The 72,089-nt window shown below is 35.2% G+C and overlaps 1 pseudogene across 1 annotated transcript; it reads right to left on the bottom strand.

Annotated features, from left to right (window-relative positions):
- Positions 1-25,725: 25,725 nt before the first annotated feature.
- Positions 25,726-52,105, bottom strand: LOC311601186 (non-POU domain-containing octamer-binding protein-like; annotated as a pseudogene). Its single transcript has 2 exons — positions 52,082-52,105; positions 25,726-27,104 (listed from the first exon to the last, which is right to left on the bottom strand). The product of its transcript is annotated as a non-POU domain-containing octamer-binding protein-like (transcript).
- Positions 52,106-72,089: the final 19,984 nt, after the last annotated feature.

The raw sequence follows: 72,089 nt of genomic DNA, 5'->3' as shown, positions 1-72,089 counted from the left end.
ACAATAACCAAAACAGTTTGGCATCTCCAGATCACAGCAATCCCAATGAAAACAACCTGGAGAACCTAACAACAATTGATAGTCAAGAAAATGACCTCAAGTTCTTAGTAAAGAAGATGATAATGGAAGAAACAAATAAAATCTGTAAACAAATGCAGGAGGAGGCAAACAAGAGGGCTGAAGATTTAAAAGAGTCATATAAAGAGGCACTTGAAGAATTTCAGAAAAATATAAATAACCAGATGAAGGAAATCATTAAAACAGTCCAAGACCTGAAGATAAAAATGGAAGCTATGATAAAGGAACACACAGAAGAAAAACATGATCGAAAGGCATCAGAGAAGAAAGCAAGCATCTCAGAGGTGGCCTTATCTAACAGATTGCCAGAAATGGAAGAATGAATATCAGGACTTGAAGATACAATCACAGAACTGGAAACAACCATCAAGGGAGATGCTAAATCTGAAAAAAGTTCCTGGCACAGAACATTCAAGAAATCAAAGACACCATGAAAAGATGACACTTGAAAATAATAGGGATTGAGGAGAAAGAAGACAACTGACTCCACAACCCAGAAAATATCTTTAATAGAATAATAGAAGAAAATTTCCCCAATTTGAAGAAGGAGATGCATATGAGCATACAAGCAGCCTACAGAACACCAAATAGAATAGACCTGAAAAGAAAATCTTCCCGCCACATAATAATAACAACACAAAATATACAGAAACAAGAAAAAATATTAAAAGCTGCAAAAGAAAAAGGCCGAGTAACATATGATGGACAACCTATCAGAATTACTCCTGACTTCTCAGTGGAGAACATGAAAGCCAGAAGGGCCTGGACAGAGGTTTTGCAAACCCTAAGAGAACACAGATGCCAGACAAGATTACTATATCCAGCGAAGCTATCAATAACCATTGACGGAGAAAACAAGATATTCCATGACAAAAACAAATTCAAACAGTACCTAGCCACAAATCCGGCTTTACAGAAGTTACTAGAAGAAAATTCCACCCCAAAGGGCCAAACTACAACCAAAACTACATAGGAAATAGATAACAATACCATCGCAAAATCACAACCTCACAAAATCTCGACTGTTACAAAGATCAAAAATGAAGGGACTTACCAATCACTGGTCATTAATATCTCTCAACGTCAATCGTCTCAAGTCTCCAATAAAAAGACACAGACTAACTGAGTGGGTGCATAAATATGACCCAACATTCTTCTGCATTCAAGAAACACATATCAACCACAAGGAAAGACATTGCCTCAGAGTAAAAGGTTGGGGAAAAATATTCCAAGGAAATGGTTACAAGAAACAAGCTGAGGTAGCCATTCTAATATCTAATAAAATAGACTTTCAATCAAAATTAATCAAAAGGGATGAGGAAGGACACTTTGTACTCGTCAAAGCTAAAGTCAACCAAGAAGACATCATGAATTTAAACATCTATGTAGGTCTTTGAATCAAAAACTAAGATGGGAAATAACTTCATTAACCAATGTCATGAATCAAATAGATCTAACAGATATCTACAGAACTCTCCACCCAAATGCAAAGGATTATAACTTTTTTTTCAGCACCCCATGGAATGTTCTCTAAAATTGATCACATAGTTGGTCACGAAGCAAACTTCAACAGATACAAGAAGATTGCAATAATACCTTGTATCTTATCAGATCACCATGGTCTAAGGCTGGACTTCAACAACAACAGAAATAACAAAAAGCATACTAACATGTGGAAACTAAACAACTTTCTACTTAATGACACGTAAGTCATGGAAGAAATAAGGGAAGAAATAAAAGACTTCCTGAAATTCAATGAAAATGATGGAACAGAATACCCAAATTTGTGGGATACATTCAAAGCAGGGCTAAGAGGAAAATTCATAGCACTAAGTGCCTTTAAAAAGAAAATGGAAACATTTCACATAAACAGCTTAACAACACATCTGGAAGCACTAGGAAAAAAAGAAGCAGAAACACCCAGGGGGAGGAGAGGTCTGGAAATAATCAAACTCAGGGCTGAAATCAATAAATTAGAAACAAAGAGAACAATCCAGAGAACCAACAAAACCAAGAGCTGGTTCTTTGAGAAAATTAACAAGATAGACAAACCGTTAGCCAATCTAACAAAAGACAGAGAAACACTACCCAAATAAACAAAATCAGAAATGAAAAGGGAGACATAACAACAGACACTGAAGAAATACAAGGAATCATAAGAACCTACTTTAAAGGCATTTATGCCACAAAATTAAAAGATCTAAGGGAAATGGACAATTTTCTTGACCAATTCCATTTGCCACAATTGAATCAAAATCAGATAAACAAATTAAATAGTCCTATTTCGTCTATAGAAATAGAAGCAACCATTAATAGTCTCCCAACCAAAAAAAGGCCAGGACCAGATGGCTTCAGTGCTGAATTCTACCAGTCCTTCAAAAAAGCTATTCCAAAAGATAGAAATGTACGGAACATTACCAGATTCCTTCTATGAGGCCATAGTCATGTTGATACCTAAACCCCACAAATACCCAACAACAAAATAGAATCTCAGACCAATTTCTCTTATGAACACTGATGCAAAAATACTCAATAAAACACTCGCAAAACGAATACAACAGCATATCAAAGACATCATTCACTATGATCAGGTAGGATTCATTTCAGGCATGCAGGGATGGTTTAACATACAGAAATCCATCAATGTAATCCACCATATAAACAAAATGAAAGAGAAAAAACACATGATCATCTCCTTAGATGCAGAAAAAGCATTTGACAAAATCCAACACCCATTAATGTTTGAAGTTCTGAAGAGATCAGGAAGACAAGGCACTTATCTAAACATAATAAAGGCTATATACAGCAAACCAATAGCCAACATTAAATTAAATGGAGAAATACTCAAGGAAATCCATCTAAAATCGGGGAGCAGACAAGGCTGCCCTCTGTCCCCATATCTCTTCAATATAGATCTTGAAGTTCTAGCCAGAGCAATAAGACATCAAAAGGAGATCAAGGGAATCCAAATGGGAAAAGAAGATGTCAAATTATCCCTATTTGCAGATGATATGATAGTGCATATAATTGAGCCCAAAATTCCACCAGCGAACTCCTACAGCTGATAAACAACTTCAGCAAATTGGCAGGATACAAAATTAACCCAAAAAAGTCAGTAGCTTTACTGTGTATAAATGACAAACAGGCAGAGGAAGAAAATAGGAAAACTACTCCCTTCATGATAGCTACAAACAATATAAAATATCTAGGAGTAACTCTAACCAAGCAAGTAAAGGACTTAGTTGAAAAACACTTTAAACCTCTGAAGAAAGAGATCGAAGATGACATCAGATGATGGAGGGATTTACCTTGTTCATGGATCGGGAGAATTAACATAGTAAAAATGGCCATCTTACCAAAAGCAATTTACAGATTCAATGCAATCCCTATCAAAATACCTACAAAATACTTTGAAGATATTGAAAGATCAATTCTCAAATTCATATGGAGAAATAAAAAGCCCAGAATAGCAAAAACCTTCCTACACAATAAAAGATCCCCTGGAGGAATCTCCATACCTGATCTCAAGCTGTACTACAGAGCAACAGTAATTAAAACAGCATGTTACTGGCACAGTAATAGGCTGGTGGATCAATGGAATCGAATTGAAGACCCAGAGATGTATGCACACACATTTGCTCAGTTGATTTTTGACATAGAAGCCAAATCTATTCAATGGAAAAATGATAGCATCTTCAACAAATGGTGCTGCTCTAACTGGATGTCTACATGCAGAAAAATGCAATTATATCCCTATTTGTCACTATTCACAAAACTCAAGTCTAAGTAGATTAAATACCTCAAGTTAAAACCAGAGACGTTAATTCAGTTAGAGGGAAAAGTAGGGAAGAGCCTGGAACACGTAGGCCCAGGAGACAACTTCCCGAACAGAACACCAACTGCCCAAGCCTTAATGTCAACAATTAATAAATGGGACCTAATGAGGCTGGGAAGCTTCTGTAAGGCAGGAGACACTGTCAAGAGAACAAAGCGACGGCCTACAGACTGGAAAAAGATCTTCACCAACCCTTCATCTGACAAAGGTCTAATATCCAAAATATATAAAGAACACAAGAAATTAAATACCACAAAACCAAACAACCTAATGGTGAAATGGGGCTCAGAACTAAACAGAGAATTCTCAACAGAGGAATATCAAATGGCTGAGAAACATTTAAAGAAATGTTCATCCTCGTTAGTCATCAGAGAAATGCAAATCAAAACAACACCCATCAGAATGGCTAAGATAAAAAATTCAAGCGACACCACATGCTGGTGAGGATGTGGAGAGAGAGAGGAACACTCCTTCATTGCTGGTGGGAATGCAAACTAGTACAACCACTTTGGAAAGCTATCTGGCGCTTTCTCAGAAAAATCGGGATAGGGCGTCCTCAAGACCCAGCTATCCCACTCCTTGGAATATACCCAGAAAATGCCGTAACACACAACAGGGACATATGCTCAACCATGTTCATAGCTGCTTTATTCATAATATCCAGAACCTGGAAACAACCTAAGTGTCCCTCAGTAGAAGAATAAACTATGAAACTGTGGTACATTTACACTATGGAATACTACTCAGCTATTAAAAACAAGGAAATCCAGAAACTTGTGGACAAATGGATTGATCTAGAAATTATCATAATGAGTGAGTTCACCCAGAAGAAAAAAGGGACAAATGGTATATACTCACTTATATCAAAACACTAGTTCAAGGGATACATCCCATGAAAAACTTTACTTACCAAGAAAGTGGGTCAGAGGAGAGGACATCCTATTGAGACCTTAGGTGAGAGTAGCATGGAAGAATGGGGAAATAGTAGGACCTACAGGGTCCTGGAAACCTACAAGAACTTTATGATAGGCAGATCTCGGTCCTGGGGTCCTCCTCAAACTAAGGCACCAGCCAAGGAGAAATAGGCAGTAAACTTCGAAACCCTACCAAGACCTATCTGACGAACATGATATTCTCCACCGTTGAGTGGAGAGTGAGATTTGACTTTCACATGAACTCTGGTGCCCCTTTTCTGACCACGTCCCCTGGATTGGGAGGCCTGGTGGCACTCAGAGGAAGAATAGCAAGTTACGAAGAAGAGACTCGATACTCTAAAAGCATATATAGGAGGAGGAGGTCTACCTCAATCACAGACATAGAGGAGGGGAGAAGGGGGAAGTGGGAGGGAGGTAGGAATAGGAAGATACAAGGGAAGGGCTAACAATTGAGATGTAATATGAATAAATTAATTTAAAAATGAAAAAAGAGAAAACTACGAACAAACAAACAAACAAAAAACAATGTACATAATAGAAATAATTATAAGAGCCACAAAACTAGAATTTTACATGATATTTCAAATATGCTGCCTATTTTTAATATATCAAACATAGTCAAACAAAACAAGATGCAATAATTAAACAAAACAACCTTAAGTTTCCATACCAAAGTAAATTATTTAAGACTAGTAGATTCTGCTTTTCTACAAGTTAATTGTTAGTTGATCAAATCATAGTCATATCAATTACTAGTCTTTTTATCACAAGAATATTCATCTTTGATGCAACTGATATATGTGATTCTACAGAAAGATAAGATGAAATCGTTAGACAAGGTCTTCAAAAACCTCAGAGAGATACAGAATATGACAGTTAAAATGATTTTTATTATTTTAAAGATTCATTGACAATGAGACAGGTTAACACCTGGCAAAACCCAGCCTAGCTCAAAGAGGATGATGAGCATCAAAGAACATCCTTATGAAGATGACATCAAATGTGGCAAACAAGCCACTGGGAAACATCTTCATTTCTACCATGGATATAATTCTGCTTATAAAAGGGCAAGCTTGGATACAGGCAGATTCACCAGCCAAACTCTGCCAAGACAGGGTAATCAAGTCCTCAACAGTTCCTGCCTCACGAATATGTCTGTCAGATATGTTGAGCCATAAGGCTGAAAATGGTGCTCCAACATTAGAGACAGTTTTTGGGTGACTGCTCACAAAGCAAACTATATCTGTAATCTTCTCATTTGCAAAGCTACTAACCTGCACTCCCTGTATACTCAGGTAATTAATTATATTCCTTCTCAAGTCTCTGATGGAGTTGAAGACCCGATAGGTTAGTTTTACAATGAACCTTAATTGTTTAGGGGTCAAGATGTTTTTAGGTCTAGATAGATTTTTTAATTTGATAATGACAAGATATGATAGATATTGGTTTACATTTAGAATTTTAGACTCACCAAGATAGGAAAGAAGTTTTCTTCAAAGCTGTCAAATATAAATAGACAAAATGCTATTTTTCTTCTTGCTATAGTTTATTGTATATATATGTAATAATATAAATGATATATAGAGAATAAAAAACAAAGACTAGTAGATTCTACTTTTTATCTTAATTTTTTCAAGGTAATATTATTTATTCATTTATTATCATTATTATTAATTATTATTATTCTCTTTCCCCTTTCCCCCCATCATAAGAGAGAAAGATCAGAAAAAAAGAAAAAGAGAGATCCCTGATTCAAACTTTATTTTTTTTGTTTCCTCCCTAACCATTACTAATAATAACCAACTACCCTAGACGAAAACAAACAACTGCAACACATCAAACAACCAAAAACACCCACCCCACCTTTTGGGAAATAGGGAATTGTATTCTTAAAAGAACTTTTACGAAGGCAAAGATATCTTTTGAGTACCCTTTGAAAATTAAGATATTGGGCAAGTCTCAGGAAAGCTAGATGTATCTTTTTCTGTTGAGTCTCTTTGTTGTCCAGTCTCTATGTGATCAGTCATTTGGACTAGCACTTCTACAGTTGACTTACATGTACATTTTGGAAAAATTAGTAACTAAAACATTCTGTGAGAGTGAATCACATGGGCTATTTGCATTGAGAAAGCATTCATGTCTCCACTAAGAGATTTTCCCTGGTCATATCCAATCTTTGTAAATTTTGCTTATAACCATATTTTTTATTCCCCGTAGATACATAATGTCAACACATCATTATAGTATATTGGTTGGCCTAGTTCCTTAGTTTTTTGATAACCCAGTTTCTCTCCTGTGTTGATCTTTTTCACCAACATTAAGAAAATTTAGAGATAATAAAGCATTATTTAGTCTATCATTGGGTTTTTTTAAAATTCTTCCTTTTTGTTTAATAAGCATCTCTTTTTTAATATAATTTATTAATTTATTCCTATCACATCTCAATTGTTATCCCATCCCTTGTATCCTCTCATTCCTCCCTTCCTCCCATTTTCCCCTTATTTCCCTCCCCTATGACTGTGATTGAGGGAGATCTTCTCCCCCTGTGTATGCTCATAGGGTATCATAGTGGGAGGCTTTAACATCCCACTTTCCCCAATGGACAGGTCATTGAGATAGAAACTAAATGAAGAAATGAAACTTATAGAGGTCATGATACAAAGGGACCAATATTATCCTCAGTGCATGTTTTGATTTTTCATGTGTATCTATCACTACGTTCTCTCCCAGGTTTATACATCTACCTTAAGGTAGTTTTATTAGATTTACTTTAAAATTATTTAATAAGCATCTCTTATAAGGTAAGATTGTCGCTTTCTACAACTGCTTGTCCTGTGAGATTATGTGCTATACCAGTAATATGCTTTATATTGTAATATGCAAAGAATTGCTCTATCATATTGAACACATATGCAGGAGCACTATCAGTTTTAATTTGTTCAGGTAACCCCATAATTACCATTATTTCTAATAAGTATATAATTATACAATCAGCCTTTTAGAAACTTAAAGCAGTTGCTCACTGAAACCCTGAGTATGTGTTCATAGTAAGGTGTATATCTTTGTTTTCCTAATTCTGCAAAATGAAAAACATGCATCTGCCAGATGTCATTCTTTTGGTACCATTAGAGTGACTACCAGAAGGTAACAGAGTTTGGTCATATATATAACATGTAGGATTTGTTTTTACACTATTATTTCTTTGGCTTGTTGCCAAGAAGCAGAAATATTTTCTTTAAACATTTTCTGTTTTTTATTTTGTTTTGTTTTGCTTTTTGTTTTTGTTTTTTATTTTTTGCATTTTTTTGGTCATTAAAACATCTTTATTTTTAAATTTTTATTTTTAATATATTTTATTGATTTATTTATATTATATCTCAATTGTTATCCCATCCTTTGTATCCTCCCATTTTTCCCTCCCTCCCTCCCATTTTCCCCTTACTCCCCTCCCCTATGACTGTGACTGAGGGGGACCTCCTCCTCCGACATTTTCTGTTAATGTAATGTTTCTCATGAAATTTTAAGGCTTCTAATACATTTCCCAATAGTAATTGGTCAATTTCCTCATTTGCTTGTGCCAATGGACACAACAAACCTGTATGAGACAGAATATGATAATATATAATGTATAGTTTCTACTTGTGATTGTCTATTGCAATTACATAAATAATGAAGTTAAATCTGAGTTATCAGGAACAAATTCAGCACTACTGATATGCAAAACAACTCTTTCTGAATACAAACAATCAGTAATTATATTAAGAAGTTCAGAAAAAATCTAATAATACCATAAATATTAAAAACAATTCTGATTTTTGAACTGAGGTTCTCTTTACAATATGTCAAAGAGTCCAATTAGTTCTTTTTATACACTATATACATTTACTTTTCAAATATTTGTTATTAATTTCTCCCAAGTAGTTACTGGAAGCTCTTTGCCATTCTTCACTGATCAGCCATAATACCATGATAATGACATAATCACAGTACTAGTAAGGGGTACTATATTTTCAGCCAGATCTATTTGTGACAATTGAAATAGTCTTATTCTACCTTTTATAATTAATTCAGAAGTCTTTTCTATCTATGTCTTTGATATTTTACTTTGCTTATGAGATAAGAAAAAAACATTTCATAATACTATCTCCCCCTTGCAGAGCATGAGTTGAAGCAAAATGACCAAAATATAATCTAGTTTAGGATAAACTCAAACCATATATGCATCTTGCAGTCTTTGTTCTACAAAGCATGACTCTTTTTCTGCCTCAATTGTTAGACTTCTTGGACTGTTTAAATTTGAATCTCTTTGTAGTGTTTGAAACAAGTTACTTAACTCCTAAGTACTTAGTCCAATTGTAGGCCTCCACTAGTTAATATCTCACTTTAATTTTTGAAAATCCTTAAGAGTTTGTAATTGGTCCCTACAGATCTATACCTTTTGTGGTTGAAATTTTTTGTTTACTGATTTTATAGCCCAAATAACTAAGTGAATCTTCTCTTTGTGTTTGTTTCTGGAGCAATCTGTAACCCCCAGCATGGAAGAATTATTTGTGTATCATCTATGTAATGGTAAATGATAGACTGAGGAAATTGTCTATGAACTACTTAAACAGTTGTCACACAAAATATTGACATAAAGTTGGACTATTTAATATTCCAGAAGTACTTTCCAATGTTATCTCTTTATTGGATTACTGTTGTTCAGAACACTTACTGAGAAAGCAAACCTTTCCCTATCTTGCTTATGCAAGAGTATTGTGAAAAGGCAATCTTTACAAAATTTTATTCTTTTATAACTTATTTACGGTGCATCCCAATTGTAATCCCCTCACTTTTCTCTTCCTATTCCTACCCTCGCTCCCTCTTCCCCCATATTCCCCTCTGCTAAACCTCTGACAGGTGGGGTCCTCATCCCGCCACCTGACACAGCCTATCAGGTCTCATTTGGAAGGCCTCATCCCCTACCTCTGTGTTCCTACAGGGCCTCTTGAACAAAATTATTGAGGACTCCAGGGAGAATGTTTATATGAGCTATAACAATTAAGAGTTATCATATGGAAATTTTAATTCTGAAATATGTACTTATGTGTCTTTCTTCTATAGTGAAAAAAAGAGGTAAGGAAGAAAGAAGGTTAATAGAAAAAGGGATTTGTGGACCTGTTTAGATGTAGTTCCTTGGGCTAGTTCCATTCTGCATCAATAGTCAACAGTGACACTAGCAAGCAATTGTGGCATGATCTAACAGAAACAGCAAGTCTCCTCCAAATCTGCATTAGTCAATGGAAGTGTTCAGAATCAGCCATAACACCAAGAGAGAAGCTTTCTTGCAACCTTTTCTCCATGAAGTGAAGAACAGCAAAGTGTTACATAGCAATGCTCAAGCATCCTACTTTTATTCTTCCTAAACATCACATGCCCTCTCACATGCCTGTTTTCAGCAAAACATCAAATGCCATCTCACAAGACAGCTTCCAGAAAAACATAACATTCCCTTTCAAAAGAAAGCTTCCAGCAGAACATCATGTACCCTCCCACAAGAGAGTTTCCATAAAAATATCACATGACACAATTGACTTTTTAAAGGAACCACATATTTCCACTTTACTCTCCCATAGAGTCTAGAAAGCACACTACATTTAAGAATCTTAATTATAGGACTTGACAATATCTGTGGTGCAAAAATTCAAACCTGGGTCATGGAGCCACCCTTGTGATGTCACATAATGCATAGTAGGAAAGACAGAGACTTAGTAATTTCTAGACAGTTGAATACAGATCAATACTATTATTTCACATGGTAGTAATGGAATATATCCTTTAAATTTATATACCATAAGCATGAACCCCAATGTAATGATGATGTTGTAAAGTGAGAACTTATCAGAAGTGATGGTTTCATTGGTTCCATATTGACAAAGCTTCCCTGGATGTAATATCATTGGCTTGGTGGTGATCTGGTTATTGCAAAAGCAGGCTGTTATAGAAAGAGCCTTGCCCATTCTAGCCATATTATCCTTGCCTTGACTCACTTCTACCATGACATGATGTAGCACCAAGGCCCTTTGCACATATCCAAATCAACTTCTCAGATTTCCTACCTCTAGAATCATGGATCAATAAGCTATTTTGTACATATCAGTCTGTCTTACTCTATTACACTTAGAGAAAACTAACATAGACCACAAAATTAGCATACAGTAATTTGAGATGCAGTGTGGATTTCAATGGGAAAAGTGCAACTGTAAAGCGTACAGATAATAGGCTAGATGACAAGAAAGTAAGCATGAAATTCATAGTAATACCTAAATACTTAAACATTTCCACAGTATTAAGACTCAATGATGATAGCCAAAATTTATTTCCACTTTCTAACTTGGAGTATTGTATACTACTTTAGAGAATCAACATAAAATTCTAGAATTAAAAGTAGTCTAACAACATGAGTGAAAAGAGATTCAGCTTTAACACACAGCTTAGTTTCACAGAACAGAAAAGTTCATGCTTCTTTTTTGAAGATAATTGTAATATGTCAAGAAAAACTTCTCAGTATAAAACACTCATTGTTGATGAATTTCATTTAGTTTACACTTATTATCGCAAGCTCCTTTCTTGTTATACTCTCAGGATTTAGAACCCATGCCCACTCTGCAATCAGCAAGTGTCTCTTAAATGTTAATGAATAGAGGAAATATGTAGAATAAACTGCCAATAAAAAGGAAAAATAAAAGAAAAAAAGACCCCAAACCTCAATTCATGTAACCAATGAAACAATAATGTTCAGGACAATGTGTTAATAATGTTGCAAGAATTATGTCAAAAAATTAGCAAGTTTTATACAATTAAAAGGAAATATTCACTAAATAAACTTTATTATCACATTAGGTGACTTTAATTAATCACTAAAGCAATGCATGAGCTATGTTGATACTTATAAGCACCAATGATAATAAATGATAGGCATAACCAAAGTAACTGATATATAATATATAATCTTTATGAGAAAAATAGATCCAAACTTCATCAGAAGGTTCCTTCTTCTGTTTTAGTTAACATAAGCAATTATACATTATTTAATTATGCAATTATTACCACACATAAAGTATTTCATGGTGAGTCAGCTACTAGTTTTGAGAGCCTGTTATTGAAAAAATGAAGAATTGGAATTGTTATGTAAGGAAGTGCAAAATTATAAATGCAGTCCCAGTTTTAAATGCACACTATAATTTTGATTCTCCTTGATATTCACATCTCAGCTAAATAGAACAAAGCCATCAGTGAGAGAAAACTCACGGTCCTAGTCCCTTCCATTTTGTTGGAAGAAGAAAATCACTGAAATAAAAAAACTCTTTTACAGACACAGACTGAATGGATATCAGAAACAAGTGTTCATATTGAGTGTTAATCATTATGATTCACAAAGTTGTCTGATAATAAACATAATCTAGGCTATTTTTCAAATACACAATTCAGAGCCCCATACAATAGATGCTGATTCAGAATAAAGTTAAGAAGTCCTCTGAAATACACACGTTTCTCAGGTATCAGTCTGCTATAGCTCATCATGCATAGACTCACATTTGGAAACCAATATTAGAGTTTCCTTCATAATCTTTATTTTGAATATCTGAGTAATAGCTAGACATGTTCTCACACTCATATAGACAAATAGGCACAAAAACAATATATGATGGAGGTTCCTGGTATTCTTGTTTAAACTCAAAAGTACCTTTGATCTAATAAAGTTTATAGGTCAAAGTCAGACCCAAAGATGAAAATAAAAGCTTAAAATATTCTATTTATTGTTTTCCAAGTGGATGTCTTGGATATCCATCCTTTTAATCATTTAACTCCTACATATTACGTATTCAACTTATAAATAGTACATCTGCCCATTTTCTGACTCAATGTATATAATACCCCAATTTAGGCTTCTGTTTAAGTCTTGTCTTGATTACTGAAAAAGCCTTTGTATGTATCTTCAAGGACCTGCATGGTATTGAGATTTACCAGACTGGAGCAGTGGGGAATGAAAAAAAAAAATACAAACATACATGCAGGAAACCTGAGACCAGGTAGACATTACATGCTAATGGAGTTGTAACAATAGTATCCAGAGAAACCCAGTATGTTTATTATATACAGCAGCAGAAAAAAATGAGGTAGGTTAGCTAACTTTAGTAGAAGGTCTTTGTAGAAAAGCATTCTTAGGTTGCAGTCATATGAGAGAAAGAACCTGCAGTTGATTCTTTGTGCACACAACATCAACATTCATATTCAGGACCTTCCATTTCTCTGAGCCTTACATAAGAAAGTTCTGGACATTTCCGTAGGTCTGGACATGAACACACTCATGTCAATACTATACATTCACTTAATATTTCCTCCCCTTCTACATGTCTCCTTTTCACTGCTTGTTCCTCTCCAATATATTCTACAGTCTTTAGCCATGGTTCAGATACTTTATTTATTTTTGTAAGAGCTAGGCTTCCAAAATGTACTGCTCTTTGCAACAATCTCTTGAATTCCAAGTATACTTAGATTCTTTCATTTTCTGTTAGAGGACTGCTCATTAATCCCCCATTACATTTCTATCCTCATTTATCTATTTATATGGCTTTATCAAAATTAATACTGCATGTTAAACTTTCAAATGTATATTAATATCAATATATTTTGTGCATCAAAACTGTTAAATGAAATATAAAACATTTAATCATTTTAAATGCATGAAGTTTCCTTAAATAAATAATTGAGGAAAAAAGGGTGACTATTCAGAAACATCAGACTTATGGCCAAAGCCAAGTCATTCATGTCCCAAAGGCTACATAAAAGGTTGGTTGCAATAATCCAGAAATCATATAAATGAGACTGTCCTCTTAAAAACATAAAAAATTTCTTACCTTTTGTACCATAATTTATGAAGAAAACTTTGTGGGGGAAGATGTCTCAGCAAGTGACGGATGATCCCCAAATATCACAAAGTAGAAGGAGAATCCAAAACCTTCAAGTTGTCTTCTGACATAAATAAATTAAATCTAATAACACTTGAAAAACACATTACAAAGGAAAACTTATATTTTTAAAAATATTTTATGTTCACATATGCACATAGTATCTGTTGTATTATATAGAGTTGTACATCAAAAAGGTAAATGTCTATACCTAGAGTGCATTAAAAAATCTCTCAAGACTTTTTCTTTGGCAGATAAAATGCATGCTCTGTTTGCAAGTGATTTTCTCCCTTCATTGACTAAGAGAAAATCTATCTCAAATAGTCTAATATTTGAAGGAGTTAACTTTTCTACTTCATCTGTTCAAGTAGAAAAAATTAACAAAACTATTTTTAAGTAAAACAGCCTATAAGATAATGTATACTTATATTAAAGCAGAAAATTCTCAGTATTCAATATGAATGTGGTGGTATCACATAAACTACAATGGAAAGAAAATGTAAGCACCATGATTATCATTGTTGAAAATTAGTAAACCTATTGTTTGTTAGGTGATGACTTCTACTTGATTTTAATGTATATTTTTATTACAATTTATTCATCTATTTATTATTACCTCCCTCATTCTTATCTTCCTGTACCTAACCTCCCTCCTTCTTCAACCCTATTCCCATCCCCTAGACCTCTGATAGGGGGCACCTCCTATCCCACTGTGTGGATAGAGCCTATTAGGTCTCATTAGGATAGCCAGCATCCCCATCCTCTGTGTGCCTACAAGGTTGTCTTGCCAAGGGGCAGTGGTCAAATTGTGGGCTCCAGAGTGTACATCAGAGTTTCACCAGAAGTTCCCCCCTACCCCTTCCACATGGATAATCAGTTGTCCGTCTGCTACATCTGAACAAGGCGTCTTGGTTCTCTACATTCATTGTCCTTGGGTGGTACATCAGTTTGTGCAGGCTCCTCTGGGTCCAGATCCACAGGCCTTGATGGTCTCCTATCCCTCCTGGACCTTCCAACCCCGCCACTCTTCCTACAACTCTCAGAACTCCACCCAAAATCCAGCTTCAAGTTCTAGTGTGTGTCCTGATTCCCTGCTGGATTGAGTCTCTCAGAGGACATCTATATTGGGCTAATATCCACTTGTGAGTATATACTATGATTGTCTTTCCCGGGGTTACCTTACTCAGAATGGTCATTTCTAGTTCCATCCATTTGCTTGCAAATTTCAAGATCTCCTTGTTTTTAATAGCTGAATAGTATTTCATTGTGTAAATGTACCACAATTTATCTATTCTTCAGTTGAGGAACATCTAGGTTGTTTCCATACTATTGCTATTATGAATAAAGCTGTTACAAACATAGTTGAGCAAATGTCACTTTTGTATGGTAGAGTATCTTTCAGGTATATGCCCAGGAGTGTTACAGCTGACTTTTGATTCAGCACTATTCCCAATTTTCGGAGGAAGCACCAGATTGATTTACAAAGTAGTTGGACAAGTCTGCACTCCCACCAGCAATGAAGGAGTGTTCCCCTTTCTCCACATGCTCAACAGCATGTGTTGTCCCTTGAGTTTTTGATCATTGTATCCTAATGGATGTAAGATGGAAATCTCAGAGTTGTTTTGATTTGCATTTCCCTCATGACTAAGGACTTTGAGCATTTCTCAGCCATTCGATATTCTTCTGTTGAGAATTCTGTTTAGTTCTGTACTCCACATACCTATATGGATTTAATTTTTGACAAAGAGGCCAAAACCACACAATGGAAAAAAGGATAGCATCTTCAACAAGTGGCACTGCTCTAACTGGACGCCTACATGTAGAAAAATGTAAATATATCACCCTGCACAAAAGTCAGATACACTACATCTGTTAGAAGAAAAAGTGGAGAAGAGCCTATAACTCATTGGCATAGGAGACAACTTCTTCAACAGAACACTGATAGCTCAAGTTCTAAGATCAACAATTAATGAATGGGACATCATGAAACTGAAAAGTTTCTGAAAGGCAAAAAAATACTGTCAATAGAACTAAATGACTGTCTACAGACTGGGAGAAGATCTTCACCAACCCTACATGTGACAAAGGGCTAATATCCAAAATATATAAAGAATTCAAGAAATTAAACACCAACAAACCAAATAATCCAATGAACCAAGCTTTTCTTTCTGTGATAAATCACAGTTCAAAGCCAAAATAGAAGAAGGAAGAGTCAATATTTTAAGGCCAACAAGAACCTGTAAGCCTTACTTGTATAAGGTCAGAAACTTACCGGAATGCTGGAAGCTATTGTTTATGAAATATAACAAACAACATGTTTTAACTCCCCTAAACAAGTTTATTTGACTATATTCCACTATATATGTTTAGTCACATATAGGACGTACATGGGCAGGAACTCTATCAAGATATATGTTTGTTTTTGATTGAACCTGATGGAAAATATGATGGCCTTGTGAGTTTTCCTTTTAAAGCTTCTGAAAAATATGATTTGCTGCCATTTCTGGGAACCCTAGAATGTTCCTGGCCAAGGTCCTTCATGGTAGTCAGTAGATAATTAAAGCTTTCTTCAAATTTTGCTCAAAAATCGTGGAACTGGTCTTTCATAATTTTTGGGTTTAATAATTTGACCTATAATTCCATGCCACAGCCCATTTTTGAGGGAAGTTAGAGGAAAAAAAAGTTTGAGCACAAATTCAAGCAGCGGCCAAGGAACCCTGTATATTGCCTTATTCTGCATGGCTTGTTCAGCTTGCTATTTTAGACAATATAAGACCACTTGACTGGGAAGTGGCACCACCCACATTAAAATGGGACTCCCGACATCATTCCTTAACTTAGAAAATACCCCACAGGCTTACCTACAGGCCAATCTGATGAAGGAATTTTTCTCAATTGTATTTCCATTGTGCATCAAGTTGAAAATAACAAACCAGCATAGTTGCTAACTCCCAAAACAGACAAATGGCCTGAAAAGTGGAGGACTGCTTGCCTCTTAAAACACTTCCATTCCTGATGCTTAAAGTTAAACTTAAAGTTAAAAGAACCAATTATCAGTTGTACCACTGAGAGGTAAGTGTCTTCAGTAAGAAATTATGGTTACTGTATCAACAAAGAGCCATGAAAGCAGGTTGCTATGGTGGCAAAAGAACCTGACATAAAGAGTAAAGAAAAGAAAATCTAAATTCTAACTAAGAATAGGAGAAACATTTTCTCAATCTTGATTTTTTTTTGTTACTTTCACAGTGGGCAAATAATGCTTCAGTCTTCCTTCCTTTACTTTTATATGATTATTGCTTCATTTTTATTTTGAAACTTGGTCTTATCATTGTGATTGGTGATTCAAGAACTGAGGAGCATGTTATTTTTCCAGAACTGAGATGATATTTTTATGTGGATTCTGGAGATTGAATTACGGTCCTTGTATTTGTGTGATAGCCGTCTCCCCAGTCTAGCCTTTGGCTTTTGTTGTTGTTGTTGTTTAGAATTTTTAAATTTATGTATTTTTTATGTAGTTTACTCTATATATCAAGATGACCTGGAACTTGTTTTATTATCTCAGGTTGGCCTCCAATTTGTGATATTCTTGCCTAAGTCGGCTTATACACAGATTGATTACATGTTCCTAACATAATTTCCAAACTAATTTTAATTTTAAGTCTCATATTTTTGGGTTTTCTTAGCCATAAAACAAGTTAAAGAATACAAACTATTTTATAAAGAGATGATGAAATATTTTTTATTTTAACCCATTTTCTTTCATAATTAATTAATTTATTCACTTAAAATCCCAATAATAACCCCTCTCTCCTCTCCTCCTGGTCCTACCCTCCCTTCTTCTTCCCCATACCCCTTCTTCTTTTCCTCGGAAATGGGGAGACCGCTTCCCATCCACTCCAGCTCAAGTTGCATCAGTACTCAGCCCAACCTCTGCCCCTGTGCCCTTGCCTAGCAGCTCTACCAGGGGTAAGTGATTGATGAAAAAAATAAGTGAAGTAAATGTGATATCTAAATAGATTATAGTGATAGGTCCTTCAATAAGAAATATATATTAATAAACAATGTCTGACTCTGGTAATTTCACTAGCCTGAGAAAAAGTGAATGATGAAAACTGCCAATCATCGATTAAGACATTTTGGGGAGTTAGAAGTGAGACAACTAGTGTTGGGAAGTCATGGGTCTTAGGGACAGAACTTACCACTATGGTTGTTTAGCAGATTGACATGGCACAAATTGCATTCTAAATATTTATATTAATGCCCACATACAAATGCCATTCTCACCCTTAATCAGAGAAGTTACTCTTTATAGTATGACACAGTGACCTCAAAGTTAAAATGTGGGTTCTTAAAAAGTCCCTTTTATCCATTATAGACTTCTCAAGTCAGTCATATAATGAATAAACATAAATAATGTCTAATATACATGTTCTCCCTCACTTTGGCTACATATTAATTAATATTATGAAATTTTACATAGACTTCTTAGTGTCCAAGTTCTTAACTTGATAGTGTTATGAAAGCTCATCAATAATCTCCTTTGATACTGCACAAATAGCTGTGAAATCTTAAAAACTTTAAAATATTCCAAGAATAAAGCATTGAGCATAATACTCTTTAATTCCCATTTAAGTTATTTTCAAATAATCAGGTAGGAAATGAAATGATATTGTAGCCTAAATTTCCTTTGTCTCACACTAAATTTCTACTTAATCATTTAATTAAATTAAGTTAATTTAATTAAGGCTTTCTGAGGTATAATTTATGGTCAATAATAGTTATGCCACACAAGTTAGAACAAATCTGTCTGTGGGTTTGGGAATGTCGAACAGTGGTAGAGCATTTTCCTGCAGTGATCTGACTCTATAACTTTGTCTGAAACTTTAGATCCTTATTATGCTGAGGTTTTCACTGCTATTTAAGGAACGGTGCCTATTCACTGTATTTTTTACTTCATTAAAAGTGAAAAATGCTAAACCTTGCAAATAACATATACATAAAGTACAGTTCTGAAACTTCCTCTGATTTTCCTTTTCACATTTCTATTTCAGAATAAATACAAATAATACCAGGCAAAGGGTTTTTAAAGATCAAAGCTGCTTTCAAGAAATTAAAAAACTAAGTCTTTAGTTGTTTTTCCACTACACAATATGTTGAAATAAAAAAATGAAACAGGATGGTCATCTTTTGTTATACTATCCATGCAAATTTGTCATTACTCATATCATCCTAATACAAATCAATATGACACTTAGATTTTAATCATACATAGAAGAATTAAATAATCAGGACATTCAAATAATACTTTCCATGTACTTTCTGAGCCTTGGGTAAGGGACCTTGTATAAATGTATTGTTCAGTATGAAAAACTCAGCCATCACTCTCAGTACTTTCAATTATCCGTATGTCTCTGAATTCTCTGCAGTTCACTGCTTCTCTGCTTGAAGCTGAGTGTAGGCTTAGAACTTTTTCAAACCTACTTTTTGGGGTGTTTTAATGCTTATACCTCTCTTCCAACCAACCTACCCTAGATAGGAGAGAAAATAGATTAAAAGGAACAGAAGAAATAGACCTTTTAAAGACTCAGTTCCTTGGAGCTATTCTACAGCATAGTCAGCAAGATTCCAATAGACCAGCTAGACAGCAAACCAGCAATTCACTGAAAGTGACTGCAACTGCAGCTGCTGGAACCTGGAGCAGCACCTGGAACCTGAAGCTCTGCCTCTTGTTTTGTGTATGTGTGTGTATGTGTGTGTGTAATATATAATTACACATACATATACACACATATATACATATATATATATGTACATGTATATGTATATGTATATACATCTCCTCTCAGAGTCCATACTAAGATGTTTATCAGTTGGCAAAGAACATGTCCCCATAAGAAGCCATTTTTCTTCCAGGGGACAAACATCACCTGTTTTCTCACAATTTAATTTTCAGTGAAAAAACATTGCACACCCTTACAAAAGTCTGTTTTACATCCCAAACCTGTGATGAAAACAAAAACATGTTTACATCCATTACAGATGAGCATAGCATTTAGCTGTGGGTATTAACATAAATATTTAGGATGCTGTTTTGTGTCATGACATTTACTAAACAACAGTAGTAAGTTTTATCCCTAAGGCCTATGAATTCCCAAGCAATGGGTTTTTGACCAGATTTACAGAACCAGACAGGTAGTCTCTGCTGTGAAGTGGAACTCAAATAAAATCCAGAAGTGGTTGGATAGCTCTATACCAGTCATACCACCTTTATATATGTAGGCCCATCTTGCCAGGGGGTTTGGCATTTATTTGGTATGATTAACTTCTGGTTAAGCCTGTTGTTGATTTAATCCCTGCTGTAGTCTGTGTAGTGGTTTGAATAAGAATGTCTCTCATAAATTCAGGTATTTGAACACTTATTAACAATTTGTGATTTCATTATTTGTGTGGTACAGTCTTGCATGAAGAAGTATATCATTACACACAGAGTTTGAGTTTAAAAGTTATACCACTTCCAATTTGATCTCTCATATTCATGTTTGCTTTTGAAGATGTGGGCTCTTAGCTTCCTGTTCCTTCCACAATGTTTACCACTTGCTGCTAAGCTTTTTTACATGATGAACTCTTATCCATCTAGAACTATAAGACAAAATACACTCTTTGTTCTGTAAGTTACCTTTATCATGTTATTTTGTCACAGCAACAGAAAAATGGCTAATCCAACCTTCATAGTACTTTCCAATGGAAAAGAATCTATCCAGCATGGAGAAAGTCTTAAGTTTAATTTGTTCTGGGGTCTGCTTAGATCCATCACAACACAGACACCAGGTCAATGCAGATGACAAAAATTTATTGTAATCAAGTTGCTACTGATCTATCAGGGTAGCATACAAGACACGGAAGCTGAACTAAGACCTCCCCGACCCCCAGCCAGAATGTTACAAAGATTTTAATCTTGAAAACCACAAATATATATGCCAAGTTACAGTTTCATTTTCCTACCAATCAGGATTTAAGGATAAGGGATTTCCTTATGTGGTTGATCTATGTCAACTGCTACAGAATATAGGTTTTATAGTCCAATCAATCAAATCCACTTGTTCTTTTGTGGTTAGAAACAGTCATTATATTTTAGGGAACAAAAGATGAATAACCAAAGATGGTCAGGCATGGAGAAGTCCCCAGATCCCATAGGGCCTGAAAACTTCAACCTAGTTTCACTTTATGATAAAAATGGAGTCTGAAAATAAAATGCAGTACTTAGGACAAGTTTCTTTTGCTAGTTCTCAGCAAGTTCCAGCTTCATTTCTCTTTATCTTTAACCTAATATGTATCATGTCTTCATAATTGGTCCTTATAATCTAGTTTGGTGTGCAGCCTAGAAGAATAGCCACAACCTATTTTTTAAGGGAACTTCTTGGTCCTCCCTGGCCAAAAATTATTTAAAAAGCGTCCCTCACCAAGCATTGGGATTTTTGTTTGATAACAATGCCTTCGACAAGTAGTATTATCCAGCTTTTCATGCTTTCATCATAATTCCCTTTTTTTTAACACTTTACTTCTATTATTTCATTTACTTTATCTCCCCATTTCTTTCCTGCTTAAACCCTACTCTGTAGGTCATTCATTCTACTTTAATTTTACCTACCACTCCCCTCTCTTAATGAATCTGCCAAATTTCCCTTTTCTAGATTCATTGCTTCTTTGCGTACTCCAACTCAAATGCAAGAAAGATTTGTAGGTATGAGCTGCATATAAGAGAGACTATGGAACATTAACGATTTGAATTACTTAACTTGATAATTTTGTTTTTACTATTTCTCCAATTTACTTGAAAATTTACACTTTTGTTTCTCTTTACCATCAAACTAAATTCCATTGAGCGTACATATTATATTTTTCTTATCTTTTTTAGTTGATGAACACCTTACTCCACTTAATTCTCCCTGTTCCATCATTTCTCCTTCCTCCTTCTTATCAGCTATGGACTATGCTCCTTTCTTTGACTGCCCCCCTCCCCAATATATCCTCGATATGTACTCTTACTTGTCTCCTGCCTTCTACTGGTGCTCCAATTTAAACACACATATCTAAATCAAATCTAGTATTCATAAAAAGAAAGAACACACAGCATTTGTTTTTCTGGAACTGGGTTACCTCATTTTGAATATTTCCAGCTCCATCCATTTACCTGTGAGTTTTATATTTATTTTTTAAAACTGGACAATCTTCTATGATTAAGAATCACATTTTCACTATTTATAATCAGCTGATGGATATCTAGATTTCTTCCATATCATGTTTATTGCAAACAGAGTACTTGAAAATATGGATGTATATGTATCTCTTTGATAGAATATAGAGCCTTTAGAGTATATTCTCAAGAAAGATATTTCTGCTTCAGATGGCAGACCCATTTCTAGCTTTTTGAGAATCTTCTAACCTGATTCCCACAGTGGCTATAAAAGTTTTCATTCCCACCTATAGTGAATAAATGTTTCCTTTTCCCAATATTGCACTCTAATATTTATGGTCACTTGTTTTTATTGATCTTAGCCATTGTGACTCAGATCAGAGGAAATCTCAAAATAACTTTAATTTACATTTCTCAATGGCTAAGGATGTTGATAGTAATATTCATTGTGTTTTGTTTAATTTTAATTATTGATCTCATCTTGATTTAGCTTAAGTAGGTTAAATATGTCTAGAAAATCATCCATGTCTTTTAGGTTTTTCAAATTAGTAGAATACAGGTTTTAAAATGGACCCTTTTATGTGTTTTGATTTCTTGATAATTTTGTCTCACTATTCATATCTGATTTTATAATTTGTGTGTGTGTGTGTGTGTGTGTGTGTGTGTGTGTATACATGCATGCCATAGCATACTTGTTCTTGTTAGGTGAACCTGTAGGATTCTGTTCTTAACTACTGTACAGGTTCTGGCACTGTAACTCAGCTTTTAAAGCTTGCACCTAAGAGACTTTACTTCCTGAACTATCACACTGACAGATTAATTTTACTAATTTGTGTCCTATTTTTCATTTAGTTGATTTGGCTAAATATTTGGTAGTGATCATGCTTTTACTAAGAACAGGATAAGTATATTTGCTATATTTGCTATGAGTTACATTAATAATTCCATATAGACAGATTTTGTGAGTTCTTTTTTAAAATTGTACTATTTCATTTTTAAAATACCACATTAAAAAACCTGAACGGCATATATACTTCCCATGATCTTATTGATATTATTAATACAATATGCATCAAAATCTCCATGTTTTTATAACATTAGAGTCCATTTGATACCTGGACCAACATATTTTAAAGGATCTAAAAATGAATTCAGTATAGAAAGCAAGATAATCACATATAAATTCAATACTGGTTTAAGGATAAAAATTTTTAATTTGAATTGTACAAGAGGTTTAAAGAATAACTTGTTGAGATAAAAATAAACAAGTAGGATAATTAAACAAGAACATTATTATGCAGACATTTATGAACCATTAAGCATAATCATGGCTAGGAAAATAGGTTCTGTTTGCTAGAGATAACCGCTCTCAATTCAGATACATAATACTTTCAATGACAAATACAAGAATATTTATATTGCAAGTAGAATGAGATTCAATATCTGTGCACAATATGATGTGGAACAAAATAATAGCACTGTCCATCACTAATAGACTTCTGATTAAAGAAAGATAAATTAAAAATAATCTTATGAAAGTATACACAGAAAACAATATATTTATAAACAGTTTTTTTTTTCAGGAAAACTTTGCTAAGATGTCAATCATGTATGTTCAAAACACAAAGTTATAGGTCTTAGTGGACTCAAACAAAATTACCAGATGTTATAGACAATTATAATATCATGCACCAAAACCTATCCAATTTTAATCAGTATCTGTATAGTAGTCAAAACCATACCAAGACAGGAGGACTCTCATTTTTATCCTTGTTACTAAATTTAATGACTGTCGAGTCAATCCTGCTTTTATGAAAACTCTTAAAATATATAAAATATACATACTTTAAAATACACAAAATATGCTAATATTAACATGGTTTCCATCCTCTATTCTCAACTCTGTATTGAAATATGAAAATATTTTAACAATACAACAGTCAATAAACTGCAAATGGATTTATTTTCCAGAGTTATAAAAACTTCCAGAGTATTATGTCAGAATCACTTGCTTAGAGAAGTTTATTCCAATGTGAAATATAACAAACATAGTCAATTTTCATTGTCTCTGCTCTTTGAGAAATTATGACCTAATTCTAGAAAGTAAACAGTTTCTGTAGTGTTCTTTAATTAAAGTCCTCCCACAAAAAGAATTCTGAGTAATATACAATTAATTTCTCTTAAGATTTTAACAAGTAAATGATGTCCAAATAAAACACATTGCTCAGAAATAGATTCATTCAACTCAAATTCACAAAAAGCACATAACAATCATTTCTTCTCAAGGTTTCAGGTATCTACACACATGAGAATTCTTTAAAAATTAGTCATCTTGTTGATTTTTTGACAGAAGAAGCTTTGTCATGTTTTAGTGTACAAGTGATATTTACTTTGGGAAAATGCTATTTATCATCAGAAATAAAGCATTTTGATATATTTAATTGATTTTATTTTACCAGGACAGGTTTATGAAGGCATGTTCATTATGTATACTGAAAAAATATGGTCTATAATTGTTTGAAGCCACCATTAGATTGCTGTACCTTTAACAGTTCTATTGTCTGAAGAGCTAAACCTTAACTAGGAGTGAATATTCTCAACAAGTGACTTGAAAGGAACGGTGTATATAAAAGAATCTTTATTATTATTATTATTATTATTATTATTATTATTATTATTATTGTTGTTGTTGTTGTTATTAATTGTTATTATTATATTGTTGATTGTGATGGTTCATCTTGTTTGTTAATTTGTTTACTTCTGGAATTAACTAAAACTTATGAGAGTTTTCTTTTCTTTTCTTTTTCTATTTTAAAGGCTTCAAATGTATTTTAATAATGTGATGCTGCATTACTGCTCCATTTCTCAGAAAAATTTAAAACTGAACATATCAAGAACAAATCATAGTATTCCAATAAAAAATGCACAGCATACCTACATGAGATAGGCAAGGATGAGAGCTACTTTCAGACCTTCAACACAGCAACCCTGTTCCTAAGATTACACCAGGGCTATCAAGAAAAGCTATGAGCACCAACATCATAGGCATGAAAGGTCATTCATTCTTGGGTAGTCCTTATCCAAGAAAATGATGGAGGCCAGGTAATACAAGATATTTTTAACATATATTAAAATGAAACCTTCTAAGAGAAAATGTCTTCCTTAGGACATGAAGGGGTCACATATGAAATATAAAAGAACTGTGTGTATGTTGTAAACTCTGTGGACATTTGTCTGAATTCTCACCTAGGAGGGAATGGAAAGGAAGTGGGCTATGTCATTGGAGGATATTTAGGTTTTGTGGTGTATATATGGTAGTGCCTCTGGGGTTGAAGGGAATAAAACTGAAAAAGTAATTAAAACATGATGGAGGAAGGAAGGAAGGAAGGAAGGAAGGAAGGAAGGAAGGAAGGAAGGAAGGATATAGGAAGGATATAGGAATGATCAAGATTAATAGAATTCTGAATCCATTTTCCTATGGTTCTCCAGGCTCTGAACAATCAGTATACTTAAGGAATGCACCAAACAGACTTGATAAAACAATATAACAGACTTTGATTTGTTAAAAATACCACCTCCTCCCTTGCCCTCTGCCTCCAAACGTACTCCCTAGAGTGGTACAGTCAGGGAAGTCTTATCTATTGGGAAGAATCCCTAATACTTTTCCAAGGTAGAATTATGGCTAGTCCAAATCTTTTAAGAGTTGCAAGAAACTAAACACCGCAACTTTATTTAATAATGACAGCGTTTATTTGGAGCAAACTTAGCTCCCAAAGCTGGGCAGTTGAATGCAGGACCACCAATTACTCCAATTCCTTCCATTGTAGCTGCTTGGCTGACATGTTCAGTTATTGGTAGGGTTAATCCCAGAGTTCCATCTGGCATCATAGTGGCAGGTCCTGGAGGAACTGGAATACCAGTTGGCACAGGAGCAGAGGGAATGGCACCTCTATTGTTCATGCCCACAGCACCTCTCATGGCCATTTGGCCAATCTGTATCTCTTGTTCTGTTGCATCAGAGCAAGTTCCCTTGAATCCTTTCTGCTGTCATCACATCATGTCTTCTTGCTGTCGCCACATTTCTTCCTCATGGCACCTGCAATCCTCTTCCTGCCTGAGCTCCAGTTGTTTTCGTTTCTGAACCTCTTGGTTATGCAACTCCTCCATTCTCCAGAGCTCTTCTTGATGCCTCATCAAATCCTGCCTAATTACCATAACCTGGTGCTCATGGCATGTCTCCTCTATCTCCATTTCCAGCTTCTCATGAGCCTCCTTGATGTTAAGGTCCACTTGATCTTGCTGTTGTTCCTTCTCCATCTCAATGAGTGCCTTCCAGGGCATGGCATACTAATATTCAAAGCACCCAGGCTGTGCAAATCTGGGTGGCTGTTCTCACTCCCTGTGAAATTGCTGTTTTTTTTTATAACCAGCTTCTCTAGAAGTCCCTCTTCATCATCTAACTTGTTCATAGGCTCCACAGTCACAGGCCTAGGAAATGTGGTTAGCAAGAAGAACCCTTCACTGTAACTGTCCAGACCTTTCCGAGCAGCTGGCTTCCCTGAGAACTCAACAATGCCTTTCCCAAAGAGCCTTTCTCGGTCACCCACAATGACCACAGCCCTCTCCACCTGGCCAAATACAGAAAAGGCTTCTTCCAGCACTTCATTGGACACATTCTGAAAAAGGTTGTGAACTATAAAGGGATGCACTATAACAAGCATAGCTGCTTTCCACGGAGTGGCATACTGTCCAGCTCCACTTTGGCAATTTTCCAAGTGAATAAAGCCAAAGCCTTCATCCTTATAAATAAAAACTTCTCCTCCTTTCTCATTCTTCTCAAAAAGTTTTCTTATTTTCTCCTCAGTGATGGCAGGGGGAAGATTGACCACAAGGAGACAGCTATGTTGGGTGAAGGCCTTCTCTCCTGGTTTCCTAAAACTCTGTAGATCAATAGTCAAGCCTTCATTCTGGCTGCTGGCCTGCTGACCCTTGGCAGGTATTGGAGGGGGTGGCTGCTGTTGCTGTGGCTGTTGCTGGTGCTGCTGGTGGTGATGCAGCTGGTGCTTCCTGGGAGTGTGGTTCTGCTTCTCCAGGTTAAAGGCCTTATTGCTCTACATTTCTGCACCCCTCACTTTGATTTGAACACAGAAAAGTGTCTATCTCTCAGTCCTCTCTAACCTCGACTACCAGTTCTTTGCTCAGAGTGAGTTTTTTTCTCACTAACACAAAAATGTGAAGACCCACTTTTAATATGGATCTTTTGAAATGGAAAGATCCACTTTTATTCTGGACCACACCTTCTGCTGATACCCTATATAAAGGACATAGATGAAGGACATAGATGCTTGTCTTGCTTTCCCTAACAAACTCAGGAGAATAAAAAAAAACTGCCTTAAAAATGAAACTAATCCTTTTTTTTTTTTGAAGGGAAAAGTCAAATGTACAGGTTTTCTAAATCATTTTTGCTAACTTTAAGAGAGGTCCTCAAACATGGGGGCATCAGAGTTCATGTGAAAATCAGACCCCACTCTCCACTCAACTGTGGAGAATGTCCTGTCCATTGGCTACATCTGTGTAGTGGTTTGAAGTTTACTGCACGTATTGTCCTTGGCTGGTGCTATAGTTTGAGCATGAACCCTGGGCCCAGATCTGCCTATCATATCTGACCATGTCCCCTGGATGGGGAGACCTGGTGGCACTCAGAGGAAGGATAGCAGGTTACCAAGAAGAGACTTGATACCCTATGAGCATATACAGGGGGAGGTAATCCCCCTCAGGCACAGTCATAGGGGAGGTGAGTAAGGGGGGGGGAGGGAGGAATGGGAGGATACAAGGCATGGGATAACAATTGGGAAGTAATATGAATAAATTAATAAAATATATTTTAAAAAGAAAGGTTCTCAAAGATCTTTATCTCAACTAACTCAATTATTTTAGTTGCTTTTCTCTTCTTTGTTAAACCCAAGAAAGAGAAGCTTATAGTACGTGGCATTGGACATTGAATTTAGGCTATCATACATGCTAGACAAGCACTTCATAGCTGACCATAATCCTGGATCAAAGCTTTCATTTTTTGACAATTTCACATATAAATACACTGTATTTACAGAATTCCCACATCTCCCTCTGTACTCTTCAACTCCTCCCATGTCTCCCTGTTTAATTTTGAATATGTAAATGTATATTAATTCCATATACTGTTGTTCATATGTATATGTTTTTGGGATGACCACTTGGGTTAGGGTAACTTTCATCTCTTAGCAGGCTTTATGAACCTACATCCACACTGACATGTCAACCAGTGTGATAATTAAGCTCATCTTGTTTAGGCAACTATATTGATGAGATTTCATGGGTACAGTTTCCCTGTCATGTCTAGGAAACATAATATCACACCAGACCTCCTAGTCTTCTGGCTCTTAAAATCTTTCTAGTCCCTCTTTAATGATATTCCTTGATCTTTAGGTGTAGGGGTTATGTTGTAAAAGTACTAAGTGCAGCCAGGAACCCCAAGTAATTTATTCTGTGCATTTTCATCAGTTATTGTTTTGTGTGGGGTCTCAGTATTCCCTGACAAACAACTGGAAAGGAGGTATCTCTTGCCTGACTCTGGGGATTTTGACATATAATCTATGGTTCCTTGGGAAGAATTATGACTCTGTGTGAAGCAACTCTATTTGAATTATATACACACCTCCACCCAACTCCCACATAAATTATATTCAAAAATAGTTGTATGTCTCCATTTGCTCATTTATTTATGAAAACAATGTACTCTTTCATGCTACCATATTTGGCATTTTATATACTTGACTTTTTGCTTGCTTTTATGTTTTTATTTACATATATGAAAGGAATTTGTGGGATATTTCTCAATTATTAATGGTAGTCATTTCTAGACAATTGAGTTTTTTATAAAATATTTTCATTTTCTCCCTTGTACTTTTTTGTGTGGATTGAATAGTTAAATAATATACAGATATTATTTTATAAAAATAAAATCATAGTTAATACTTATAAGGTTTATTCTATATTGTTTTAGCACTTTCCAACTATCTTGACATCAACTTTAAATTATAATCCTAATTCCACAGTGGCTTTCATCCAAACTTAAATAATAAAGACAGTCTTTCTTTTTATAATATAGTGATATAGCATTATAATATCTTTAATTAAAAGGATCTAAAATATTGGGTGTAATATATTTGACTCTGTCATTGTAATGCAGCTTAATTAGAATTTCTGAATTTTCAACACATGGTTTATATGAAATTCTTAGCTGAGAGACCTGAAGTATATCCTTATTATAGATAATTCTTTCCAAAAATGTTAAGTGAAAGAGAATCAAAGAGCAAAGTCTATTAATATTAATTGAAGTGTTCTAATAGAATCTACTTTGCTACACATGTAATATATAGAAAGGAAAGACTGGAATCTTTTGGTATTTTGGTATACATCAAAATTCTACAAGCCAACAGCACAATCAACTCAAAATAAAACAACACAAACTTCTAAGAAAACAATAAACATCAAACTGCTGGGGATACCTAAAAAGGTTACATATGAGAGATACTAGACAATGTTATATTAAATAGTTACCAATTTCATTTATTCAGTGTTCTAAATGTACATTAACAATTGGAGGCTTTGAATAAATGTTAGGAGCAAGGACATTAAATCTACTGTTTGAAATACTAAATATGGAAGTCCTTATCTCCAAGTTAGATTTTCATGTATTGGTAGAGCAGATTTTCAGTTGAAATAACAACTGTTATGACAGTCATCTAGAAAAGAGCATAACTCATCAGATATTAGTGTTATTAGAAATATAATCAAGACAGAAAAATATATTTGTGAGCCAGGAACTATTGAGGACTTGCTTACCTTGTCTTGGCAGAGTCTGGCTGTAAACTACTCTGCCTGCATCCAAGCCTTGGGTCTGAAGGCTGAAGATGATGCTCCAATGTTATAGAGAGTCTTGAGTGAGTGTTCAGGCAGTAAATTGTCTCTGTCACCTTCTCATTTGGAAAGCTAGTAACCTGTACTCCTGGCATACTCAGGTAATTAATTTTATTCCTTCTCAAGTCTCTGATGGAGTTGAAGACAAGATAGTTTAGTTTGCAATTAAGTTTAGTTGTTTATCAGTTAAGATATTTTTAGGTCTAGATAGATGTTTTAAATTGATGATGAAGAGATATGATAGATACTTATTTACATTCAGTAGATTAGACTCACCAAGATAGGAAAGATGTTTTCTTCAAGGTTCCCAAATACAAATAGATAAAACACCATGAATGTAACATTTATATAATTCCTGATTGTTTCATTGTTCTTCTTGCTATAGGTAGTTTATAGTATTTATGTGTAATAATATAAATTTATATGCAAAAATAATTAATAAAATGTAGAAAAAGAAATATAATGAAGAAACACTATAATAAAACTTAATTCATTATTAAATGATAAGCCTCCAGAATCAAGGAATAATATTAAATGTGCCAGTTTCCAAGAAACATTACATATCAGATTTTGAAGTTATTTTGTTGAAGTTTTCAAATTTATGAATTTCACACAAGCCTGTGAAGAATAAATTCGATGTTGATATATGTATTCCTAAATTCTAAATATGTTTTTATTATTACTTTGACCTTTTTTATTATATCTATATCCAAAATCATTTTGTTTTTCTCTTCTTAGTACCTACTTTTCTTTCATTGCATCCCAAACATACTAAATAATGTACTTTAAATTATTTATTAATTTTATGCTCCAAATACTAACCTGTGTTTTTCCTTCCTATGTTCAGATTATCAATTTATCTTTAATTGATGTATCTTACTCTCCTATCAACTGAATCCAATTTATATTGAAAAGTTGTGAAAGCTTTGTCTTTTAAAATATCACCACCATCATTATTATTATGATGAACATGTATTTTATATAGTATGGTTTATTTTAATAGAATTGTACCAATAGATATAAATTGTGCTGTAGTCATTCATTTTTAGTTACTGTTCTCATATTATTGTACAATGAGTTCCCTTTCCAGAGAAATGTTGGTTTATTCACATTTTCATAACTTCTTATGCTCTTGAAGAATTGATTTTTTTGTTTAGTGATACTGTATTTCAGATTATTTAACTTTGGTTTATTTTCTTGACATAGGCTCTCAGTACTTAGACCTGGCTGGCATTGAACTCACAAAACTGTCCTTCATTTGCCTTAAGTGCTGGAAGTTAGGGTATGTAGCACAGGCCTGGTATGAAGGGCTAATAACCCCTCAAACCTCTGATGGGCTGAGAAATTTCTTCTGTCAGGAAATCTGACAAAATGACAACAGTTTCTAGAGAACATTAGGGTCTGAGAAACTTCTAAAAAAATCAACAGATCAGCTTTGAAACTGCAGAGACTAGATCTTCGGATGGTACTTTCCCATCTCAAACTTCTCTCTTCAGCCCTATAAAGGCTCTATGTCCCTGCTCTTGCACACATTCTCCACCTCCACAAAAGCACTGTGCCCTTCACAGTTCTGATTAAAGGACAATCTGCTTCTGTGAAGATTAACCTCCATTTCATTTATTTTTCTGTTGTTTTGATCAATCTAACATGGTGTTAAATCCCAGGATTGGTTTTATGGTATCAAATCCCAGCTACCCTTTCTGCATGACCATCCTAGCTTTCCTTACCTGTCTGCCTCCCCTCCCCCCCTTTTTTTTGAAACCAATCACGTTTATTTAGAGCATGTCGACTCCTACTCTCTGACTTCTCTAAGGTGCTTAAAGACTCACAGATTTAGAAGTTTAGGGCTTTTGTCTGCCTAAGCTGTCATGCCCCATTCTATTGTTTGTTTTTTTCTACCAGGTAAACTATTCTCTCCCTCTCCTTCTACCTTTGCCTCTCTCCCTCTCCTTCTCTGCCTCCCTCCACCCCTTAGCTCTCTCCTGACCTCCAAAATACATACAGGCTTTACACTGTTTGCCATGCCACCACATCCAAAATCCACTTTCCAAAGTAAGGCCTGGCTTCAATCTATAGACATGCAAGCTAGACTAACATTCTCTGGTGCCCTGCTTTGCCTGTCGTGTAGCTGAAATTTTATTTTATTTTATTTTTATTTTTTTTATTTTTTATTTTTTTCCTCCTTTATTAATTTATTCTTGTTACATCTCAATGGTTATCCCATCCCTTGTATCCTCCCATTCTTCCCTCCCTCCCAATTTCCCCTTATTCCCCTCCCCTATGACTGTTCCTGAGGGGGATTACCTCCCCCTCTATATGATCATAGGGTATCAAATCTCTTCTTGGTAACTTGCTGTCCTTCCTGTTTTCCATACCGCTGTCCTAGGTCAGGCTGACATCCTGAGTCTGTGACAGGAAAAAGGAAAACAAATTAGAGCAAGGAAAGACACACTGTCTTTAAGGACAGGTACTATATAAACTATTTCCAACATAGGTTGAACTGGATTGGTTACTTTCCTTAAGGAAATTACTGTCAGAAGCATCTTTAGCTCTCATCTCTGTACCTCCTGCTTTCATCCTAGCTTATGAACTCTGCTTCTTTGAGATTAATTCAAGGATTTTTTTCTTAAATTTCTCTATTTTGCTACTTTGGGCCTACCTGCCTGGCCCATAGGCACCATTTTATTCAATATACATACTAATCTAGAGCTGTTTTTTTTTTTTTTAAATAAGAAGTATACGGATTCACATTTGATCTATAAGGTAGTAGATATCAAGGGATTTATGCCTTAATGGAGGATGCCCTCACTTTAGTGTGGAGATGAACTCATCTTGAGCAGAAAGAAACCATGTGGTTTGTTGCTATCTTGGCTGACGACCTCATTAAAATGGAAGGAACTATGTGACTTAGTCACCATATTTACTAAGGAATAAAGAAGAGAAATGTCATGTAAGTTCTCCATCATCTTGGTTAATATAATTAGAGGGCATAAATAAAAATTAATAACATTTTCCAGTCTCACTGAGACTTCAAGGGATCACTGCACCCATTTATATTACACCAAGGAGAAACCAACAGACCTCAGAGTTTTATTTTGCAATTGTAATGTTTTGTTTTACCTTAATTCTGACAGAATTTTTATATGGTATAGTACTGGCTTCTATAGATGACCTAAAACTTTTTCCTGGGTATGAGCCTCCAACACTGGCATAATAACAAGGGGAGCTAACCCTCTTATATTCAGAGATCCCAACAGAGACTCAAAGGATAAATTGCCAAGTGCAACACAAGCTTTTCATGCGTGCTATGCTATGGTAAACTTGGCAGAGTCTCAATGCCTCCTATTTCTGCCTGGTATCTCTAGGCCCATTTTCCTCTGAGACAAAATGTTCTTCCATTTTACAACCATTTGTTTCACACATGTCTTCTGTTGTTTTTGCCCAGTCTAAAAATATGTTTACTATAGACCTCTGTGTTAAATTTCCCATTCACAGGGTTCGGCGAAACGGGGAAATTATATAAATGTCCTCATCTTTGCTTATGCCCTGTGGTTATATTAACCCAGAAGATGGAGAAGTTATATGACATTTGTCTTCTTTCTGATATCATTAGTGAGGGCTATGAAAAGTAAACAATGTCTTATAAAAATCTGTTTATTAATATATATCATATATATTCTATCTGTCTGTGATTGTGACTTGCTTTTTTATATTATGCAGTTAGTACCAAATTGACTTACAGGCATATGCTTATTCATGTGAACTGAAGTTATGAACTTGGCCAACCTCATTTTATTTATAAATAAACTGATACTTTTAAAAGCAATATAATGATACGAGAGGAATACATTTAGTCAATGTGAATACACAGGTAAAAAACAAAGGTGGCTAAGGGTCCTCAATCTTCTTTTTAATAAAAGATCTCTTATTTTTTTATTGCCTTGATAAATATTGATCTGACATGGCTTAACCATGATTTTAAATTGTATTATATTCTTTTATTGTCCCTTGCTTAGTGAATGAATACTATAATATAGTCATTTCATACTTCCCTTTTTAAATAAATACATTTTTAAAATTTTGAATAAAAAAAGAAACAGAAAACTCAAATAACTGTATTAGTCATTCAAAGTTTACAAAGAAATTATACTCAGAGACAATAAAATAGATTACTTTTTCCCCAACATAATTATTTGGGAATTACATATAACGCACACCAATCACAATCAATTTCCATTCCTCCAAGGTCCACCCTTACACCCTTGTACTCCTCCAACCCTCAAAAAAATAAAAGTACACTAAGTCCAGTTTGTGTTGCCCATGTACTCACTGATGCATGGTCAAACTCCCAGTGCCCAGCCTTTAAAGAAAACCAATTCCATAGGTAGTTTCTTAACAACAACCACTAACCTTTTGGTAATGAATTGACTAATTGTTTAAGATATACTGTTGACATATTTTTCCTATATAAACAACAATAAAAATATTCTTAAAATGTATAAAATTTAATTGACTTTTTGATACAACTTAAGTGAGTCTTTTTGTTTGGTTTGTTTTCCACTAGGGTTTGTAGGGCCATGCTGGCCTTGAACTCACTATGTACCTCAGATTGACCTTAAGATCATACCCACCTCTCTAAATCACCAGAGTACTGGGGTTACAGGCATGAACCACCTTGCTCTTCTAACTTTACTGTTTGAATTATTTTATTATTTCTCTTATCCACTGTCAATATTTTACTTTTAAAAAGAAGAACATAACATGGTAGCTTTCACTGATCTTTAACTCTTCTACATGCAGAATTGAAACATGTACAATTGAAGAATTTTAAGAGATTAATGCATTATTTTTAACCATAGTCCTCTTTTAAAAGCAGCATTATTTTAGGATATATGTCCAGAAATTTTAGTGTATATATCAGCTTTATGTCATATTTTCTTTATGAAAGAGAAAGTTCTATTTGTTCTATGGTTAAATTCACATAAATTTAGCATTATAGATTTCTCTTGAAAAGTAAATGCCTATTTTGTAACATCTTGAGATTAGATTTGGTCTTTGAAAAACTAAGAGATTTAAATTAAACACTAGTGCAGGAATCCATTTAGCTAATTATAAAACAAATTGCTTTGTGCTATATACATCTCAATACTTACTTAAAAACCAAATAAATAAATACATTGTTCCTAAAAAATACTATATTAAAAACTAGGTATGATACTATAAAACATGATGTTTTAAATGTACAAATCATATTATAACGGCAAAAGAAGGCATATAACTATATTTCTATAAATAAATTATCAAATAAATCTGAGTCAAGAGTATCAAGATCCAGAAAAATAAGCCAAACTACAAACAAGCAGCACTTATGTCCATGACACACCTCCTTATGCATTCACCACACTAAAAGACATATCTTTCCATAAAATATACTTACAGAAACACATAAAAATAGAACACACAGCCGGGCGGTGGTGGCGCACGCCTTTAATCCCAGCACTCGGGAGGCAGAGGCAGGCTGCATCTCTGAGTTCGAGGCCAGCCTGGTCTACAAAGTGAGTCCAGGACAGCCAAGGCTACACAGAGAGACCCTGTCTCGAAAAACCAAAAAAAAAATAAAAATAAAAAAAAAATAAAAATAGAACACAACATCCTTATGATTATATACACTCTTAAAGAACAATTGTATGACTGCGGTACCGAGTCGAGGGTGAGGGACTGCGGATTTAACTCATTCACACGCACAGGCACACAAACACACACACACACACACACACACACACACACACACACACACACAATAACACAGTGGGTCCTTCATGCTAAGAGAGCAGCAGGTACAGCAGCAGCCACGGCAGCGGTTTATTCTTCTCTCTCCCAGAGTTCCAAAGAGCCTTCTTATAGGCAGCAAAACAGGAATCCTCCTCCCAGGAGAAATCCCTCAAGAGGTGATTGCACACAGGAGGAAAAGTCTCAAGGAAGGGAGGGGCGCATTCTCAGAGCAGTAAACATGACTAGCTAACCAAGATAAACATAGATATGGAAGCTGATAGAAACAGGACATGAAACAGCAAGACAGGCAGGCAGCCCAGTCGGGCCTGGTTCCTACAAAATTATTTTATTTTATTGATTATTTTATATAGTTTGACTTTATTGTACATATGGATAGATAACAATGTTTAACCAGTACTGAGTAAATATTTACTTAGTGTCATAGACACCTTTGAACACTTTGCATGGATTACTGTTGAATTACTACAACAATTTTAACAAGTTATTTTCCTTATGTTATTAAAGCAAAAATAAATACCTAATTAAGTAGCTGGCATATGTAAAAGAAGCTTACTAGAAGAAGTAACCTAGCCAGGAATATAACATGGTTATCCAGTTTGATTTTATGTCCTTAAACACTAATATATATTCTTCAAACAACTATTTTCTGAAACTCATTCTAAATATTTGAAAATAGAAGACAAATATTCTTTAACTTTCTTTTATGTTCAAGACACTGAAATCACCTTTTTTATTCAAAAGACAGTTAAGAATTGTTATAAATATATATTATTTATAAATATCCTTAAGCACTTGTCTACAATAAACCATAAATTCTTTGTATTTTTTGTTTTGTAAAACCAAAAAAAGTGACCACAACTATTTTAAAATGTAACATATGAAAACATGCAATACATCATTTGCTTTATATTTTAAAGTTGTTATATAATTTACATGTCATAAAATTACCATTCTAATACAATTTAAAAAAATTTTAAAAGACAGATCTCATGTTGTCTAGCCTGATCTCAGACTACTGATTCTCTTGCCTTCTAACTAATGAGATTACAGATATGTGCCATGTCCTGTTGGTCATAGGCCACTTAAAATGAATATATATGATAGATAGATAGATAGATAGATAGATAGATAGATAGATAGATAGATAGAAGATAGAGGAGATTTGGCTATAAGGCATTTTCTTAATTAGCGATTGCAAGGAGAGAGCCTAGTCCATTGTATGTGATGCCATATCTGGGCTGGTGGTGGTCCTGGGTTCTATAAAGAAGCAGACTGAGCAAGCCACTGGGAGCAAGCTAAACAGCAAGCCTCCATGGCCTCTGAAGCAGTTCCTGCCTCCAGGTTCCTGCCCTGTTTGACAGGAACATCAGTTCTTGTTCCCATCCTGGCTTCCTTCAGTGATGGACTATAATGTGGAAGTAAAAGCCAAATAATCCTTATTTGCAGATGCTATGTTTTTTTGTTTTTGTTTTTGCTGTGTTTTGTTTTGTTTTTTACATATGAAATTGTGAAACCCCAACAGAATACTATAGCTAATAAACATATTCCACATGGTAAAGCCCATGTCTAGTATCATTAAAGCAGCCATAAACTCTTTTACTAGGTAGTTAGTAGGCCATAGAGAAGAACCTATTACTATTACTTTGTTTAACTGATATATTATTAAACTGACTCTTAATAACTAATCATTGTACACACAGATTAGTGAATTGTCCTCCTTCATCAATGATATTTGTTTTCAAGTAGTCAGTGATTAATACAAAGACCTACAACTGATCAACATGCAGAGTATAATAAACTGTGAGGTACTTTGCAAAAGCAGCTTGAAGGAGAGTTTATTTGAAAACTCCAAAGGGAGAATTCATAATGGCAAATAAGGCATGACAGCACATGGCTGGAGCAGGAATCTAGCTGATCACCTTTCTTTACACAGGAAGTCAAAATACCGAAAAAGGAAATGGGATCAGGCTACAAATTCTCAATGTCTGACCTCAGTGACATAGTTCCTCTAGCAAGTCTGCACGTCTTAAACTTGTCATAGTTTTGCCAAATGGTGCCACTAACAGGAGAAAAAATATAAAAATACCTGAGCCTATGTGCAACAATTTTCATTCAATCAACCACATTCTGAGGCTGGAGAAATGCCTCAGTGTTTGAGAACACTTACTTTTCTTACAAACAATCCAGAATCATTTCCTAGCAACCACATGGTGCTCAAAACTGTATGTAACTCCAATTCCAGGGGATCTTACACCAAACATAGTCTACTAATCTCCACAGACACCAAGAACATGTGTGATTTGCATACACACATGAAATAAATAAATCTAAAAAGCTTTTTGGAAAAAGTACTACACTCTGCTTTCTGCCCCTTCCCCATAGGCTCATGGTCATCTCATGCAAAATACATTTTCCCAACTTCAAAAAACCCTATAATCTTTATCAATCTTAACACTGTTCAAATGCCAAAGGTCTCTTCTGAGATTCAAGGCAATGTCTAAACTGTAACCTATATAAAATAAGAAACAAATTACATACTTCTAATGTAAAATGACCAAGAATATGCATTCCCATTCAGAGAGGTAGGAATGGGAGAAAGTGAGGAAACATTAGACCAAAGATTAAGCAAGACATAAAACCCAGCAGAGCAAACACAGAATCTTGTAGCTCCATGTCTCCTATCTGCAGCTTTAGTTTTAAAGTAATTAAATGGCTCTACCTCTCTACCTTTGTTGCCTAAGCATACATCTTTCTCTTGCCTGGTTTCAAACCCTGCATGCAGCTCTTCTCGGTAAATGCTTCAAGCCTCTGGTATTTCCAACATGTTGGAATATTCTTTGAAATCATGACATCATTTTTATATCATAAGGCAATGATCTCCCAGATGCCCCTGATGATCTCCCAGGGAATTCACTGAGCAACTCCAGTCCTATCACATGCTGCCTGGCCTCCGTGGTTCTTTGAAATGATGGAGGAAGACTCCACCAGTCCCCAACTCATCACGTCTTGTACCCCTGAAATCAACACCCTATGGATCTTGTGAGCACCAGCCCTTATATAATGAAGCAACTGTTTTGCAAGAGCATGCAACCCTTCAGGTATTGTCCCTTTTCAAATAAAAAGCTTAGTTTGGTAGAATATAACCCTAAGAGTGTCACCCATCTCCAGTAGAATCTGTGTGACAAAAATAACACAGGCATTAGACTAAGACCCCCTTTTAGGCTAAGAACCCCGAAGACGGGAGAGTCTCCTGGACTGGGGTCAATGTTCCCGCCAGCAGAGAAACTGCAGTTTCAAAACTCTCTTTGCTGTGAGCTATCCGCTGATTCTCTCTATTTCTAACTGCATTTCATTCCCAAGGTGGGACTCCTCAAGCATAGCAATGGTTACTATGAGACCCTGCCCTGGGACTCCAGCCTGGGACTGTCCATGGCCAAAGTAGTTCTGCTTCACTTCCACTTATTATAAGAGACATGGCTAGAAATTAATCATTAGTTAATAAGTTATACTATGGCCTACAAAGAAATGGAGTATTTCAAAAGATTCTAGGTAGCAGGAACAAGAAAAATAAAATAAGAAATAGGGAAAACACGCTCTGGTACACAGGTGCTGGGCACAAGTTTCATTAGGAAGAAAGTTTCGGTAGGGAGAGGACGTTGGCCCTGGACAAAGTGAGCACACACATATTGATACTAAGCCAGTAACTTAGAAGTGATGATGTCTTTTCTCTATGTACTCTGTACCTTATATTGTTTCAATTCAAAGTCGTAATTCAAATTATGACAAAATTATCTGTACCTGTACCATGTATGCTTGATTGCTCACTGACTTCCACAAATCTGTTCTGTGGGAAAATGCTGTGAAAAAAATGTAACCAAAAAAACCCCCCTGCTTTCAAGAAATGTATATGATACTAGACTGCATGGCTGAAAATGCACTTAGATAGACTAGATCTTGATGTTTGTCTGTTTGTTACTTTGCCTTATCTCTGTTCACTGACACTCCAAAAACCTCTGATCCCAAGGACCTATCCTCGACTGAGCTAGTGGTCCATGTCATAAGAGCTGCCTTCGAATGGTTCTAGTACAGAGCAAGGGCTTAACAATGATATCTTAACAATGATAGTCACTGGGCTGCTTAGTTTTGTCTCAACATAAGCTAGAGTCAACTAGACAGAGGAAACTTCAATTGAGAAACTACATATGTCAAATTGGACTGTGAGCATGTCTGTGGGACATTTTCTTGAATAATGTTTGGTGTAGGAGGGCACTTTCCACAATGGGTAGTGCTACTCCTGGAATCATAGAGCAATGGAGGCTGAGCATGAGGAGCAACCTGGTAAGCAACATTTATCTATGGTCTCTGTTTCAGCTCATTGCCTCCAGGTTCCTGCCTTGGCTTCTGTCAATGATGAAATATATAACCTATAAGCTGAAATAAATTATTTTCTTCTAGTTGGTTTTGGTCAGTGTTTTCTCAAAGAATAGAAAGCTAATTAGAATTGCCTCTCTTTTAGCACTTGTTTGACTGTTAGCGCTGAGAACTAGATGCCCTACTACCACCAGCAGCCCACTTTTTGGAATTCTTTGCCAGGAGCTATATCACCAACAGCCACCAAGTGTTACACTGGTACCATTTAAAAAGTCCCTGCCATCATGGCCAGCTCTCTGCCTCTCTCTATCCCTCTGTTCCTCATATTCTTTGTCTCTCTGTCTCTCTATCTCTTTTTGTCTCTTTGGTCTCTCAGTCTCTCTTGTCTCCACTCTGAGATGGCCTTTTGCTCTCCCCACAAATAAATCTCATGTGTGAAGTATGTGGGGTTGTGTGACCTCTGCTGTACTCCTTGGCAATGATCCAGTGAAGTACTCTTCCACTGCTAAAACTTCACAGTAAGATTAAGCTTTCTAAACTTTTATCTCCAAACTTTGTATTTTCTATTTCTCTCTGCATGATTTATTCTTTTTCACTGTAGCCTTGCATAAAACCTATCAGTAATAACCATTCCATGAAGTTAATGTTATATTGTTTAGAAATTTCCTCCATCAAAGAAATTGCTCCAGTATGTTTTTAATTCAATTATACATAAATTTTTAGGACATAGCAGAAAACAACCACATTTTTAACCAATATATCACATCAATGGCCTCTAATAGAGATCTTGTTTCCTGCTGAACCACCCTGAGCCTGGCTTCTACTCTCCAAAACACTATCTTTTAATGTCCCACTATAATAGTACATATAGTTCTATTTAGGGCATTCAGCAGCTTTTGTAATTCAAAGTTCCAAAATATTCCACATCCCTCCTAAAACAACATGGACCTGTTTTTCATGACAAAAACCCACTTACTGATATCAATTTCCTCCTCCCAAGACTCAAAGTTCACCAAAAAATGAGAGTTAGAAAGTTGTAAAAGCCAATGTTAGTGGATGACTACAGTAAAATGGTATTTTCAGACATGATAAGGTGGTTACCCACATAAACTCACAGCAGTTGTGACAATATGCACAAAAATTGCATATCAAAGCCAAAATTCCAGAAAGGATAGGGGAAAGCTCACAATGTCTCACCCTTAGCTAAGGAAATATTGTTATATAATGGCTACAAGGAAAGGTAGAATAAGTTTCCTTCAGGGAACGGGCCTCTGAGAGACTATAATGTTCTAGTAGATAGCCCTTCACCTCTGCATATACTGGCAGTGCTAAAAGTACTCAGTAGTTTAGAAAGAAAACATAGCAAGTTCGAAGGGAGCACTGAGGCATAAGGACTTAGGGGAGGAATTGGAGTAAATTATCAAATGGTCAAGAAACACTTTAAAAAATGCTCAACTTCCCTATTGATCAGGGAAATGCACATCAATACATATCTGAGATTCTATCTTACTCCTATCAGAATGGCTAAGTTCAAAGACTCAAGGGACAGCACATGCTGGTGAGGATGTGGGGAAAGGGGAACACACCTCCGTTGCTGGTGGGAATGCAAACTTGTACAACCACTTTCAAAATCAATCTGGTGCTTTCTCAGAAAATTGGGAATAATTCTACCTCAAGACCCAGCCATTCTACTCCTGGATATATACCTGAAAGATTCTCCATGATGCAACAAGGATATTTGCTCAACTAAGTACATAGTGGCTCTACTAGTAATAGCCAGAATCTGGAAACAACCTAGATGTCCCTCAGTTGAAGAACAGATAAAGAAACTGTGGTACATTTACACAACAGAATGCTACTCAGCTTTAAAAACAAGGAAATCTTGAAGTTTGCAGGCAAATGGATGGAATTAGAAAAGATCATCCTGACAAGGTAACCCAGACCCATAAAGACACACAAGGTATATACTCACTTATAAGCAGATATTAGCCAAATATTACAGGATAACCACGGTAAAATACACAGACCTAATGAAACTAAATAACAAGTAGGACCCTTGGGAGAATTCTTAATTCTCATTCAGAAAAGCATATACAATAGACACCTGAAGCAGTTGAAGAGCAGGGACAGGAAGGGATTCTACCAAAGAGGCCCTCTGAAAAATTCCATCCAGCAAGAGAACTAAGCAGTTGCTGAGACACACTGGGGTGGAGATCAGGGAGTCTTATGGATGAGTTAAGAAATAAAGGGATCTATAGAAGGTCAGTAGCTCCACAAGGAGACCAATGGAGCCAACAAATCTGGACAGAGGGAGGAGGTACTACATAGACTGATGCATAAACCAAGGACCATGGGTGGTGTGGATCTAGACCCTCTATTAAATGTACTAGATAGGCAGCAGTCTCCTTCTGGGTCCCATACTATGGAGAGTAGGGACTACTCTGGTGCCTACAAGTTGATCATTTCCCCCTGTTGAGGTAGCTTTGCCAGGTCACAGAGGAGGAGGATGCAGGCAGTCCGGATAAGACTTCATAGGCTGAGGTCAGATGTTAGGGAAGGAGACCTCCCCTTTCTGAGGACTATGGGAGGGAAGGAGAGGGTATGAGGAAGGGATAGAGTGATAGAGAGGGGGCTACAATAGGGATGTAATGTGAAAAATTTAAAAATAAACTTTTTTAAAGTGGTGACAAGACAATAAAGCCCACATCAATTACTAATTAAGAAAATTTCAACAGACCTGTCTACAGGGAAATTCTATGAAATCATTATTCTCAGTTAAAATTCCTTCTTCCTAGACATGTCTACGTCTATGTCAAGCTTACAGAAAGCAACCAGCACAGTTGAGAAAACAGGATCATTGAGAAGGCCCTACCTCCAAGACTGAGGAACTCAGGATCCCTCTAAAATTAAGAGGTGGGAGGGCTCATCCTGTTGGCATATTGTTCTTGAGGACTGTGTACAGTTTACCCTTGTTCTTTCAAATGCTGATTTCCCCACCTGCTCATTTGTTCTCTGTGTTGTCAATAAAAACAAACTAGCCAAAGCTGAGCAATAACAGATAATAGGATAGCACATCCTGATTGAGTGAGGGGAGGAGATAGAGAAGGAAGGAGAGAATGGAGCCAGGAGGAGAGTACCAAACAACATCCGGAGAAATGAACAGGGGTTAGGAGATGATTTAAAAGCAAGTATAAAGTGGGAAATCAGAATGGGAGGAAACTATAATAGCATCAAAATTTAAGATGGAGTAATTATTGCACAGCATTGTGCTGTAGGCTAAGTAAATAGGAAAAATAGTAATGGATGGTAGATTTGACTAAAAGATGTTGTATGCATGTGTAAAATTCCCAAACAAAAATATTAATAAGTATAAAAATCAACATTATGTCAGAAAAACCTATATTGTTATATAGTTCCTGCTAAATGCTGATTGCGAGTACTAAGTTCATCAATCTATGAGTGATATTTCAAGGAAAAGGACAAAGGCCATTAAGTGATGTCTAATTGAGAGCCAGACAATGTGACAAATCAGAGTAAGATTTGACAGAATAGAATATGCCCTATTAACAGGAAAATAGAGAAGAAAGGAGGTGACTTAAGAAAGAGCAGTGCACAAAGAGAGAGAGAGGAGGCAGTTTTGCTTGGAGAGTTTTACAGAGACAGGTTGAAGACAATAAGCTGGGCAGATACCTGTGAAGACAGAATGAGACATAGAATGAGAAGGAGCAAGATTAGAACAGAGATAATTTGAGGCCAAGCTGAGCCTCAGTGAGGATCTGGGGGAAGCCAAATTGAATCAGGGGATTAGTGAGGAGTTTGAGCCAAAACAGTTGAGTTGAACCAGCCAGCCAGAGATCAGAAAGAACCAAAAATGATCAGCTTATTCAGTAGTAAGTCTCAACGTTGTAAACATTCTTGGCCTAGATAAGATTGTACGGAGGGTAGAAGCTTCCAGAACTAGACCCAGGTTAACACATGGAGGCAATAAGCCTCCAAGATGACAATTGAATCTGGCAAATAATGGAAGAGGGAAGGAGAGTAGGAATAGGAAGATAAGAGCAAGAGGATTACAATTGAGATGTACTATAAATAAAGTATAATAAAAATATGTATAAAGATCATTTAAAAGGTGTTTTTACAAACAATACTATCAAATAAGCTAGTACTGCTTCTAACATTTTATCCTAAATTCAATATTCAATCTATATATTTGTCTTCAGAATAAAGGTATAAACCGTGCTGAATAAAACAATATTCATTTATCAAACATGCCAAATCAAATTGTTGAGAGGAGAGAATCTGTCATAATATATTGATATGAAGACATTAAGAAGATTTACTGTGATGAATTGACAACTTCTGTGAATTTGACTACATGCTAGTCATAGTAATAATACCTATGGACCAAATGACATATTTGAGATAAAATAAAGTTATTCTAAAATAGACAAATATTTCATTTTTGTTGTTGCTTTAATTTCTTAATTTTACAAAGGTTTATCTTAAACATCTCATCAATCAGAATTAAGATGTCTTGTTATATAAAGTATAAAAAAAGCAGACTGATCATAAATTATAATTCTATAACACTGCTTGGCTTTAAAGTATACTCAGCATAAATGCAAATTTTGTATTAATTCTTTCCGTGTTTTTCTTCCTGTGCCCTCCCTTTTTCATGAAAACTCTTTTGTTCTTAAACTCTGAACACAGGGAATCTTAGGTATTCTAAAGCTATGAAATTTATTTTTTCATGATCTTTGCATAAACTGTGGCTGTGAAGAGGGGTAACTTATTTTTCATACCGATATTACTGAAAAAGGAAGGCATCTGAGAATGTAAAACTTTTACATAGTCTTGTGATTATTTAAAAATAGCCATGTTTTTCATCATGTAAGAAGCATAGAGCAGGCATTAGAAAATTCAGCATTTCATTTGTTAAATTAAATTTGAAGGTAAACTTTTACACTTCACTAAGTTTTAATGTGTTTATCTTATTATCTTTTGAATTTTGTGTTATAAAAATGAATTAAAATGGTTATTTTAAAGTTTATTAGTATGTTGTTCTTTAGTATAGATAAACTTTAATTTTGTCTGTGTGTTATGCCATATAATTTACTCAAATTCAAATATTGATCATACACATGTGCTAAGTATTGTCCATTCAAGGTTTACTTAAATTCCTACGTATATTTCAATTAATATGCATAAAATTTACTTTTTGTTACCAAGGATGATATATATTAGAGAGTTTTGTGTCTAATGGTAAAATTTATCAAAGGTGTAATTAAAATTAAATGATCCTGTAAAATTAAAATAACTATTAATTTTTCAAAATCATCTTCTATGATAAAATAAGCCCAAATAAAAAAATTATTTCATGCAAGAAACTCAAAACTGCTTACATTCTTCTGAGTCTCTAAGTCTTCTAAGTATATTTACATCTGGTAATTTTCCCTTTACACAAAATTCTCATAATGTTCTGCAAATACTAGATCAATTTACATCTGAAATAAATTTAACTACCAATGTTGTATATAATTGACATGACAATCTAAGGAAATTATATTTTTAGCATATTCTACAAATTAGAGTCTATGATTCTATGATTCCTGGGGATTACCAGAATAATTGTAGCTGAGTTTGGTGTGTGTGTGTGTGTGTGTGTGTGTGTGTGTGTGTGTGTGTGTGTGTTTGTGTGTGTGTGTAAAGTATATGCAAAATATTTATTTATAAAGAGAAATCTACTAATCGAAACACAGATGTAAATATCAGGGTACTATATTTATTGCCCTTAATGAATGTAATTATTAATAATAGTCCTGACATTAAAATAAAAATGTTATAATTATTTCTCTGAGTGACCTTTATTTTTTACTGGACTTAAAAGTTTTACACAGAGTTATTCCTACAATAATTATATCGTGACTCAATCAGCAGGAGTCTGATGCAACTAAACTTCCTACAAAGTGGGAAATAATGATAAAAATATGTCAATCAATATTTATACTTCTCTTTCTCTGATACTGATGAATTAGTTCAGTGACTGCCATCCCCAAATACTTCAATCTAGCTTTTTTTTTAATTGAAGGAATTTACAAGCAGTATATGTTGCAAAAGGAAAACCCCTCATTATGATGCATTAAATTAACATCATTTTATTTCAAAAAGAAATTTTCCTGTTATGGAGATAATTTTCTATGGAAAGACTTCCAGATAGAGTTTAATGAGTGTAAAGAGGATGGAGAAAAGGACAAGATCAAAGGGCATTGGCATTTGTTCTGCTCAAACATCTTTACTCATAGATTCCTTGGGAAATATTTTAGAACTTCAATTTTACCTATAAGTTCATGTGATTTTTTTTTCAATATCTCATCTCAAGACACAGACATCAGCTTTGCAACATATGAACAAAATACTGCATCATCAAAAGTTGTGACAAGGTTTTTCTAACTGAAATGTCTTTTTATTCACATCCATCTAATATTAGTTATCCAGGTTGAAGACAAAGAAAACAGCATCAAATTTTCCTTGAAGTTTCCCCATAGTGCTGCACAAAACATCATTTGTGCATATTTTAAAATACAATACTCATTTAGAATTGAAGACCCAGAGATGAATCCACACACATTTGCTCACTTGATTTTTGACAAAGAAGCCAAATCTATTCAATGGAAAAATGATAGCATCTTCAACAAATGGTGCTAGTCTAACTGGATGTCTACATGTAGAAAAACGCAATTAGACCCTTATTTGACACCATGCAAAAAACTTAAGTCCAAGTGGATTAAAGACCTCAACTTAAAACCAGAGACATTAATTTAGTTAGAGGAAAAAGTGGAGAAGAGCCTGGGACATATAGGCACAGGAAACAACTTCCTGAACAGTACACCAACAGCCCAGGCCTTAATGTCAACAATTAATAAATGGGACCTCATGAGGCTGAGAAGCTTCTGTAAGGCAAGAGACACTGTCAAGAGAACAAAGTGACAGCCTACAGACTGGGAAAAGATCTTCACCAACCCTTCATCTGACAACGGTTTAATATCCACAGTACATAAAGAACTCAAGAAATTAAACACAAAAAAAACCAAACAACCCAATTGCGAAATGGGGCTTGGAATTAAACAGAGACTTCTCAACAGAGGAATATCAAATGACTGAGAAACACTTAAAGAAATGCTCATCCTCCTTAGTTATCAGAGAAATGCAAATCAAAGCGACACTGAGATTCCACCTTACGGCCATCAGAATGGCTAAGATCAAAAACTGAAATGACACCACATGTTGGCGAGGATGTGGAGAGAAAGGAATACTGCTTCATTGCCAGTGGGAATGCAAACTAGTACAACCACTTTGGAAAGCTATCTGGCGTTTTCTCAGAAAAATGGGAATAGGGCTTCCTCAAGACCCAGCTATCCCACTCCTTGGAGTATACCCAGAAAATGCCCTACCACACAACAGGGACATATGCTCAACCATGTTCATAGCTGCTTTATACATAATAGCCAGAACATGGAAACAGCCTAAGTGTCCCTCAGTAGAAGAATGGACTAGGAAACTGTGGTACATTTACACTATGGAATACTACTCAGCTATTAAAAACAAGGAATTCCTGAAATTTGTGGACAAATGGATTGACCTAGAAATTATCATAATGAGTGAGTTCACCCAGAAGCAAAAAGAGACAAACGGTATATACTCACTTATAACAAAACACTAGTCCAAGGGATACGTCCCATGAAAAACTTTACTTACCAAGAAAATGGGTCAGAGGAGAAGACATCCTATTGAGACTCTGGGCGAGAGTAGCATGGAAGAATAGGGAAATAGTAGGATCCACAGGGTCCTGGAAACCTAAAAGAACTTTATGACAGGCAGATCTGGGTCCTGGGGTCCTCCTCAAACTAAGGCACCAGCCAAGGAGAAATAGGCAGTAAACTTCGAACCCCTACCAAGACCTAGCCAACGAACATGATATTCTCCACCATCGAGTGGAGAGTGAGATTTGACTTTCACACGAACTCTGGTGCCCCTTTTCTGACCATGTCACCTGGATGGGGAGCCCTGGCGGCACTCAGAGAAAGGATAACAAGTTACCAAGAAGAGACTAGATAATCTTAGAGCATATATAGGGGGAGGAGGTCTCCCTCAATCACAGACATAGGGGAGGGGAGAAGGGGGGAAGTGGGAGGGAGGGAAGAATGGGAGGAAACAGGGGAAGGACTAACAATCAAGATGTAATATGAACAAATTAATAAAAAATGAAAAAATACTCATTTATTAATTTTTATTCTTTTTTTTTTTTTTTTTTTTTTTTTTTTTTTTTTTTTTTTTTTTGGTTTTTTGAGACAGGGTTTCTCTGTGTAGCTTTGGCCATCCTGGACTCACTTTGTAGACCAGGCTGGCCTCGAACTCACAGCGATCCGCCTGCCTCTGCCTCCCGAGTGCTGGGATTAAAGGCGTGCGCCACAACGCCCGGCAATTTTTATTCTATGTTTAAAGGTACTCTACCTGTATATGTGAGTGTATACCGTGTGTGTGTGTGTGTGTGTGTGTGTGTGTGTGTGTGTGTGTGTGTGTGTGTTAAATACAGAGATCAGAAGAGGGTTTAAGATTCCCTGGAACTGGATTCACATATGGTTGTTTGCCACCATGTGGGTGCTGAGAAGCAAAGAATAGCAAGTCCTCTGAATTGCTGAGCTATATCTTCAGCCCTTTGTCATCTCCAGGAGGAAGAGCTACTGACTAGAGCTTTCAGTGACAAAAGGAAGTAGTCACTAATGTTGGCTGAGATAAAGGGATTTTTGTATTTTGGCAATTCTTGTGGTAACCTTCTTTAATGTGCTGAGCCATCTCTCTAACCCTTCATCTGTATACAACTGTATATTTCTTCTATTGCTCATGTCTTAATCACTTATGTTATCTACCTCTTTTCATAAATGTGCTTGCTTGTATTTGTGTGTTCCTTTTATTTCCCATACTAAATTGTATTCAAACAAAAGGCATAGATTTAATGTTTTTACTTTCTTGTCATAAATCATTTAGGACACAATCTCAAATATAACATATTAAAATATTTCATATATTTATATAATATTAGAACCAGATATTTTCATGTATTATTATATAATTTAAAGAATACAATTATGACAATATTTTTACTTTCATGTCATAAATCATTTAGGTCACAATCTCAAATAGAACATATTAAAACATTCATATGTTTATATCATATTAGAACCAGATACTGTCATGAATTATTATATAATTTAAAGAATACAATTATGACACTAACAAAGATAAAAAGATAAAAACAAAAACAGTTACTTTCTTAAATATTCACAAAACAGAAATGTTATTCATTTAAATTCTACATCTTATATTTTTGGTTATGAGCCTAGCCTTTAACGGCTAAGATCAAAAACTCAAATGACACCAAATGTTGGCGAGGATGTGGAGAGAGAGGAACACTCCTTCATTGCTGGTGGGAATGCAAACTAGTACAACCACTTTGGAAAGCTATCTGGCATTTTCTCAGAAAAATGGGAATAGGGCTTCCTCAAGACCCAGCTATCCCACTCCTTGGGATATACCCAGAAAATGCCTTACCACACAACAGGGACATATGCTCAACCATGTTCATAGCTGCTTTATACATAATAGCCAGAACATGGAAACAGCCTAAGTGTCCCTCAGTAGAAAAATGGACTAAGAAACTGTGGTACATTTACACTATGGAATACTACACAGCTATTAAAAACAAGGAATTCCTGAAATTTGTGGACAAATGGATTGATCTAGAAATTATCATAATGAGTGAGTTCACCCAGAAGCAAAAAGAGACAAATGGTATATACTCACTTATATCAAAACACTAGTCCAAGGGATATGTCCCATGAAAAATTTTACTTACCTAGAAAGTGGGTCAGAGGAGAGGACATTCTATTGAGACTTTAGGTGAGAGTAGCATGGAAGAATGGGGAAATAGAAGGATCCACAGTGTCCTGGAAACCTACAAGAAGAACTTTATGACAGGCAGATCTGGATCCTGGGGTCCTCCTCAAACTAAGGCACCATCCAAGGAGAATATAAGCAGTAAACTTCGAACCCCTACCAAGACCTAGCCGACAAACATGATATTCTCCACCATTGAATGGAGAGTGATATCTGACTCTCACACGAACTCTAGTGCCCCTTTTCTGACCACGTCCCCTGGATGGGGAGGGCTGGTGGCACTCAGAGGAAGGATAGCAAGTTACCAAGAAGAGACTAGATAATCTTAGAGCATATATAGGGGGAGGAGGTCTCCCTTAATCACAGACATAGGGGAGGGGAGAAGGGGGGAAGTGGGAGGGAGGGAAGAATGGGAGGAAACAGGGGAAGGGCTAACAATCTAGATGTAATATGAATAAATTAATTAAAAAATTTAAAAATTCTACATCTTATATGATCAAATAAAATTTCACCCTCTATTCTAGACTGTGATATTTTAGTTTGAAATTTTCTATAAATCTTACTTTTCACTTTTTTATTTACTCCTCAAAAATACTTTCTTATTCACTATCATTGTTGACTACATTTATAAGACCTATATTATTTATAGACAGTTTTCACTTCCAGGTGGCCTGCCTTATGAATAGTTATGAAATGAAATCTTAACACAGATGCCTAAGCTTCTTTTTTGAAAGAAGATGGTTTCAGTCATATCAAGAAGCTCTAATACAAGCCAAAAACAACAAAATCTGCCTCAAGTCATGATAGATTAACTGAAACTATACTTAATCTCCTGAAAAAAAAACTATGAAAATGATCAAAATATTCAATCATAAGTTTAAGAAACAGATCAAATGGTCACAGAGACTAAGATCCAAAAGACAAGCAAACAAATAAATGAACCCATGACCATATTTGCTCTCACCCAGAGGGTACTATATAAACAAAGGTATGTGCAGAGAAAAATAAACAAACAAACATAGGTCCTTGACCCCTCTGGCTCCTCTAATCTTCCCTCCTCCTCTTCAGCAGTTTTCCCCATATTATGCCTGTTGTTTGGCTGTGGTCCCCTGCATCTGTTTCCATCAGTTGCTGGATGAAGCCTCTCTGATGACATGGTTAGCACCAATCTATGAGTATGGCATGAGTATAGCAGAATAGAATTAAGCATCATTTCATTGACACTTTTTTTTTCTTTTCTTTTTTTTTTTTTTTTTTTTTTTTTTTTTTTTTTTTTTTTTTTTTTGCCGGTAGTGTTTGGTTTTATCCTAGTTCCCTGGGCCATCTGGTCTCAGGGTTTTGGTTTTCCAGGCAATGTCAGAGGTGAGTTCCCTTTCATGATATGGGTCTCTAGCTGGACCAGTCATTGATTATTCACTCCCTAAACTTTTTTTGCCACTTTTACCTCAGCTATCGTGCTGGCGGGAAAATTTTTAGGTCAAAGGTTTTATAGTTGATTTGGTGTCTCCAGATGGGATAATCTTAAGTAAATAATTAGGGAACTGAAGAAGGAACAAGGTAAAGCCACATTCAATGAGAAAAAAGGCTGTTAGAAACAGAGTAAAGTTTATGCTACAGCTAGATCTGGTAAAGTTTGAAAGTGATCAAGATACCGAAAACTTAAATGCCTCTAAAGCAAATTCTTAAAAAAGCAAAATTGCCTTGTAGTAAATATATATATATATATATATATATATATATATATATATATATATATATATATATACAAACTTAAAACATAGAGATGTCTAATTTCAAGTTACTTTGTTCTAATTCTGTTTTTTACATTTATTTATATTGTTTGTGTATGTTTGTGTTATATGTGTATGGTTATGTGTATGTGTATGCACTGCCATTGAGTAGACAAGTATGGAGGCTTGAGAACAAGTTGTGGGAATCAGTTCTTTTCTTCTAAAAATGTGGATTTACAAGAGATTGAACTTAGGTTGCCAGGCTTGACAAATGCCATTACCTGCTGAATCACCTCATCAGCCATGTCCTATTATTTTTAATATATTTTATTAATTTAGTCATATTATATCTCAATTGTTTCCCATCCCTTGTATCCTCCCATTACTCCCTCCCTCCTGCTTTCCCCTTACTCCCCTCCCCTATGACTGTGACTGAGGGGGACCTCCTCCCCCTGTATATGCTCATAGGGTATCAAGTCTCTTCTTGGTAGCCTGCTATCCTTCCTCTGAGTGCCACCAGGTCTCCCCATTCAGGGGACGTGGTCAGAAAAGGGGCACCAGAGTTAGTGTGAGAGTCAAATCTCACTCTCCACTCAGTGGGGGAGAATGTCCTGTTCATCGGCTAGGTCTCGGTAGGGGTTCAAAGGTTACTGCATGTATTGTCCTTGGCTGCTGCCATAGTTTGAGCAGGACCCCTGGGCCCAGATCCCCTGGTCATAATGATCTACTTGTAGGTGTCTAGGACCCTCTGGGTCCTTCTATTTCCCCATTCTCCCTTGATTCACCTAGATTCTTAACTTTCATTTAATTTTGTTTTTGATATTCCAGTAAATAAAACTTTCATCTTCTTGATTGTGGATACAATGTGCCCAGAAGCCTCAAACTCCTCAGCCATGTTTTTAGTAAAATGAAGGCATGCCTCTTAAAATGTAAACTAAAGCAAACCTTTCTTCACATAAAACTTTGGTGGGTACTTTGGTACAGTAACAGAACAAGTATCTAATACAGAAAATTGATACTGGAAGTAGAGACATTGCTGTGATAAACCCAATGGCGTGGTTCTTAGGCCTTGAGAACTTGTTTGCAGGAAGAAGGGAAGAGTTTGAATTGAGCTAGAGAAACCGTTGAATACTGTAACCAGAGCTTACTGGACGATTCTGTTGGAAGATTGCAAAAAAAGAAAATAATAACAATGGAAGAAACACTGGTAGTGGAAGCCCAAGTTTCATAAAGAATCAAAGATACTATCGGAAGCTGGGTTAGAGGTCAATCTTCCTACATCCTGGCAAAGAATTAGACTGCATTCTGCCCTTGAGCTAAAAAGTAATAGACTTATTTCTTTGATAGAGGAAATTTTAAGACAATATAGTGGTGAGGCTGTGCTGCAACTACTATTCAATGTTCTTCAGCAACCACCATGAGAAGTCAGACAAAGATATGAAGAATGTAAAATTTGTTAAGCAAAGTTGTATAAGCAAGATTAAAATAGCATGCAAGGAGGGTAAGCTTGACAGAGCATCTGTAATGATTAAAGAGAATTTTCACTCTCTTAATTTTAAGATACAAATTAATTGTATTTCTTAATTACAGTGTTATATTAAATTTTATAAATTGTGATAATCAACTCTTCATTTGATTTTCCACATTTAGTCACAGAACCTTTTAACTTTAATGATTTTTTTTTTTGGTTTAGTGTTTTGCTTTGTTATTTTGGTTTTTCGAAACAGGGTTTCTCTGTGTAAGCCTTGGCTATCCTGGACTTGCTTTGTAGAACAGGTTTGCCTTGAACTCACAGAAATCTGCCTGCCTCTGCCTCCCTAACTGCTGGGAATATAGGTATGTGCCACTGCATCTAGACTTTAATGATTTCTTATATAGCCACATACCTCATGACAATCTTTTTTTCAATGTTGAGGTACATGTATGATGATGCTAACATAAAACTAATGGAACTAAAAATTGCCATAATGTCATAACAAAGTATATTATTGACATGCTTGCAGTGAGTGATGCCTCTGTAAACAAACCCAATGCACTACCAACAGTATAAAAATGTAGGGTAGGTAAGAGAGAGGGACAGGGAGGAGAAGAGGCAAGAGAACTTTCTATAGGGATGTTAAGTAAATTAATTAATTAATGATAAAGTTTAAAATGTAGTATATAAAATTATATACACTTTATAATACTGTATAATGCTGACAAGTATGTTAAATGTATACTATAATATCTTTCATCTTTTATTTATATTTGAGAAAATAATACTACTTAGAAAAAATGTTTGCTGCATGCCAGCAAGCACGTCACTTGCCTTACATTAATTAATCTTTTGATTGTATCATATTCTCTGTTTCATTTAATCACATAGTTTTGTTCACCCTGACCAAGGAAATACAGGCTACCCACCTCCTCTCTCTCTGCATTTGTCTGTATCTGTCACTGTCTCTGTCTCTCTGTCTCCTCTGTCTCTGTCTCTGTCTCTCTGTATATCTCTTTGTGTCTCTGTCTCTCTCTCTTTCTCTCCCTCTCTTTCTGTCTCTTCCCCCTCTCTCCATCTGCCTCCTCTGTGTGTGTGTGTACGTATGTGTGTGTTGACATTTTATAATCTGAGTGTGGAATAAACCATGGAATACCACACAAGTTTCTATAAGTACACTCTGTCATGTTCACACAATAATGAAGTTGGCTGGCAATTTTTCTTTTCTTAAATAATTTACTGAGATTACAACCTGAATATTATCCCCTCATTTGTATCTTCCCATTCCCCTTCTCCCTCCTTCTTTTGCTCTATTCCTCTCTGCTAGACCTCTGATAGAAGGGGACCCCCTCCCAACAACATGATCAGTCTATCAGGTCTCCTCCAGATAGCCTGCTTCTCCTTCCTCTGAGTTTTCCCCAGGCCTCCCCACCAAGGGGAAGTGGTCAAATAGGGGCCACCAGAGTTCATTTCAGAGTCAGTCCCCACTCTCCACACAACTGTGGAGAACAAGCTGAGCTGTCCATTTGTTAGATCTGAATGGGGTCTAGGTTTACTACATGCATTGTCCTTGGTTGGTAGAGCAGTTTGTGCAGACCTACCTGGGTCCAGATGCACTAGCCTTGTTTTTCTTATGTGGTTTCTGGACCCTCTGGGTCCTTCTATTTCCCCATTCCTCCATACCGCTCTCACCTGGACTCTAATAGTGAGTCCCAGCACCTGTTCTGATATCCCGCTGAGTGAAGACTCTCAGAGGACAACTATGTTAGAGTAGTATCCAATTATAAGTGAGTATATACCATGTGTGTTTTTCTGGGTCTAGTGGTCTGGGACCACTCATGATGGTCATTTCTAGTTGCACCCATTTGCCTGCAAATTTCAAGAATTCCTTGTTTTTAATAGCTGAATAGTATTCCATAGTGTAAATGTGCCACAGTTTCCTTATCCGTTCTTCCACTGAGGGACAGCTAGGTTGTTTCCAGAGTCTGGCTATTACTAATAGAGCTACTATGAACATAGTGAAAAAAATGTCCTTGTTGTGTGGTAGAGCACCTTTCAGGTATATACCAAGGAGTGGAATAGCTGGGTCTTGACGTAGCACTATTCCCAATTTTCTGAGAAAGTGCCAGATTGATTTCCAAAGTGGTTATACAAGTTTGCACTCCCACCAGCAATGAAGGAGTGTTCCCCTTTCTCTACATCCTTGTTAGTACATACTGTCACTTGAGTTTTTGATCTTAGCCATTCTGATGGGTGTAAAATGAAATATCAGAGTCATGTTGATTTGCATTTCTCTGATGTTGAACATTTCTTTAAGTGTTTGTCGGCCATTCAATATTCCTCTGTTGAGAATTCTATGTTTATTTCTTAACCCCATTTCTTAATTGCATTATTTCTTAAATCATGGTCTTTAACTAATGCATGGTTGTGTAAACAATAGACATTTCCTCCAGCACTTATGAAAATTTAGATGTATCAGTTAATAATTACGATCCTATTTTCAAATATTCCTTGATATGCCATATAGTAACATTTCTCTACCTTTTTTCCAACTTGAGAAACAAGAAATGTCATAAACAACAAAACAGCAATTCATACTGTATTATTTCACAGAAATAACATAAGGAAGTTGAAAAAGGAATTAGAATCAGAATTTGGTAACAGAATGATCTTTGATCTTTTTAACCAGACAAGGAAAATTCATCTTTCCAGAAGAGAATAAATGACAACATGCGACACAGTGAAAATCAGTGTTAGTTTATCTATAACTGTGAAAAATATATCAGACTGTTTTCTAACATCTATCTCCAAAGAGAAGAAATTGAGTTGAGATAAGCAGAAGCATATTGAAGAATATATCATATATGAAAAGAAAACACATTAAAAAGAAAATGAACAAAAGAAAGAGATTCTTAACAATGTCCTTAGTATGGAGTTGAGAGAAGAAAGATTCACAATTCATAATTAAATAATTACATTTGATTTATTAATGTGAGAATCATGGTGTACTAATCTCATTTGCAGAAATGCATAAAGAAAATTAGAGAACCACATTTCCAACTTAGTTGGATAAAGGAGAAAAAAAAACACACAATAAAAAAGCAATATTTTATCAAGAGAAATTCTGAAACAAACACCAGGCTGCTCATGCTGTGAATACAACAAAGAAATTTAGAGTTTTGTCTAAGAAGAGAGCACCTATAAATCCTCCAGCAACTCTGGTGTTCTCAATGCAACACATAGGCTAGAGTACTTCTCTGAGTAGCACATGTACCTATTATTCACACACAGGGATTCCAACTTCCTAATGCATTTATTTATAGCTAGAGCTCACTTAAGTACCTGAAACAAATCAAGATAGGATAAATAAAATGTCTGATTCTAATTAAAATGTTATTTTCTTTTTTTTTCTACTTATTTTAGTGATGCTACGGATCATATTGAGGACTTTGTATATAACAGGCAAGTACTCTAGCACTGGTTTTATTTCCTATGGGGTTTCTTTTTGTTTGTTTGTTTTGTTTGTTTGGTTTTTTTTTTTTTTTTATCCAGAGTTAATGTGCATTCTATTACCTGAATCTGATCCTTAAGCTCTGCAGCATCACTCATGAGACTTCCATAACTCAAGTTTTTGCTCTTTCCTGTAAGAGAGTGGGTGGGAGAAGGCAATTCTTTCTACAGTTTTCTAGTAGTGATGTTATTATGTTGTTACACACCTTTTCTTTTTCCCATGTCACAGTATCATTTTTTATGGAGGCTTCAGGTGCATAAACTTTTGACAAGGCTTACAAAGTATTGAAAGTGCATCTAATACTCGACCCTCATTTCTTCCAAATTGTTTTTGTTTGTTGGTTCTTTTGTCTCTTGTGCACTTAGATGTACAATTAAGCTTACTAAACATATTTTTGTCTTTAGTTATGAATATGGTATAATAAAACTTATAATCTCAGGCTGGTTTCAAAATTCTGAGACAATTTATGCAAAAGTACTTTTAAAATGGTGGCTAACTATACAGGTGCAGGGCATCACTGATCCCCTGAAACCTGAAATAGTACAAGTTCCACAATATGAGATTTCACTGCTGTCAGTCATGGTCCAAAAACATGAAAATGAAAGGATTCAGATCTAGGGAGATGGTGCCAGTGGTAAAGTGCTTGGTCTGCAAATGTGTGGATGTGAGTTTAGATCTCTAGATTCCAAGTCAAAATCCAAAAGTGTTAGCCCAGCTCTGTAAGGTCAGTGCTCCTATGTAAGATGGGGAGATGGGTACAAGAGTATGCCTACAAGTTTAGGGAATGACTGGCACTGGGTAGAGAGCAGTGAACAATGACACCCTATCTCAAACAAGGTATAGGTGAGGATCAACACCTGAGATTTTCCACACACATGTGGCCCCCTTGCACCTGCACTCACATACACAAACCTTCACATACCACATGAAGAGACACATCACACACATATACATACAAAGATAGAAAGATCCAGAAATATATCCTTCATAACTTTTAATAATTTTTATTATTGTGTTTACATAGATGCCTTATTTTATTAGAAATCATGTATACCAAATTCTAGCTATGCCTACTCATAAATTAAATGTAATTGTGGGTATGGATAAACAAGAAAATCAGACTGTATAAATGAAGTTTGATATCACTTGTCATTTCAGGTATTCATTGGTGTTTTAGAACATACTCCATGTGTATAAGGAGGGACTACTAAAACTCCAAGTATGGGTGAAAATTGAAAGCTCTAATTTATAATGAGTGGCACAAAGAGGATGGAGACAGTATTCATATACTACATATAGAAGCATGCAGCATTGCATTGGGCGTAAGAATTTCAATTCTCATAGCACATATTTTAGGAGAACATAATTGCATGAATACAAGAAGATGTTTTAGCACCTTACAGCATTTTACTGAAAATATCCTAAACTAAGAAGATATTACAAAGAACAGTTGTTCAAATAGGCCTTATATGTCCATCTGACTATGTGGACAATGCACGAGCCTACATCACATATTCATGGGTATGTAATATTGATCTTGCTATAGATTTTCACATCCCATAAGTACCTATTAACTGTCTTAGTAACATGTACTAGGAATAGTAGACTACAGTCTATTTTTATAAGGATTTTTCAGACTGTAAATTTTCTATTTTTACAGGTATTACTATTAGTAAACTACATATAGATACAGAATTTTTAGAAACAAATGCATTTACACAATAAAAGTGTCTATTAATGTACAATGCAGCTTTGTGGGTTTTGTGATAGTCACATTATTTTCAAGGTTTATTAAGGTGAAACTGACAACATTTTCTATATATGAACAATGTGCAACTTGATGTTGTCCTATCCTTATATATATATGAAGTGCTTATTATGACAAAGTTAATTAACAGAGCAATTTCCTCACATGTCTTTTATATAACACTTACTAATCATCTTTGACAATTTCTTATGCATATATAATACATGGCAATTACTCTCATCTCTACCCTCTATTATCCCATCCCACAGACCACTGTCAACCTTCTTCTCTTTATAGTTTCCTTTCTCTAAATCATGCCTTTGGATTTTCTCTTGTGATTCACTGAGTTTAACCACTGGTAACTATATGACCATGGCTTTGAGATACCTCATGAACCCTGGAAGATTAACTTGTTGGTAAACAAGTGAAGATAATGACAACCTCTTCTACAGAATTCAATAACAGACAGTAGGTCAGCAGGGTGGGGTATGATTTCATGAGTCTCTCTTTGATCTGTGCTTGAGTGGTGACAGCTCCCATCTTGAACAGGCACTCACTCTCATGGCCATAAGATCATGATTACAATAGCTGTGCCATATGCAGCATACTGAATTTTTTTAATAATACGATTTTTTTTGTTACTAAATTTTTTTATTTTTAATTTGTTCACATTATATCCAATTATATCCACCTCCCTCATCACCTCCTGATCCCACCCTCCTTCCCTCAACCCTCTCCCTCCCTCCCTCCCCTAGTCCTCAGAAAGGGGAGACCTCCTCCCCTAACCTTTGATCTCAGCCTATCAAGTCTCATCTGTACTACCTGTATCCACTTTCTCTGCGACCTGGTAAGGCCACCCCATTAGGGGGAAATGATCAGCATTGGGGGGAGGGGCTCAGAGTCCATGTCAGAAGTGATCCCTATTCCCCATATTATTGGACCTGCAAGGAGACCGCTGCATTTCTATTACATCTGAGCAGAGGGTCTAGGTCTACATCATACGTGGTCCTTGGTTAGTACATCAGTCTCTCTATTGTATTGTGGTTATCCTGTATTATATGGATAATATCTGCTTATGATTGAGAATATACCATGCATGTCTTTTGGGACCTGGGTTACCTCACTCAGGATGATCTTTTCAAGTCCCATCCATTTGACTGAAAATTTCAAGAGTTCCTTGTTTTTAATAGCTGAGTAGTATTCCATTGTGTAAATGTACCAGTTTCTTTATCCATTCTTTGTTTGAGTGACATATAGATTGTTTCCAGATTCTGGCTATTACTAATAAAGCTGCTGTGAACATTGCTAAACAAATGTTCTTGTATGGTGGGGCATCTTTCAGGTATATTGCCAGGAGTGGTTTAGCTGGGTTTTGAGTTGGCACTATTCCTAATTTTTCTGAGAAAGCACCAGATTGATTTCCAAAGTGGTTGTATAAGTTTCTACTCCCACCAGCAATGGAGGAGTGTTTCCTTTTCCTCACTAGCATGTGCTGTCAGTTCAATTTTTGATCTTAGCCATTCTGACAGTTGTAAGATGGAATCTCATAGTCACTTTGATTTAAATTTCCCTGGTGACTAGGAATGTTGAGCATTTCTTTAATTGTCTCTTAGCCATTTGATATTCTTCTGCTGAAAATTTTCCTTTCAGTTCTGTACCCCATTATTAATTGGGTTATTTGATTTGTTGGTGTTTAGTTTCTTGAGTTCTTTATATTATTTTGGATATTAGCCCCCAGTCAGATGTAGGGTTGGTAAAGATCTTTTCCTACTCTGTAGGCTGTCTCTTTGTTCTGTTGACCTTGTCCTTTGATTTACAAAAGCTTTTTAGGTTCATGAGGTCCATTTATTAATTGCTGATCTTAGAGCCTGAGCTAATGGCATTCTGATCTGTCTCCTGCACCAGTGAGGTCAAGGCTCCTCCCCATTTTTCCTTCTAACAGATGTAATGTGTCTGGTTTTATGTTGAGATCTTTAATCCACTTTGACTTGAGTTTTGTCCAGGGTGATAAATAAGGGTCGATTTGCATTTATCTACAAATAGATATCCATTTAGACCAGCACCATTTGTTGAAGATGCTATCTTATTTTCTATTGTATGGTTTTGGCTTCTTTGTCAAAAATCTAGTGTCCGTAGGTATGTAGGTTTATTTCTGGGTCTTCATTTGAATCTAGTGATTGATCAGCCTATTTCTGTGCCAGTACCATGCTGTTTTTGTTACTGTTGCTCTATAGTACAGCTTGAGATCAGATGGAGATACACCTCTAGAAGATGTTTTGTTGTACAGGATTGCCCTAACTCTTTGAGGTTTTGTTCCAAATGAAGTTCAGAATTGTTTTTTCAAGATCTGTAAAGAATTGTGTTGTCATTTTGATTGGAATTTCATTGAATCTGTAGAGTGCTTTTGGTAAGATAGCCATTTTTACTATGTTAATCTTACCAATCCATGATCATGGTAGATATTTCCATCTTCTGATACCTTCTTCAGAGTCTTTTTTATCTAAACAGGTTTTTCACTTGCTTCATTAGAGTTACGCTAAGCTATTTTATGATTTTGTGGCTATTGTGAAGGGTGTTGTTTCCCTAATTTCTTTCTCAGTCTGTTTGTATTTTGTGTAAAGGAGAGCCAACAATATTTTTGAATTGATTTTGAATCATCCACTTTGTTGAAAGTGTTTATCAACTGTAGGAGCACCTTGGTAGAATTCCTGGCATCACTTATGTATAGTATTATATTTTCTGTGAGCAGTGATAATTTGAATTATTTCTTTTCAATGTGTTTCCCTCTGATCTCCTTTAGTTGTCTTATTATTCTAGATAGGATTTCTTTCCTTTTTTTTTCTTTTTTTTCTCTTTCTTTCTTTTTTTTTTTTGGTTTTTCGAGACAAGGTCTCTCTGTGTTAGCCTTGGCTGTCCCGGACTCACTTTGTAGACAAGGCTGGCCTCTGGGAAGAAGCCTACTTTGTCATGGTGGACGATATTTTTGATGTGTTCTTTGTGTGTGTGTGTGTGTGATATTTGTCTTTCTGACTCTGGCTTATTTCTTTTATTTCTTTTTCATTCTTTTTTAAATTTTGTTTGGATTCGGTTTGCAAATATTTTATTGAGCTTTTTACTTTTTTACCTATCTTACAAATTTTCTACTTTTCCATCCACAGTGTTTTTTGAGACAAAGATGGTGGTACACAAGAAATTTTAAGTTATTAGTTTCAATTGAAAATTAAAATTAATAAGTTTGACCTCATTGTTGATAAGCTTCTTAAAATCACTTCAAGCTCATTTAAAAGGAATTCATTAGGTATAACGCAGGTTACACTAGTCTATACAATTTTGATTGTTAGGAAGATATTCATATAGTTGTACAATCATCACCACAATCTAATCTCAGAACATCTATATCACAATTTTATACCCAAAGAATTTATTATCCACTAGCAGATATTTGCAACTTCCTCTGCGGGAGAGGAAATAAGGAAAAGAAGTTCAAAGTATACAAATTTTAGTTACAAATGAAATATAGTTAAGTAGATCTAATTATCAATGGAGTGCTTATACTTAGCAAAACTATTCTTCATACTTTAAATTTGCAGAAAAAAATCATGTATTCTTAACATATATTACAATATAATAAAGTAATAACAGTACTGATGAAAATGGAATAAACTTTTGTGGTAATAATTACACACATATATAAATACAAGCTCACCTAACCGTTTATGTTTAATACATATGTTGTATGTAAATCATAGTTCAGTAAAGTAGTATCTAATTAAAATAAATACTATAAATGAAAAATGCTTGTATCAGTATTTTTAGAATAAAACCATAAATTTAATAAAAAAATTTCATTATAAAAGGCAAAGAAGGAACACTAAGATGAAAATGTCCAAAAACCCTTGCAACTCCCAAAACATAATCCCTACATAAAGGGATTATGCTGTCAATCTGGAGAAATGTTGTAGGCCTAAAAAAACTGATAGAAGTAGCAAGTCTGATTTTATTGGTGCCAGCATTTATTTTAAATTTAAACACCTCTTTTGGCCAGAAGAGATAGCTCAACCATTAAGAGAACCTGCTGCTCATACAGAGGACCTGGTTCTCATCAGCCAAATAGTAACTGTCCGTAATTCCAGTTCCAGGAATTCCATCACCATCTTCTAACAATTGTGGGTATCAAGAACATATGTGATACACATACATTTATGTAGGAACACAATTTTCTCATAAAATAAAGTTATTTTAAATTATTTTGAAAATATTATTTTAGATATCTTCCATTATGAAAAGGTATAATTTTCTGATTTTGGCATAACATCCAAGGAGAATAATAAAGAAAATTAATAGACAAACATGGGGGTACATAAATAAAGTCACTTACAGATTTGTTTCTACTGTTATTCTAAAATCTTTTTTAAAAGTATATATTAAATAATTTTATTCTTAAAATAAACAATAATGTATATGTTATTTTGGCATTTATATTCTCTTTAGTTTTATATATGAAAGCAAAGGGCATTTTTAACTGAGGAATGCATTGTATAATTTTTAACGCAGCCTCTATACCTGAGGAAAATTTATATATTCTCTGAACAGCTTATTGTTGTTATTGCTGTTTTTGCATGTTAAACATGCACTAGAGCTACTGTAGAAAGTATAGATGGAAAAGCCAAAGGAGTCAAGCTGATTTTTTTCTAATTGTGGATAAGATATAAAATTTTCCTTGTGCACACAGATAAAAGTCATGCAGTTAAAATTTATAAGTTGCAAGGCCTGCTGCAGATCAAGATATTCAGAGAACTGCAGAGTTACAATATAAGTCATCTGGATATCAGTGCACATTGTTAGTATATTTTCTTTCATGTGCTGGGTCTATATATGGCTCAGTTTCATTGTGTTCTTCCTTTTACTTTTGTTCATATCATTTTCATGCAAAATCATATTTAACTGGCCCTTCATTTATGATCAACTTTGATATTTCATTTACTTCCATATAAATTTTTTTATTTCCATATAAATTTTATACTGAGAAATTCTTTAGCATTTCCTTTTTCTTCTTAGAAGGTCTCTATTTTTTATATCAAGCTGATGGTATAGAGCTCAATTTCTTTTGTTTCAGTGATAAGTGTACTCTTACTAAAACATATTTCCACTATATAGCAAAATTATTTAATGAGAAAAATGACAAACATGAGCATAATAGTTATACTGTTTTAGCAAATATGTATTACATTCTGAGATCTAATATCTCAATTTTTTTCTTGCAAATGTCACTATTTCATTAATAGTACTGTCAGTTCTACAACAACATATTACAGTCAATTTGTTTTTATTCTATTGTGTTATGTTTCTTTATATTTCCATGCCTTATGATATTCAATCTACATGCATTTAGTTATATCTTAAAATTCATCTTCCATGTGCTTATCTTTCTATTCAAAAATGACCTTCTAGTATCCTAAATTGACCAAATCCAGGATTTAGTAAAATTATTCTCGTACTCTTTCTTTATAAGTAAAATACTGATGCATTTTCTTGAGAGTCCTCATTTAAATTCTTTCATTTTGGGCATCTTTGTCTTAATGCTATACACTCTTTCACATTTTCAGCTATTTTCCCCTTAAATAACCTAAAATTTTCCTTGATGATACAATTGGTACTCAGTAACTTGAAGTACATGTTTATTTTCATCTTGCTTTATTTCCTCCAATTTTTTAAAATACAAGATTTTAATACCTAGTCTAGGCTGTCCTTGAACCGTCTGCAGCAATACTTTCTAAATTTTCTTCTGTACAGAACAAAGAGTTCTATGCTGCTTACACTGTTTAATTTTCATAGTGTCACTGTTTACACTAAAAAGAGAATGGAACAAAACAGTAATAGTGTACATGTTATTGGAAATGCAAATAATATAGCCTCAATTTATTAATAATCTACCACCTTTATTAAATCCTTCTAAAATGTCTAAATGAGCCCAGTATTTTACATGATTTCCACTTAGTGAGATAGTGCATGTGTTTCTTTATACCTTAGCAATGCAAAACAAGTAAATATCTATTATCAAAATGTCCATAGCCTCAAAATATGTGCCTACTACAATAACCAAGAATAATAAGCAAGTTACTATTTTAAAATATTTATTTAGTGCTGGAGAGATGCTTCAGTAATTAAGATTCTTTCTACTTTCCCAAAAGACTTGAGTTTGACTTGTAGAACCTACATCAGGCTGTTCACAACTGCCTGTTACTAACTCTAAGGAGGTCTGATACCTCTGGTATTCCAGGACACCTGAACACACATGCACATACCCATATGTCTTAGTGTGGTTTCCATTGCTGTGATTGCTTCCATGACCAAAAGAAATATAGAAAGAAAGAGTTTATTTCAATTTACAGCTTGTAATCTATCATCCATGGAAGCCAAGACAGGAAAAACGGGCAAGAACCTAGAGGCAGGAACTGAAAGAGATACCGTGGAGAACTAGTGCTTACTTGCTCCCCAAGGGTTTCTCAGCATGTTTTCTTATACCATTCAGGACTATATGCCCAGCAGTATCACTATACTCAGCTCCCACCCACCCACCCACATCAATCATTAAAGAAGAGAATGACCTACAAACTTGCTTACAGGCCAATCTGATGGAGGCATTTTCTTATTTAAAGTTTCTCTTTTCAGATAACTCTACCTAGGTCAGCTTGACAAAAATATAACCAGAATACCCACACACACACCCACACACACATAGAGCATATAAAGGGAGAGGAAGTCCCCCTCAGTCACAGTCATAGGGGAGGGGAGTAAGGGGAAAATGGGAGTGAGGGAGGAATGGGAGGATACAAGGGATGGGATAACCATTGAGATGTAATATAAATAAATTAATAAAATAAAAATTTTTAAAAAGCTTTTATTTGTATATTAGTGTTGTACCTGTGTGTATTATGAGTTATCTCTTCAAATTCCAACATTATTTATTGTATGTGTGTGTGCGTTATATACATGTAAATATACCTTTTGCATTCAGTGACCATGGAATCTGAAAGAGAGTGTTGGATCCTCTTGATCTGGAGTTAGAAATGGTTGTGAGCTTCCATGTGGGTGCTGGGAATTAAACCTGGGGTCTTTGCAAGAACAAGACATGCTCTGAACCACTGAGCCATCTCTGCAACTTCTAATATTTTTTAATGTATCAAATACTCAAAACTTTGGAGGTATCCATATGTTTAAATCTGTAGTATAAACACCTCAGTAATTGCCTGTTCAATTCTCTGTCTACCAAAATAAATGACATATATGATCAGCTTCGTACACTTCTTGTTATATAAGCAATCTCATATTCATATTTGAATCCAGGTCTTTAAAAATATGTATGGACACCTAACACAGTGGCAGTCTGTTGCTATTATTTTTGAGACAGTTATACTAACACTTCAATATTTAAGTTGTACCTCAGCAAATCCATACAAAAATGTCTTCCTCTGGCTTCTCTTGCCTTCTGCTTCAAGCTGCACGGTATTTTGACATGGAATTCATTCACTGTCATGATTGCCTCAGTGGAGTTCATGAAAAACAAAGAATCAGCACTTATTCAAGGCAATTTGGAAATCTTCAGCAGCAAATGAAGTCAAAGTGCAAAATTGTTCCTTTTCTCTGCACTGAAGATTCACATTGTGCTGAACTCGTGTACTTTTGAAAAGATTGACCTCCCATCATGTTTCTCTTTCCTTTTAACTTCCTAAATGATGCTATGTTTGGGAAAATTTAGGTCACTACTAAGCTTGATCTTATCCTGATTATTCACAAATAAACCATTCTCCAAATAAGGAAGAAACTCACACAGTCCTCCTACAGCATTAAATTTGTAACCACACAAGACAAGTCATAAAATTCAGGATTATAGTTCCCATGGTAACCCTACTCCTTTTCTACAGCATGTGCCTTACAACACTGTCTTTATATTTAAAGTGCTTTTCCTACACCACATTCAAATTCCCAGCATTAACATCTTTGAAAGAGTCACCTTACCTTATGAACAATGATGTATTTATTTTTAAGTCTAATGAAAATTAAATACATCAAATAAGTTAATAGGCATTGTTGCTCAAACAAAACTAAGATTCACATTTCATAGTATATTTTGTAGTCTAATGTGTATTTCCCCATTGAGCCACTAATTGTCATCCTTTCTTGAGGAATCATCTCCTGAGTGGGAAGCAAACCAATAATCCAATGAAACTGGATTATTTTTCATGTTTGAAGTATTTTGTGGCATCAGAAAATAGTTCTCTGTTCTGAAATTTTTCCCTTTTCTGGAACACAGGATGTGTGTGGTATTTTAAATTTCCTTTTGATTATGAATGATCATATTTGATAGTGCAACTTAACTAAATTGTTAAGTGCAAAGAATATTTAAATTCATTTAGAAGTATGATTATATGATTTGAAAAGACTTTCACTTTAGTTTAATATCTGTGGTTATTTAACAGTAAACAGTGAACTACCAATTTCTGATACTTAAGTTGTTTAAATCTCTACACATAATTTGACTATATAAATTAAACTTACTCTCGAATGTAATGAATTTTTATGAGTAGTTTACTCCTCCAAACTGAAATATAAATTTTTTCCTTAGTCTTTTGTAATGGCATTTGCTTTGCAATTTGTAATTCTATACAAAACAATAACAATCACAAATTCAACTAAGATTTCTCTTATAGCCCTTCATCATCCTCTTCACAGGTTGTAAGGTTCATGGCTTTGTTTTGCTTTCCTCAGTAACCAACAATTTGTTTCATGTCTTATCATCATTTACTTAGATTATTATAGTATAATCATAACTAGAATTTTTCTGGTAGGGAAATAATGAGAATCTATTATATATGTAGTTATCTGACAATTTCCAAGGTATTATATTTGAAACTCAAAACACAAGTGATATCTGTTCATGTTTTAAACATTGCATTGGGTTGTACTTATACAAAAATTATTCTGTACCTGAAATTCAAGTTTATATTAGAGTTATATCTGTTAAGTCTGGCAATCCAGAGAGCCAGAAATTGATATGTACCATACCACACATGTTAAAAGTCTTTTTTTTCTACAGAAATCCAGACAGCAGTAATGAATTCAGAGTGAGTAGAGGAAGTAGGTGCTTCTCAAATGATATAAGAACTATCCAATTTCTTATGACCTTTGCAGCTCATAAGTAAGAGCTGATAGTGCCATAAGCTGGGCTGTCTATAAAGGTAGAGAAGTATGTAATTATGTAGCTTTTTGCGATCAGAGAAGCTTTAAGAAATATAGCTTACTCAATAATATTTTCCAAATCTCCTCTCTAGATATTTTATTTGAAAATGCAAATATTTCTGGGTTAATAGTTATACACTTGATATATTTATCAGAAAGGTACCAATGCATAGTTGAGGAAATGGATTTTATTAGGTCAATAACTCAGGAAATCAGTAAAATCTCAGACAGTTGAGGTCAGGGTCCAAGGGTCAAGGAATAGAATGATGGAGAGAGGTACAGTTTAAAAGGGCAAGAAATGTTGGAGTCAAGGAAAACTGAACTAAGCCACAGATGCACCTAAACTGTGGTCTTATCTTAAAGCCAGGTTAAACATCCTTTAGTACCATAATAATAATTGGGTCCCCTGAAGCCATACCATCTAATCTATTTCTTTTATAAAATAAGGACAATATTAGCACCTATCATAAAGGGCTGCTTGATTGTGAAATGACTTGACAAACATAAAATACTTTCAGCAATGTCTGGAACATATGATGTTTTAGAGACATTAATAGAATTGCTGTTGTGATTATTACCAACTAATGTATCTATTTGAAACATCTGTATTTAATTATTGATTCAACTCGTGCATACACACACATATGTATATATATGTATATTGGATATATATGTATATATCCAATTAATTTAATGGAATAAAACTCCTTATAGTCCCCTTGCTGAGAGAAAAGAATAATAACAGAGAATTTGTGTGTCTCCAGCATCATATTTATATCAGCCCTTCCCCTGACACCTAGGTCCATAGAGCTTAGCAAATATAACTGGGTAACATTTCCCCAGCTAGTTCATTTTCAATAATTATAAAAGATAATACTTTAGCATTATTAAAACTACAATGAAAAGCCCTTATATGAATCCATTTGAAAACACATTCTATATCCAGATATGTTGGTGCATGCCAATAATTTCAGCATATAGACAGCTGAGGCAGGAGGACTCGGAAATTAAAGGCAGTCTAGGTTAGTTGACAAATTTATCTCCAGTTAATATGGAAAGATTGTATCTCTAAAACAAAGAAAAAGTCCCACATTCCACATATTATAACTGTAGATGGAGGGGGAAAAGTGTTGCAGTAAATTTACCAGTATGGCTTAATAATGTTTATTATTAGGCCTATAATTATTACAAAATTATTTTCTAACCTGCTAACAATCAATCAAGACACAGACACCTGTTATATTTTAAAATAGCCTTAGTTAACCTGAGGAAGGGCAGATATTAATTCCATAAACTACTTCCCATAGTGGGGTAGGTATGGAATAACTGCCCGAATCCCAGGCCATCTACTTCTAATATTTTCTTATATATATATATATATTATTTATACCAATCAGATTGGCTAAGATTCAAGCGACACCACATGCTGGCAAGGATGTGGAGAAAGAGGAACACTCCTTCATTGCTGGTGGGAATGCAAACTAGTACAACCACTTTGGAAATCTATCTGGCGCTATCTCAGAAAACTGGGAATAAGGCTTCCTCAAGACCCAGCTATTCCACTCCTTGGAATATACCCAGAAGATGCTCCAGCACACAAGTATATATGCTCAGCCATGTTCACAGTGGTCTTATTCATAATAGCTACTTCTAATATTTTCTATCAAACTACATCCCATTCATAATCCCAAATACTTGCTAATGTTTTCATCTAGGCTAAATCCTCCATTCACGCAGGCCATGTGTTTCTCCTCCACGTAACCCATGATACTGAGCCTCCTTCTCTTCATTCTCTCCCGTCTCTCTTCCTCTCAAGATTCCCTCTGTCTCCTCAAGCCCTGGAACCTTAGCCACGCCTGTCCCACTTGCCCTGCACAGGTGTGTTGGTCTTTTATTGGTCCAACAGGTTAGGCTCTTAGGTAAGGTGAATGGGGATCATAGAGACAGCAAGCAGTAATTAGCATCAAAATGCATCAGACCAACCTCCAACAAAAAAGAAAGAAAGAAAGAAAGAAAGAAAGAAAGAAAGAAAGAAAATGGTGTTTTGTAGTCAAAATTCATACCAGTCATGATTACCTTTACAATACTTAAAAATAAAAGGCCTGACAAGAGTCTGTTAAGGATTCAGGAACATCTGATCATTTCATGAGAACCTATCCTTCCCAGTCTAGGTAGTGTTGCTGAGGAATAGAGAGACCTTTTCTTTCTTGCAGTAGCAACTAGTAAGTTGTTTATGCTCCTATAAATGACCCATCACTGTGTCCCTGTATGTAGCCCTAAGGTCATTGAGTCACCACCACCATAACAACATGAAAGTAAAAAGATGTCTAGTTAGGAAAGGAAGTGTACCAGCATCAGAGAGAGTGAAAGGAAAACAAAAGAGGGTACCAGGATAGGGAATTGAATAATATAGTTCCCTATATGTAGATTACCAGTAAACAAAACAAAAGCAGATATCTGGATACATTTGATATCAGGACTCTGCTTTCTACTTATGCACTGTATTCAAGTCCTGTCCACATTGCCTGATTTATAGTCTCTTGTTCATTAATTTTCCCCCTACTGCTTTTACTACATTAAATACACATGGGAATCTGCCGTCAGGAGACACATTCAAAGTCACTGTGCAGCCATGGATATATGTGAAAATCAAATGCAAAGACAAGAAAGGATAGACAAGCACAACATGTTATGTTCTTATGACTACTGTCATACTCAGTAAATTGTTCATCACTTATATTCATATTTTTTTGAAAGAGAAATAGAAACAGGGTTTTAAAATTTTTTAACATTTCACTTTTATCCACAATCATGTTTTTCTTTGGGGGTCATCTTGACATTTTGATGTCTATAACAGAAATTTAAATGCTAAGGCTTTAATGATTGCAATGTGCACAAATAATAGTTGTTCTAGGAAAGAAGATTATTTAAGAAAGCAGTAATCCTTCTCAAAAACAATAAAATCTTCATATGAATATTTCTACCTATTTGAGAGTTTGGGTCTTTTATACAGAGGGTACATCAAGCAGTTCATTCTTTAAAATAACCTGTGCTTCTGCCTATATTGTCATTGACAACAGACCATGAAATGCTCCTAAGAAAATATAAGTTAAATATCTTAATCTGCCACTATCTCAAGACGAGGGCCATGGAAATGACAGATATAATATTTTAGGAAAGATGTTCATCAGATTTTACTTCCTAATTATTTGATGTGTCCAGAGAGAAGCCCTCATCTCAGAGAGAAGTGTCTCTGGCTAAATCAAGAGTTGAGAAGCAAGACACAAATTGATTTTTTGCTCAATGACTATCTTCTTGGACATCTTGTTTCTATTTCCATTGCATACCCATATTTTATCAGCTTACTGATGCATAAAAATGACATGAGTGCCTCTTCCTCAGTTGTATTTCAAGGTTAATTTCCTGGGGTGCTTCATTTTTTTAAAAAACAGGAAATAAAAATACTACAATTTCCCACTTCCACTCTATAGAATGATACCTTATGATAAGCTATGAAATCCAATTCAGTCATGATAATATGTCTCCCACTTTGGCACTAGAGAGATGAAATTGAAAAAGATTCAAAATCAAAATATATTTTGTGTTCCTACAACTTTATCCTATTTTATAACCTACCTACCTTTTCTCCAAGCCTTTCCATTCCCCCAAAGGCAGGATTTTTCAGCATCCTCTGCTCACACTACTCTAGTGGTTGTCTACTGCCTACCAAAAGTACAAAGCTTCTTGTAAATTTACTAATAAATTTTGCAATAGAATTGTCTCCTACATAATTTGGCACCTCTCTGGGAGTCTATATTATCGCCCTTTTGGGTGGTTTCTTTCTGTTGCTCTTTCTTACAACCAAGTTACATGGTTTGGGATGTCCTCAGCTACTTCATCAATAAAGTTAAAAGATATCTGGAAATTGCATGCCCAAAACTGCTTCAGTAAGAAAACCAATTTGCACATTTTCACTTACCATCCATCGTGGGTTTATTGGAATCCTACTTTCTGTCCACTGCTTATCTGAAAGGAATGAGTATATATCTTTAAAGAGAACACCAGTGAATGTTAGGCAGCCAAACTGCTCATGTCATCAATGAGGCATATTGTAGATATGTAGAGATAGACATTTGCATGTATGCCACTTACATTTTGAGATACAAAATAACATGAAGAGTTCTATACATTCTAATCCCTTGTTATTGCCTAAACACTAGCCAGTAAGTTTGTGACCTTGAGTCTCCTTACTATATAGGTTTTCAACCAGTCTCTGATTCTTTCCTAAAACAGTGCAAAGGGATGCCTTGAAAGGAT

Source organism: Acomys minous (assembly GCF_964271855.1).
Source record: "Acomys minous genome assembly, chromosome: 7".
In the NCBI taxonomy this organism is placed as follows: Eukaryota; Metazoa; Chordata; class Mammalia; order Rodentia; family Muridae; genus Acomys; species Acomys minous.
Note: the sequence above shows the minus strand (reverse complement) of the source record. Positions and strands in the feature narration are given on the sequence as shown.